General features: G+C 43.9%; 3 protein-coding genes and 2 non-coding genes across 5 annotated transcripts; 1 reads left to right on the forward strand and 4 right to left on the reverse strand.

The window, feature by feature from the left end:
• Positions 1–14,757: 14,757 nt before the first annotated feature.
• On the reverse strand, positions 14,758–19,186 carry RASL11A (RAS like family 11 member A). The gene is made up of 4 exons (XM_035115861.2): positions 18,938–19,186; positions 17,571–17,627; positions 16,725–16,804; positions 14,758–15,658 (listed from the first exon to the last, which is right to left on the reverse strand). Exons 1-4 carry the CDS (start codon positions 19,056–19,058, stop codon positions 15,206–15,208), a joined length of 711 nt encoding a protein of 236 aa, XP_034971752.1. The 5' UTR covers positions 19,059–19,186; the 3' UTR covers positions 14,758–15,205.
• A 9,951-nt stretch (positions 19,187–29,137) lies between these two features.
• Positions 29,138–33,231, reverse strand: RPL21 (ribosomal protein L21). The gene is made up of 6 exons (XM_035115276.2): positions 33,095–33,231; positions 31,999–32,077; positions 31,300–31,361; positions 30,272–30,384; positions 29,714–29,864; positions 29,138–29,266 (listed from the first exon to the last, which is right to left on the reverse strand). The coding sequence occupies exons 2-6, from the start codon at positions 32,063–32,065 to the stop codon at positions 29,177–29,179; spliced, it is 483 nt and encodes a 160-aa protein (XP_034971167.1). The 5' UTR covers positions 32,066–32,077; positions 33,095–33,231; the 3' UTR covers positions 29,138–29,176.
• Positions 30,090–30,221, reverse strand: LOC118085827 (small nucleolar RNA SNORA27). Its single transcript, XR_004692701.1, has one exon. It is a non-coding gene; the product is annotated as a small nucleolar RNA SNORA27 (small nucleolar RNA).
• On the reverse strand, positions 30,919–30,995 carry LOC118085814 (small nucleolar RNA SNORD102). Its single transcript, XR_004692690.1, has one exon. It is a non-coding gene; the product is annotated as a small nucleolar RNA SNORD102 (small nucleolar RNA).
• Positions 33,232–36,795: 3,564 nt separating the features above from the next.
• USP12 (ubiquitin specific peptidase 12) lies at positions 36,796–58,307 on the forward strand. The gene is made up of 9 exons (XM_035115275.2): positions 36,796–37,249; positions 45,594–45,674; positions 47,404–47,617; positions 48,220–48,449; positions 50,734–50,810; positions 51,408–51,491; positions 55,241–55,438; positions 55,850–55,928; positions 56,767–58,307. The coding sequence occupies exons 1-9, from the start codon at positions 37,202–37,204 to the stop codon at positions 56,866–56,868; spliced, it is 1,113 nt and encodes a 370-aa protein (XP_034971166.1). The 5' UTR covers positions 36,796–37,201; the 3' UTR covers positions 56,869–58,307.
• Positions 58,308–70,908: the final 12,601 nt, after the last annotated feature.

Below are 70,908 nucleotides of genomic sequence, written 5' to 3' on the forward strand. Positions count from 1 at the left end.
TGTGGATCTCCCTTAATGGAGAGAAGCAGATTTCAGCAGCCCATGGCCATTCTCACAGCTAAGTTGTCCAAATGCCTTGGAGTTGTTCTCCTGCTATCTGCACCATGTCTGCATGCTTTAAGGGGGCAAATGTGCTGGCGCAGTGGAGCCAGGAACCCAGCAGACCCAAGCTCCAGTGTTGCTTTCGCAGCTGGATGGATATTTGCCAGAGTTGTGAGCCTGGAGGGTTGGAGGAAACGGGAATGGTGGAAGGCCAGACATGATTGGGAGATGCTGGTTTCCATTTTAAATGACCAGCGACCCATTGTTACGCCTTTTGAATTCCGTGGATAAACGAAGGATACCAAGGAACTTCCAAACGAAAGGACTGTACTTTATATAACATGAGCAAGAATCGTGGTTGCAAAAGTTTGGAAGGCTAATGGCAAGCCTAATATGGTGGAATTGATTAAGGAATTTGTGGGAGGGAGTTATTAAGCTGACAATGACATTAAGGAAACAGGAGGATTATAAAGGAAGGCTGAATGGATGGAGGCCAAGTGTTTTGTAATATATAAGAAAAGGACTTGGCCAAATTAGTGGCAAGCTTTTTATTTTCCATTGAATACCTTGATCAACTTCTCTCTCTCTCTCTCTCTCTCTCTCTCTCTCTCTCTCTGTGTGTGTGTGTGTGTGTGTGTGCGTGTTTCTTAATGAACCACCTTTCTGTCTTATTCCTTGCTTTTGTGGCAGGCATACTTTGAATCTAGTTCAAAGTTCTATGGTAGCTACAATATTCTGGTGGTTTTGAAAGGAGGAGCGGGAGACCAATTGAGATGCAGCAAATTCTAGTGCTTGCATGATTGTCCAAAGCCTGATCCAAATTTCAAGAATGGCAATGGAAGTGAAAGTCTTTCTCCCTGTATCCTGTTCACCCCCCACATCATCATCATCATTAAAGAGCTGTAAATGTTGTACTCTCCCCTGCCTCCAAGTTTCATTCTGTTCTGCTCTGCTCTGCTTCGAAGGAATCAATAAAGGTATAGCTTTACGCCCAGGATGACAGATTTATAGTATTCCGCCCCACTTTCTTCATAGCTGAAATTATGTAATGTGTTTTGCCTGTCCACAACCATAAAGGCTACCCCGCTGTGCAAGTATTTACTGGAGAAGCATAAAACTGGCTTAATGTTCGTTTTTATGACTTTCTGCTTTAAAGATAAGTCCTTCTGGACTTATTCTTCCATGATTGGTGAAATGATTGCTGTTTCATTTTTGACTGGAAGAAACTTTACCCCTCTTTTTTGTTGTTGCTCCTGAAATACAAAGGCTCTTTTCCACACATCGACAGAAATGTCACGATGTAACATCAAACCATGTGATGTGCTTGGTTTATTGAAAAATAAATGATCTCCAAATTAATGTCTATAGCGCTTTTGATGTATGAAGTGCTTCACAAACCTCACAATAATGATTCCCATGACCACTTCTGTTGGGAGTTTAAGCACAACTCAATTTGCAGAAGAGGACTTTATCATGGGTTAAGGCAGCTAGAGTGAGGGACCTCCAGATTCTCCATACCTTTGACCTCTTAAGCTGACCCCTCTATCTCTTTAATGTTTAGACTGATCCACTTAAGTTGCATCCAGTTTACGCCCTTCCTCTCTTCCTGCTCCCACTTCACTCTCAGACCTCAACATGAAGAGGTCCGCATGGGACTATCCTTTGAGAACAAAGCAGCAAACATGGCTGGTTGTCAGGCGTGGAAAGTCCACCCCTCCCTTTGGTAACTTCACAGATTAGAATTAACAAGCAGTTGATAGATTTATAATATTACAGCATCATGTTGTGAGCACATATACAGGAGGCCAGTTGGCTAGTCTAATCCTCCTTCCGGCTTCTGCAGCAGTTTGGGCGCCAACAGGAAGTTCTTTCCTCTCTCTGACTCCTTTGCTCTGACTCCTTTGCTCTCTGATACGTTCGGACCTCCAAGTCCATGGTGAGGGGGGTCCCTCATGCTCTCAAGAGACATCTCAACTAGCTGTCCCCTCCCTTCTGGTTCCCTTGTCATTATCTCGTAACTGGGTAACTCCTCCCTAAGCAGTTCCGCTTCTGTCTCTCTCTCTCTCTCTCTCTGCTTCTGAACACGCTGTGAACAGGGGGGGGGGCGCGACTCTTCCCTCTTCAGCTCTCCACCAGAGAGAAGCTGGTTTGCCATAGAATGTATTCCCCAGTCCTCGTCTTCAGACCATTCCCTGGCACTGCCTTTTTCTTCTGTAGATTAGGTACGGTAGTTAAATTAGCATGATATACTTTATTATCCAAGTTATGTACTTCCAACAATAAATAAGAGGGTGCTTTCCCCCCTTAATCTACGAGCATTTCTGCGCAGGGAAAGTGTGCTGCCTAACCAGATTTACAAGGCGTACGCTGCACACTTTGAGTACAAAAGATCTCTATTAGGTAAGTGGATACACTTTTTCAATATTAACCATCGTGGCTCTGGATTTATTCCCTCCCATGGAAACCTTTGATCCTGCAACCTAAGGACTCACTCGCTGTCTTAATCTCATGAAAAGCCTTCACCTGCAAGCTGCGTGGCACCCAAATAGTGGATCTCCAGGGATTCATTCAGACCTTCACTTGCCTGGCCTGCCTCTTTCTCCTCTTCCTCCAGCCCTGAAGCTTCCCCTGCCTCTGATTCTTGCCTCCTGGCTGGTACCGCCCCCCACAGACTACCTCCTGGCTGGTACTGGCCCCCTCTCCCGAGTCAGACTCCAGCCCCCCTTCCCCCAGTGCACACTCGTCAGCATCCTGCCAGTCCCTGACACCTGCCTGAAATCCTGGACAGCTGCTGCCAGTCAGTGTAGACAATACTGAATCAGATAGATCAATGGTCTCATTCAGTATAAAGCAGCAAAGAAGATGCTCTACCTCTGAGCTATGGCCCTTCTATTTGTGGTGCCCCAAGAGGAGCTCACCTGGTACTTACTTTAATATCTCCAGATATTGCTGGACTACAGTTCCCATCATCCTTGACCATTGGCTGTGCTGGCTCAGGCTTATGGGTTTCGGAGTCTAATAACATATAGAGGGCCACAAGCTCTCCATTCCTTGATGTTGACTTAAATGACCAATTACATTGCTGTTGTACAGACCTGTGATTCTCCAAGACAGTTTCGTATTGCAATTTCTGTGCGATGGAACATTAGGGCAGACAAGTCACAACAGTTCTTAGAGTGTCCACTAACAGGAACTCACCTGGAGGAACCTGACTAAGTTCCTGTTCCCCCAGACATGCAAATGAGATGGATTAGCTGGGACAAAAGCCCCTAGCCAGCAACCATTCTCTCTCTTAGCCTTTTCTCCTCCGATGGGAACACATCTCCAGAGAATCTCCAGTTAGGATGGTTCTCCCTCTTGGCCTGCTGCCAAGAGTGAGACCATATGGAGCCTTACCTTACTAAGTAGTCTCCACATGTATATATTTGTAACTTTTCTACATAAGCCTGCCTTTCTGAGATTATGCTGTTAACTCAGGATGAAACTGCAAGTAAACTCTATATTATTTTATAAACACTGTGTTGTGTATTTCTTTTAAGAGGGGCAAAGGGGACTTTGCCAGGAAGTATAATATTGAAGTATAAAGTATAATATTATTGTACAGGTTTTAGCAAACCTGAACGCACTCGCTTTGCTGCGCACAAAAGGGGAATGTCACTCTGCTGATATTGGAAGCTTGCTTACACAAGCTTGGATAGGATCTATCTAATAATATATCCAATCCACATCCCTAATATTCCCACAATTTCCCATCTTCAGCTTAAAGGATTAAAGCTGTTTTGCTTATTGTTTACTGTGAGGATTGGGGTTTATTTTAAGATGCTTCTGTATGCCTTATCACATCATGCACTGCTTTACTGAAAGTAAAATTGTTGCTTAAACCTCACTCCACAAGTTCAATAAATTGCCCCCTTAAATGTACACAGCTTTCATAGTGTTTCAGTTTTAAACTACACTCAGGAATCTCTGCATCTTGAAGTGCTAACGTTTATTATCATCTTAGTTTACAAAAGAAATGGGCCCAGGAGGCAGGGATAATCTATAAATAGTTATTTTGAAAGTCTTGAATGGAAAATGGAATATATTCTTTTATTTAGAGAATAGGATATCTATTTTGATGTAAGATTATCTCTAAAACCCTTTGGACACAAAGTCTGTATATAAAGCACACCCCTTAGAGCTCACAGCAAGGTACTGTAAGTGGTCTTAGAAAGGCAAAAGGCAATAAATAAAGAAGACTTTATTTGAATGTACAGAGAGTTCCGTTCAAACCTAATTGCATTTAGTGTTCCTTGTTCTTTATAGTGCATTTTATTTCAGATATATATTTTTAGCATGAGATGAAAGGTTTTGTGAGGATTGAAACCACAAATAATTTTTTCGACTGCATGGACATATTTTCCAATTTCATGCTGCAGGCCAGAAATGGATGCCTTCAACTGTTGTCTTGCCTATAACTAGAAGTTGAGGGAGGGGGGTGGGAATATTTATTTATTTATTTATTTATTTATTTATTTATTTATTTATTTATTTAGAATAGGGTGATCCAACTTTTCATACTAAGTGGGCCACAATAGTACTTTGACACAGAACCTGCAGGCCACACGCTGCTTTGTTGTGCATGAGGGGGGTGTATTGAGGCCAAAATTTGACGCTCCTCCCTGCATTCAGCTCTCATCGGTGGCTCCTAGAAGCTGTCGACATGAAACAGCGGCCACACCCTGGGAAACAGCTTTGACTGGCCTTCTAAACCAGGTGAGGGTGGCTGATGGGTCTCAAACCCTCAGTGAGTTAGGGACTTCCCTTCATGCGAAGACAGGCTCTGGCAGATGGAGCGGACTCAAGACCAATAGTGGGTCCAACGATCAAGAAGGCTGTTTCTGCATGTGCTGCAGAGGGAAATGGGGGGCAGATGGGGCTTGCCAGCCTGGGAAGGGAGCCCATCTAGCAGAAGGAAAACTCTTATCCTAAATCTCCGCTGCCTTGCAGAACAACTTCGGGAGAGAAAAAAAGCTAAGAAGTAAGCCTTACACAAATCCAGAGTGGAATCCCTAAGACTTGTTTTGCCTTGTACGCCTCCTTCTGGCAACTCTTGCAGCCAAGCTGGTGCCAAATGTATTGCTCTGTTTTCCTTTGGACCGCATCAGCGAGGCTGAGAGGGGGATCTTTTCATCTGGGCAGCCCAGGACCTCCATACATACTGTCCAGGCTTGAGCCCGGGGGAGGTCACTTGGGTGCCAAGACAGACAGGTGCCAAGAGCAACTCTAAAATGTGCTATGGACACAATAATGGTGCATTATTGGTGCAGTACGTTTCTGAGCACAATTCAAAGTGTTGGTGCTGACCTTTAAAGCCCTAAACGGCCTTGGTCCTGTATACCTGAAGGAGCGTCTCCACCCCCATCGTTCTGCCCGGACACTGAGATCCAGCGCTGAGGGCCTTCTGGTGGTTCCCTCGTTGCGAGAAGCAAAGCTACAGGGAACCAGGCAAAGGGCCTTCTCAGTAGTGGTGCCCGCCCTGTGGAACGCCCTCCCATCAGATGTCAAAGAGAAAAACAGCTACCAGATTTTTAGAATGTTTAATAGATTATTTTATTTCATTTTTCTGTTGGAAGCCGCCCAGAGTGGCTGGGGAAACCCAACCAGATGGGCAGGGTATAAATTATTATTATTATTATTATTATTATTATTATTATTATTATTAGGGTGGATTCATTCTGTTCTGTTGCTCATTCTGTGCTACCACATCACTGCTGTCCAGAGAGCCTATAGCACATCAAAAGAGGGACAAAAATTAACCAGTATGTTTCTGGCATGAGAAGTAGTGGATTTCAGCAGGACGTTAAAGGATCTGCATGGATTGGAAATGAAGCAGTATGGCTGCTCCAAAACATTTGCAGGCACAAACACAGGATCACGTGTGATGCTCTCCCGAAGTAGCATGAACCCAAACCATCATGCAAAATAAAAAAATTCCTTCAGTAGCACCTTAAAGACCAACTAAGTTTTTATTCTGGTATGAGCTTTCGTGTGCATGCACACTTCTTCAGATACACTGGAAACAGAAGTGTCAGATCCTTATATATATATACAGAGGGTGGTGGGGGTGGGTGGGAATGGGTGATGGGCTGATGGGAGTGGTGAACCTGTGGATGGCTGTTAACGGCTGCTGATGACTGCAATTAGTCCGGGGGGGGGGGGGAAGCAAGGGCTGAGGCGCTAAAGAAAGCTTGATCATGCATAATGAGATAAGAATCCGATGTCTCTATTCATCCCAGGTGGCTCCATGGTTTTAAGCTTGGTAATGAGTTCCAATTCAGCAACTTCTCTTTCCAGTCTGTTCCTGAAATTTCTCTGTAATAAAACAGCTGCTTTGAGATCTTGTATAGAATGTCCTGGGAGATTGAAGTGTTCTCCTACTGGTTTCTCTGTCTTATGGTTCCTGATGTCAGACTTATGTCCATTTATCCTTTGGCGTAGGGTACAATGGAAGGGGTGACCGGAGGGCCCCCGAGACTAACAGCTAAATGCTAGCCTGGCAATGGGATTGCATCCTCCGCCGTACCTGAATGCAGCAGGGTCACTTAGGGACTGCAAGTCAGGTTGTGTGATACGCGCAACTCGGTTTGCTTCAGGCTCTTCCCTTTGCCTGACATCCTGAAAGCACAATAAAACAGAAGTCTGTAGAGGACTGAATTCCAGCCAAGGAAAGTGACAGTCTGAAAGCAACCTCTAAAAGGACTGAATTATGCAATGCTGAAGAGCTGCAAACTCAGCTCTGCCCACTTTGGGCTCTGTCTCCAGCCACCATCAGCTGAAGGCCTTCATTGACTTTTCCTGCAAATCCAAAATCTCCATTCCTGTTCTATGGGATCTTGAATTGCATCTTCTGGTTTGTCCACTGGGGGAACTCCCCCCCCTCCCCCAAATAATCAATCACTGTTTTCACTCTAAGGTTTCGGATGAAATGATGTCTGATTTTTATAAGCCTGTAGGAGTCATAAAGGACTTTCATCTGCCTTGAACAAAAGAAAAATCAATCCTCCTTTTTTCTGGAGGTGCTGTTGGCACATTCAGTTGCCACACAAACAAGGTCATAAAGACAGAAACAATTTGTGGGCTTCATTGGAAAGAGATGGAAAGGGGATTGATTTCTGTTAATGGAGAGAGAGACAAGCGGTTTGAAAAGAACAGTTCCAGCTTGTTGGAACAAACTCCCACTAGGCAGCAAGTTCAGCTAGAATGCTAAAGGGGAATGGTGCAGTTTCCACTTACTAATGGAAGTTCCTTCAACACGTCTGATGAGTACTGCAGCCATTGTACAAGCCATTGCTGGCCAATAATCAGGGACTTTACATCGCAGAAAGACGTTTTATGAGTGCCTTAGTAATAAATGTTAGGGGGTTGGGCAAAACCCAGGTGTTGGGTTTTCTGAATCCACCAATAATTCCAGGCCAGCTATCTGAAGAATTTCCTGAAGCCCACGCAGATTTCCCCAGATTCATGGTTGCACTGCATCATGGATACCGTGAGCATTATATCATCTCTCTGCTTTTTACAACCCCTGAATCCCTTTGGGAGAAGATGGGGTACAAATAGCAGACAGAAGAGATTTCTCATCATCAAGAAATAATGCCATTTTCTTAATGCTACTGCCGTTCTCTCTCTCTCTCTCTCTCTCTCTCCAGATATTACTCACTTATGAGGAGGCTATAGCGCCAGTAGTATTTTATTTATTTATTTAGGCTAAACTTTTCTTTATTCGCACACCATGGTTACCGCTGTGTCATCCTGAACTGCTACCTCCAGAAGAGTATTACATCCTTCCGCGAGGCTGAATCACGTTGGCTGTACAGTCATCTCCAGGAGTATTGTTCTCCAAGGGCAACACATATAGAAATAGATTCAGATGCACCATTTAAAGGTACCTAGCAGAACCCTTGCATAAGCAAAACAGCAACGCACATGAATCTCACACGGGTGTAAGTCAGCTTGGAGATGTTAACCTGGAGGTTTGAAGAGCAGCACGGAGGTGTTTTTTAAGTGGGTTTTCAAATAGGCCTGCACCGTGCTTCGAAGTCCAGAAAATTAGGGCTTCAAAGAGCAGTGGCAACCTACATCACTATACCATCAGGCCACTGAGAAGTGTGTGGGGCAGCCCATTTGTTAAAATTGGCTCTGCAGGGATGGAGAGATAAAAATCTGGCCCACCAGCCAGAAATGTTTCCTCACCCCAAATGTAGAGAGTGGGTGGAATTAGCCCCCCTATACAACTTTTTTGAGAAAAGAACCAGGTAAAACTTATCAGATTTTTTTTTTATTTTTTTTGCAGAGGGCTAAAGAGATGCAATGGTATGATACTCATACATGGCTGGGGTTTTCTGAAAAGAAAGTTAACCATTTATTTTTTTAACAACGGAACATTGGCTACCACATTGGGTTAGTAGAATCTGTCACTATGACAACCGCCACTCAGACTCTCTGCAGGATTTATAGCTGAGTCCTCCACACATTGCCTCCAGTTGGCTTCAATAGAATATACTAAGGATTGCAGCCTTGGGCCGGGGGGGGGGGGTTCATTCATATACTGTATAGGCTTCATTTATGTGTGTGCTTCATTTATGCAGTCCAAATTGTGTTCATGCAGTGTTAATTCCAGGTGGGGTTGATTTATTATTATTATTATTTTGGAGGGGAGGTGTGCTCTTCAGAACTCCTTCCTTGAGAGGATCCACCTCCTTGTTGCTTTTCACCATAGCCCATTTGCATGCCTTTTCCTCCTGGGCCCAATCAGCACCATGGCCCAGGAATGATGGAAAGGCAAGCGGGTGTTCCTCCTTGCTCCTGTCACTGCTTGCACGCTTGAAGACTAGGGGCAGCAATAGCGGCAAGGAAGAAGAAAGCCAAGGGGTTCTGGAGGGTGCTCAACAGTAGGCCCCTGCTAAAATGTGGGCCTGGATGGGTGCCTGGTGCCACTGACATGACTATTCAGCTGGATAGAGCTGAATAGTCTGAATAGCTGGATAGCTTAGTTGGATAGAGAATGGTGCTGATAATGACTAGGTTGCAGGTTCAATCCCTGTATGGGACAGCTGCATATTCCTGTATTGCAGGGAGTTGGACTAGATGATCCTTAGGCTTCCTTCCAGCTGTACGGTACAATTCTACGATTCTATAACCAGCACTGATTGGCCAGCCTCCTAATGTGGTTGGCATGCCAGAGTGAAGTTTCAACCTCCTCCTGGATTTCTTTTTTTGGGGGGGAGGGGGTTCCTCAATTGTAACCAGAGGCAGGCATGGTCTCAATTTCCATGAGAAAACAAATGCTGTGCATGCACTGTGTCATGTGATCGATTATGCAGGGTGGGGCTTATCTGCGCCCCCCCCCCCATAGCTGCCAAGTCCGGATCGTAAAGATCCGGGATCGGCAGCGCGCGCACGACCGGAAGTTGCGTGACACAACTTCCGGTGGCGCTTCGCCCTTCTATGGGCACCAGAAAATGGCGGCGCCAGCGCCGGAAGTCGCTTCCGCGCATGACCGGAAACACATAAAAGCGACTTCCGGCGCCAGCGCCGCCATTTTCTGGTGCCCATAGAAGGGCAAAGCGGCACCAGAAAAATGGCCGCCAGGAAGAATCGAATTTAAGGGACAATGCCGGGATTTTCTGCCAAACGGGAGACCGCCGGGAAACGGTGAGAAAAAAGGGGTTTTCCCGGCGGATACGGGATACTTGGCAGCTATGCCCCCCCCCAATGTTTTATTCAAGTTGGCACTCCTGCTGAGGACTGTAATTTATTATGGGCACTGGGAAACGTAGCTCCGTGCTGTCTTTTAGCAAGTCTCACTGTCTCAGCACCCTTAACAAGCTACAGTTCTTAGTATTCTTTCAGGGGAAGTCATTAGCAAAGCGGGATAAGATTGCTTTTAAGTGCATGTGGCCATAATTTCAAAGAACTGAAGGTGGTTTGAAAGACTGGGTCTTTCTTGTAGTGTCTAGTGAGCAGATAGTTTGGAGGATCCTATACCATCATGACTGCATCTGACCAGAGGCAAGACCAGGACAAAAGAAATACCCGCACATGCTGCAGAAAGCAAATCCTCTCTCTCTCACTATTTCCAGCTTTCCCACCTGCCACTTCGCTTATGCTTCCCAAAGCAATCACACACCCATCTCTCCTTCATTTCTAAATTGGAATGAACCCAATGGAAGGTGCAGTTGAGTGTGTTAAATCAGGGCAATGGGGTTGCTTGAGTGTAAGCAGACATCCCATTAACTTCCCTTCCAAGGGAGAATAACACGTCTGTCTTTCACGCCACTGTAATAAACGCAATTTCAGTGACTAGAGGGAGGAGGAGAAACCCTTCCTTTCTCTCTATGATTGCACTTCACACAGCATAACCCATGATTACGGCTGCAATTGCATCCCACCTCTGTGTTTATACTTCTCAGATTGCTTCTAAATACTTTATGGATTTTAAAGTAAAAAGGGTTAGAAAGGACAGGCGACACTTTACATGCAAATCTGTGTAACTGCTCAGACAGGGGTTTGTATGCGGATGATACCCAGCTCTACCTCTCTTTCAAATCAGAACCAGTGAAGGCGGTGAAGGTCCTATGTGAGTGCTTGGAGGCGGTTGGAGGATGGATGGCGGCTAACAGATTGAGGTTGAATCCCGACAAGACAGAATTACTGTTCGTGGGGGACAGGAGGCGGGCAGGTGTGGAGGACTCCCTGGTCCTGAATGGGGTAAGTGTGCCCCTGAAGAACCAGGTGTGCAGCTTGGGAGTCATTTTGGACTCACAGCTGTCCATGGAGGCGCAGGTCAATTCTGTGTCCAGGGCAGCTGTTTACCAGCTCCATCTGGTACGCAGGCTGAGTCCCTACCTGCCCGCGGACTGTCTTGCCAGAGTGGTGCATGCTCTAGTTATCTCTCGCTTGGACTACTGCAATGCGCTCTATGTGGGGCTACCTTTGAAGGTGACCCGGAAACTACAACTAACCCAGAATGCGGCAGCTAGACTGGTGACTGGGAGCGGCCACCGAGACCACATAACACCGGTCCTGAAAGACCTACATTGGCTCCCAGTATGTTTCCGAGCACAATTCAAAGTGTTGGTGCTGACCTTTAAAGCCCTAAACGGCCTCGGTCCAGTATACCTGAAGGAGGGTCTCCTCCCGCATCGTTCTGCCCAGACACTGAGGTCCAGCGCCGAGGGCCTTCTGGCGGTTCCCTCGCTACGAGAAGCAAAACAAGTTACAGGGAACCAGGCAGAGGGCCTTCTCGGTAGTGGCACCCACCCTGTGGAATGCCCTCCCACCAGAGGTCAAAGAGAACAACAACTACCAGACCTTTAGAAGGCATCTCAAGGCAGCCCTGTTTAGGGAAGCTTTTAATGTTTCATGGATTTCTGTATTTTTTATTTAAAAAAATTGGAAGCCGCCCAGAGTGGCTGGGGGAACCCGGCCAGATGGGCGGGGTATAAATATTATTATTATTATTATTATTATTAAACCTTTTTGCATGGGCAGCAGCTGCTCTACTACTGAGCTATAGCCCTTTGCACTAGCAGGGATAGGGACTCCAGCTCCCGTAATGTGGGAGATTAGCAGGCAAACCTAAGAAATGCATATTCTTGCTAGTTAGCATGAGAAGGGGTTAAGTCCACAGAGCAGTATTGCAGATAGGCCACTACTCTGACCATAGAAATACAATTGGTAGAGAGGGCTCTGTATGATGTCATTTCCCCTCCTCTCCTGGAGGAGCATACAGTACTTCATGTTCCTCTCTCTCTCTCTCTCTCTCTCTCTCTCTCTCTCTCTCTCTCTCTCTCTCTCTCTCTCTCTCTCTTCAGGCACATGCCTGAAGCTGGTTTTACTGTAAATATAAGCATTTTGCCTGCATAGTCTTTACAGTTACAATTGCTGTGAACCAATACATGATTATAAAGTAAGTAAATCTTTTTTTTTGAACTTGCTTTACAAGTTGCTGCCTGGTTCTTTGTTAAGTGGGGTAAGAAAGGGAAAGCCAGCTTACTTCATCGCTGGACTTGCTCAAAACAAGGTTTTACGGCCTAATTCCTATGCTTTGAATTTTGCAGTCATGGATGGGATTTTGAAACTCTATTTAACCCACACATGCGGTGCCAGGAAGGGTAAATTGCCATCAATATACCCTCTCCTATCCATTGAAACCCTTCCCACACATAAGACCTGGCCAGGGTAGTCAATAATGGTCAGGGATAATGGGAGTTGTACAGGCCCGGCTCGCCCATTGACTCTAGTGGCGCGTTGCTCCAGGGTGCCTGGGCGATCAGGGGGCGCTGAGGGGCGCCCCAGCAGGTGGGGGAGCTGCACGGCGGCCTCCCTTTTCCCTCCACCAGCTGGGCCGGGAGAGCAGGGAGGTAAGCAAGCGGAACAGGGGCACTAGGACCCTGTTCCGCTCTGCAGCGCCAGGGTCATCCCTCACCCCGGCACTGCGTTTCATTCGGAGAGGCGACGCCACATGGCAGCACCTCTACCAATGAAATGCAGCGCCCTGTTGGCGGGAAGGAAACGGCTGTGGACCCTGCAAGCGCCGGAGTCGCGGGAGACGGCCGGGAAAGCCCCGGCGCAGCCTGCCCAGGCACCCCGGCCCGCTGGGAGAAGGGAGGAAAGCCGCACGGAGCAGCGGCGCCCCCTCTCCCCCTCAATCCGGCATCGGACAGGCGGGCGGCCTCCGGCACAGCGCGGCCCCACTGTGAGGTGCAGGGGCCGCCATGAGGCTCCCCCCGCCCCTGCCGCCCGGCACGCCAGGTAAGAGCTTTTCCTTTTTTTTAAGAGTGGGGGGGGCGCCCGAGGGATCCCTGCACCAGGGCACCCGATGACCTTAAGATGGCCCTGGAGTTGTAGTCCCAAAGCATCTGCAACCCTGTATTGCTGCGGAACCAGCCACACTGCCCTAAATCCGCCTCTGGCTTCTCTCTTGATTTGATTTCCACACAGCTATTAAAAGGCAGGGGAAAGTCTGAAAATGGCAAGCCAGCCATCATTATTCTTTTATGCTGAAAATATAATGGGCTGGAGATAAGCTAGGGCACCGAACTCTTGTTTCAAAATAAAAGGCTACTCTACTGAACCATTGGGCTCCGATTTAAGAGAGTTAATCCTATTGGAATCAGAACAAAAAGCTAGACTGAGAGAGATTACACTGCTTACACCTAATGAGGCTATTGTATTATGATATTCGCTGTTTACGTATTACATTTCCCCCCCCCCCGAGCTTTGCTCTAAAGCTCTGTTCAAAAGCTCCCAGCAAGGAACTCGATGCAGCATCTTCCATGAAGCCACATGAACTGCTGTGAAATCAAAGTAGGAATATTAAGATGGCTTATGATGCAAATCCTTTGGATGACTCCTTAGAATTCCTATGAGTTTAATGGGATTTACAACCCCAAATGCTCCTAGAGTCTGCAATCTCAATATAGTTAGGGCCTATGTTATAAAGGAAGATGGATGTCATTAGAAATATAACAAACAAGATGTTGCCGATGAATTGCTGTGATTTTGCACAATCCACAAATAGAAATCGGGTAAGTCTCAACTACTGTGAGAATACTCCAGTATTAGCAATAGTATGAATCAGGTATACAAAAAGCAGTCAAGACTGAGCTGCAAACTCTGAAGGCCAAAGAGATGAGTACCTACTTACAGTGTGCATCATAGGTCAGTGACTCACTGTGCATGTTTACTTTGAAGTCCCACTGGGCTTAGTCTCAAGCATGGCATCTAGATCAGGCATCCCCAAACTTCGGACCTCCAGATGTTTTGGACAATTCAATCTTCCCTGACCAGTGGTCCTGTTAGCTAGGGATCATGGGAGTTGTAGGCCAAAACATCTGTAGGGCCACAGTTTGGGGATGCCTGATCTAGAGAGTTGCTTTTGGCATGCCCAGTTAGATTTCTGCCATGTGTTCCCCTTTGAACAGCAGGTGCTTTTGGTCATCTTGCGAACTGGTGTTGAAAGGACTTTTCAAAAGCAGTTTACCACAAGGTATTAGGTAAGGTAAAGGTAAAGGAACCCTGGACGGTTAGGTCCAGTCAAAGGCAACTATGGGGTTGTGGTGCTCATCTTGCTTTCAGGCCGAGGGAGCCGGCGTTTGTCCATAGACAGCTTTCTGGGTCATGTGGCCAACATGATTAAACCGCTTGGGGTGCAACCGAACACCGTGACATAAGCCAGAGTGCACAGAAACACCGTTTACCTTCCTGCTGCAGTGGTACCTATTTATCTACTTGCACTGGCATGTTTTCAAACTGTGAGGTTGACAGGAGCTGGGACAGGGCAACGGGAGCTCACCCCGCCGCACGGATTCAAACCACCGACTTTCTGATCAGCAAGCCCAAGAGGCTCAGTGGTTTAGACCACAGCGCCACTCGCTCCCCTAGAATCTAATACCTAGATGGTATTAGAGACTGCTATTCAAGAATTTAAAGTACCTTCATTTGGCTAGTGGAAATAGTTACATAGTTCTATGGAGCCTGGCCTGATTTCAATATGCTAATATAACAAGGGTTTCTGGAAAATAAAGGGGAGGGGTCCACACATAAAGAAAGTGATATTTAATTATTTTATTTAAATAGTTTTATTTTGCAATTGTATAACTCACAGCTCCTCACAACATTTTACAAAATCAGTTGTAATTCTTTCCCCGTAGTTACATACAGAATGAAACACCAGTCTGTAAGTTCTTCTTCTTCTTCTTCTTTTTTAAAGGGGGGGGGATTTAAATGTGTATTTGAATAGGCTCAGAGAGAGATGAGCAACCCTAGCCACCATCTGGTAAAACGGAAATACTCTCATTTAAGCCAAGTTCAGACTAGCAAAGTTTGACAAACGTGAAATCCAAATACTTTCAACTTTGCTTGCCCTAAGTTTAAAGAGCAGGTCACTATCAAACAGAGGGATGGGCATATTGTCACCGTCTCTTTCACAGTTTCATTCTGTTGCAATGACAGCACTCAGTTGTGGGGTTGCCGAGTCAATTAATACAAAAGTAATGCAAGGAAGCTGCATACTTGCAAATGCACGAACAAACAGCATCAGTACAAAAATAAATTATTCTTATAAATGTATGCTTTATAAAACAGTCTGTTCAGCAGGGGCTGATGTCAAGGTTGGTGCTCACTTGACTTTGTACGATAAAGCCTGTTTGAAGCGTCGCTTGAGATCTTGCATGTTAGGTGATTTGGGTCGGGAAATGAGGGACGACCGCCTTTTGTCTCCGCTGCCACAGCTGTGCAGCTTACTCACTTCTTTACAAAGATACTGAAATACATCACATACACCTTGGCAGCTGTCGCTGGTGGAGATTTCTAGAAACACACTGCCCAGTTCATTGGCCAGCTGCAGGCCATCGCTGGCCGCCACCTGTCTGGAGTGAGCCAAGTCGCCTTTGTTGCCTACGATGACAACAGGGATTTTAGAGTCTGGGCGGATCTTCCGGATGTGTTGATAAAGGGGACGGATGGACTGGTAACTACGGTAGTCTGTAATGGAATAGACTAAGACAACACCGTCCGCCCACTTCAGGCACCTGGAGAGTGAATCCAACATCTGTGCAACATCTTCTTGCACCTGGAAAGAAAAAGAGCACATAGACTTAAATAAATGAGATACAAGGGGGAAACTTTTCAACAACAGCTATATCAAATGCCTTTCCAAATAAGAATAGGTTTGCTTCAAGACGAGCTGGTTGCTTTGGAAAGAGAAAATCCAGCTTGAAATCTGTTGCTGGCACAACTGTTTCCAACTTGATGCCCGCCACCAGATGTTTTGGACTACAAATACCATCAGCCTCAGCCAGCGTGGTCAATGGTCAAGGCTGATGGGAATTGTAGTCCAAAGTGTCTGGAGGGCACCAGGTTGGGGGAGGCTGTCTTAGCCAATAGCCAGTTCACAAGTTCACAAAGGGTGCATGGCACTGGCACATGTTAACTATGCCATGTGTGGTTCTCAAGTGTAGAATGGTCGTGTGTATAGCTTTAGAGACTCATCAGAACCAGCATGACCATTGATGCTTTTGCATCTGAATCTAGAAGGGATTGCCAAAGACAATGTGTAGGTCTTCATCCATGGTGGCTTCTGACCCCCAGCCAGCAAGATGTGCGACTCTACTGTATAATGCAGAAACAAAGAGCTTCAAAGAACTTTTAGTTTCTGCATGAAACGTAGCAAAAGCCACACCTCTTTCTAAACAGCCTATGGGAGCTTTATTTCTAAGACTGCAATAATAGGAAGCTGCCTTATGCAGTCAGACTATTGGTGAATCGAGCTTAGTACTGTCTACACTGACTGGCAGCAGTAGCTGGAGATGCCGGGAAAAGAGTGCAAAAGAAGATACTCTACAACTGTTGAAAAATGCTTGCTTGAAATAAGCCCTCTTGAAAACACAGTGGGCCTTCTGAAATGCCAATTGTAGTCACAGACAATTGCCGTGTAATTTCACATTCTATTTCCTCCTATCCTTTAACCATTGGACTTCAGTCATAGAATGTCATTTGCATTAATGTGCAGATTGCATCAATGAACCTGAAAGGAAGATAGCAGCCTACTCCTATCAATGGGAATTTTCTCAGCAACATTCATATCTACTGATGGAATGAGGCCGACAGAATGGACATATTTATGATTGTTTCCGTACCTCAATACATCCTGGAGTGTCTTGGATTTGCAAGAAAATCTGGTCACTTTCAACGTGAACGAGCCTTGAATAGAGATTGCCTGGAGAAGGAAAAATGGAAGCTCATTTAAAAACTGCTGCACTTTATTTGGAGGTAGGAGGTATATTATAAAGAAGCAGGGGAGCTGATGTTAAACACATTCTTTCTCCATGGGGGTGCAATGTAAATAAAAGGAACAGGTGTGGTCAGAGAATTGGCAAGGCTTATCCAGGCAGCTCACTGGGTGACCAAGAGTCATCCACATTTTCTCAGCCTAATTTACGTTTTTATGTTGCTGTGAAGATAAAAACTCACATACACTTTCCTGGGCTCTTTGGAGGAAGGGTGTGATTCTATTCATTTGTTAGTGTTTATTTATCTAGCCCTCCAATGAGATCAAGGTGCTTCATTCCCCTCCCACATTTTATCCTCACAACAACCCTGCGAGGGAGGCTAGGCTGACAAATAGTGATTTGCCTAAGGTCATCCAGGAAGCTTCGTGGCAGAGTTGAAATCAGAACCTGGATCTCTCCAGTTCTAGTCTTAGACTCAGTCTAACCACACTAGACCTAGGGTCTGCAAAATTATAAGGTTATATTTAAAACAAAAAAGAACCACAACACTGCTTCTTCCCTGTTCTCTCCTCCCTGTTGGGCAAGGCCAGGAGAAGGGCTGGGTGGTGCTATGGGAAGCATACATAGATCCATTTCCCAGACTTCCCTAGAATGGAACCATTCAAGAGGAGCAAAACAAGGCTATATGTGCATAATCCCCACAAGCACCAGATCCAGATTCACAGAGAGATTCTATGAAAGAAAGAAGCTCACCTGTGTTGGGTTCATAGTCTCCAATGAACCTCCTGGTTAGGTACCGTACAATCATAGCTGAAAAGAAACGAGAGTTGTTGGGTTACTAGTGGTGACAGGTGGCAAAGGAAGACGCGTCAAACGACACACATCACTTTGATAAAAATAGCATTTGCAAAAAGGGGGGGGGGGGAGCTGCGGTGATGTTCTGCTACAAGCAAACACAGCCACACAAAGCATTCAGCAAAATGAGTGTGGTCTCCTTAGCTACGATGCCTGCTTGCCAGCGGTGGCATCTCCAGCCTATAACGCAACAGGCGTGTAGAGTGTGCCTCGAAAGCAACTCTCTTCTCTGAATATGTTCGCAGCTGCTTCGTGTCAGGAGAAGATCTGCACGTCCGTGCCCCCGTGGCTTTAGGAGAGCATTCCCCCAGAAGCCATTCATTCACTCTTTCATTCTGGGAGGCAAGAGGGCTGAAACGTGGATGGCTTTGGGAACAAGAGGTGGCTGCCTTGCAACAAGCCAGGAAAATTATCCTTCCCGCTTACCAGGGGCGTAGGAAAGGAGGTGGGGGTGCAGTCCACCCTGGGTGTCATGCCTGAGGGGGTGACAAAATGGCACACCACGGGGGGGGGGCGGTACTTACCGCAGGGCCTGGCCTGCAGCACACCCAAACTATGTGTCCCTCCTGGGAGTGATGCGGCAGCTCGGGGCCCTGTGCTGCCTGAAACGGCAGGGTGGGGCTTGCGCCGGCCAGGCGAACTCCATGGGCAGCTCGCCACGCCACCCCCCTGGGTGGATTGCCACGGCGCCCCCATGGGTGGCTTCCCCTGCCCCGCTGCTCCGGGTGGCAGAGCAGCTAGCTACAGCCCTGCTGCTTACTACTGTCTCTGCACAAGGGCAGCCAATGCAGATGTTGTGAACTGCAACTCCCATCAGCACGGCTAATGGTCAGGGATGAAGGGGGCTGTAGCTCACAAAATCTAGAGGACATCGGGTTGGGAGGGGGGGGGAGAGAGACTGAATTAGTTCACCAGCATCTGCCAGCTGGCTTATAGGCACGTCAAACCAAGGATGCGTCTACCGGTAGCTCAAGAGTGGCCACATTGACCAGGAATCGAGTGACTCCCTCGGGAGGTTGTGGCCTCTCTCCTTCCTTGAAGGTTGTTAAGCTTTAGCTGAGATTCCTGCATTGCAGGGGGTTGGACTCGATGACTCTTGGGGTCCCTTCCACCTCTAGGATTCTATGATTACTGTACAAGGGTTGGGCAAACGGGACCTTTTGCATTCAAAACACGTGCCCCGCCCCGCCCCCGCCCCCGGTTCGGCTCCATCCCGCTTTGCAGCAGCCCCTCCGCGGACTCGGCGGTGTGACCTTGGCGCTTACCGCTTTTCCCCACGCTCCCCGTTCCTAGCACAGCCAGCTTCACCTCCTTGACCAGGTAGTCGGAGGGGCACTCCTGGATCGGGGCTAAAAGGTAGTTGTGAGACATGATCGACAGCCGCATGGGGATAGGCTCCCCTTCCTCCCGCGCCCGGCGAGGCGAAGACGAATCCGGAGGGGCGCAGCTAGCGGAGGCGAGGCGACCTTTCCAGAGGGAAGCTGGAGGGGAGGCGAGAAAGGACAGCGAGCCAGGCTCCCGGCTCCAGCTTCTGCTCCGGATCTCAGCCGCCGAGCCTTTAAAGCAAGCCGGGCGGCGGGCGGGAGGGAGCTGTCTCCGCCCCTTCGCCTCCATCTATGGGCCGGGGAAGGTCCGGAGCTGCGTGCGCAGGAGGGCTGGGAGCTGTGCGCGCACCGCACCTAGCGCCGCCCAGCGCAGACCGTGGGAGATGCCCGCGGTTCCAACGGCGCTCCAAGGTTGTGCGGAGGCAGCGAAACGAAGGAGTTTTGTGTAAGGGCGCGCTTTGTTGGAGAGCCGCGGCTCGATCCTGGCTTGCGGCTTGGATGAATGGGAGCCCCCCGCTCCGCACGCACCGGGAGTGCCTACGAGCTACGTGAATAAAATTTGGAGAGGTGGGGTTTCCAATATTTTATTGGAGGGGACTTTGGTCTCTAGGAGTCTGCTCCCATGGCACGCACAGATTGCCAAAAGGCGGAGAGTAAGGCAAAGCCAACAAAAAAAAAGTAAAGGAAACTCATCTTCAAAAAAGGAGGATGAAAGATGGCACAGGTTTGTGCAACATTTGCGTTCGCTGATGTAGATAGAATTTAGAAATCATGGCTGCAGTTTAACAAGAAATACAATACATTTCACACTGCAGTTTCAATGCGGTCAGGTGTGCTGTACACCTGCTCAGTTTTAGTCCAGGTCGGTGCTGACTATTGATGGCCTCTGTTGTCTAATCTGAGGGTCCTTCATCTTTTAACCTTCAAATATAGGGCTGCCCTCTGTAAAGCAAGATGCTGTTCACTATATTAAAATGTGGTGCTTCTTTTTATCCCACCCATTTCTACACTTTATTTTTAAATTGATGAATACAAGAGCCAGAATTGGTTTTAAAAATTGGTTAAGAAATACAAGTGTGTAGTGTAATCCTGTGCACTAGCTCTCATGTGCCTTTGCAAGTTTACTAAGTCTCACTGCATCCAACGGATTCAGCTCACCTGGGGCTGCCTCCACCTATGACCTGCTTTGTGTGGAATTGCTATGCTTTGTTCACTTGCATTTTATGGGGCATCATGACATCATCAAAGAAGTCTTCAAGCTCCTCCAGACAACACTTTTATTGAGTGTGTGTCCTGATTTGTTCACGTGGAACTTACCTGGAGGTTAGACCATGTCTGGCCTTTACTGAACATTTGGTCTGATTTGCTTGCTGAGGGGGGGGGGTCTAAGACAGGCATCCCCAAACTGCGGCCCTCCAGATGTTTTGGCCTACAACTCCCATGATTCCTAGCTAAGAGGACCAGTGGTCAGGGATGATGGGAATTGTAGTCCAAAACATCTGGAGGGCCGAAGTTTGGGGATGCCTGAATCTAAGACAACGGGGATTCAGCCTGGATTTGCTTGTTCAGTGGTTATACATATTTAGAATCACAGAATCTTGGAAGTGCAGAGTTTGAAGGAACCATGGTGGGTTATCTAGTCCAACTCCCGTTTTTCTCAACATGGGGCCCAGACCCACGACCCTGAGATTATGAGTTTCATGTTGTACCGACTGAGCTATGCTCATCCCATGCATCGTAAGAGCATTTCCTTAGCATGACTCCTCCATCTTTTATCAGAAGTTGTCCCCCGTCTGTCCCCCCAATTGTATGGCTTTCATGTATCAGACAGGTATGCTTAGGATGATGTACCTGTACACATCAGTACATTCAGTATTATCCTTCCAGTCATGCCATTTTTTAAAAAATCTATCCTTTGTGCTTCTTTGCTAATGTAAAAAATATTTTAGAAAAGTGCATGTAATTAAATACAGTTGGATTTATATCCCAGGCTGCATTCCCTGTTTATTGTGCACTCGCTGTGTTTCCAGTGCTGTGTTTTAAAATCCCTATTATACATATGTATATCAACAACCTCAGATATGCAGATTACACAACCTTGATGGCGGAAAGTGAGGAGGAATTAAAGAACCTTTTAATGAGGGTGAAAGAGGAGAGCGCAAAATATGGTCTGAAGCTCAACATCAAAAAAACCAAGATCATGGCCACTGGTCCCATCACCTCCTGGCAAATAGAAGGGGAAGAAATGGAGGCAGTGAGAGATTTTACTTTCTTGGGCTCCTTGATCACTGCAGATGGTGACAGCAGTCACGAAATTAAAAGACGCCTGCTTCTTGGGAGAAAAGCAATGACAAACCTGGACAGCATCTTAAAAAGCAGAGACATCACATTGCCGACAAAGGTCCGTATAGTTAAAGCTATGGTTTTCCCAGTAGTGATGTATGGAAGTGAGAGCTGGACCATAAAGAAGGCTGATCGCCGAAGAATTGATGCTTTTGAATTAAGGTGCTGGAGGAGACTCTTGAGAGTCCCATGGACTGCAAGAAGATCAAACCTATCCATTCTGAAGGAAATCAGCCCTGAGTGCTCACTGGAAGGACAGATCCTGAAACTGAGGCTCCAATACTTTGGCCACCTCATGAGAAGAGAAGACTCCCTGGAAAAGACCCTGATGCTGGAAAAGATTGAGGGCACAAGGAGAAGGGGACAACAGAGGATGAGATGGTTGGACAGTGTTCTTGAAGCTACGAACATGAGTTTGACCAAACTGCGGGAGGCAGTGGAAGACAGGAGTGCCTGGCGTGCTCTGGTCCATGGGGTCACGAAGAGTCGGACATGACTAAACAACTAAACAACAACACCCTGTGCTTTGTTACAGAATCCTATTGTTTTGATGCGTTGCTTCTCAAAGTGGCTTCACACCAATCAGAGTCCTTAAGCTGCTCCTAATTTGTCTAGAGCCATGTGTGAACACCTTTGCAAAAGATAGAGAGAATAAACGCCATGGTACACCTACATCGGCACAACTGGACACCTTCCTTTGCTCCAGCTGCAACAAAATATGTCTTTCCTGTATCGGTCTCTACAGCCACAGCAATGTGTTGTAACTCGCCAATGGTTTGTCTCCAACCCATGAAGGAACACTCTTCCATTGTCTCCTGAGACAGACGGATTCCAGCCATGTCACCAGTGCCCACTGGTGTGAATACAAACAGAAATGAATGAAGCTGTGCTGACATGAACAGCTAGGGAGGGAAGGAGCCGTGAAACACACCGGAAAAACAATTTCACTGCACTCTAAGGGAGCCATGTGAACACACCCTAAGTAATTCTGCACCCTAAGTAATTCTGCACAGAACACACCCTAAGTAATTCTGCACAGGAAAAACAATTTCACTGCACTCTAAGGGAGCCATGTGAACACACCCTAAGTAATTCTGCACAGGCTGCCCCTCTGTGTACAGCTGTCATGGGAAGCAATGTTACCTGCAGCATGTGTGAATTGTGGCTGTCACAAACACACATCATGTTTTTGTCCTTTAAGCATCTTTTTGCATATATCTGGAAACCATGATCCAATCAGGGCACCTGGCAACAGAAGACTGCTTATGTGAGCTTCTTTTGTCTGAAAATTAAAATCGCAACCATTCTGTTTTTGTGCCAGTGAAACTATTCTCTCAGAAGAGTAGCTGCAGACCAGGCGCGAGAGCAGTTTTCTAGCGCAAAGCAGCCATGAGCACGTAAGTGCAAAATAAGAGCCCTTCTGGGTCAGACCAAAGGGTCATTCAGTGCAACATCCTGCTTCTCATATCAGCTAGCCAGGTGTCTGTGGGAAGCCTAGAAGCAGGGCTTGAGCGCTCTCCCCACTTGCGATACCCAGCCGCTGCTATTCAGAGGCATACTGTCAATGATGCAATGCAGATACTCTCCGAACCAATTCAGGGATATCAGATGGGCATGCACAGTTGTTTAAAGATATATTTGTACAAAGCCTATGTGACAACTGCGAGACAAAACGGGTGGAGCGAAAGGTTTAGTCTGTAAGGACAGGATGAGTTCTGTGGAAGCATGCCGAAAAGTTGCTAAAACATTTTATTGGGGAGCAAAGGTTCCTATGGCTACCACCGTAGGCATGTATCTGATGTGGCATAGGATAGGACTGTCTGCTACAGAGCTACAGTTCCCAACATTCTTAGCAAACTACAATTCCCAGAATTCTTTGGGGTGGAGGAATCTTGTGCTTGGAATGTGCATTGAATGTGCTTTAAAAGATATGAGGTGGCAGCCTTTCACCTTTATTGCAATAAGCGGAGACGCCATATGTACTTTTCCTAACTGCAAAAACAAAGCTGCTTCACTGAGGGTTACTGAGAGCAGCTATGGGGAGAGAGAGGCGACAGGGATAGGGAGCTGGGAGAACCAGCCCACAGCCCCCTTGCCTTGGCTTACTCCCAGTCCCTGCCCCAAGTGCTGTAGAGTTGGAAAGGACTATTGAGTGTCATCTAGTACAACCCCCTGCAACGCAGGAATATTTTGCCCAACATGGGGCTCAAACTCAGGACCTGAGTGGGGGCAGTGGTAGGTAAGAGGATGACCCAATCCAGTGCGAATGACCCAATCCACATGGTCAATAATGATCAAAGCCAGTGTTTCCCAAACTTGGGTCTCTAGCTGTTTTTGGACTACAATTCCCATCATTCCTAGCAAGCAAGACCAGTGGTCAGTGATGATGGGAATTGTAGTCTGAAAACAGCTGGAAACACTATGTGTAGTCCAACAGCATTAGCTAGAGCACCACATTGATTACCTCTAGTTGGGGTTGATAGGAACTGTAGTCTAAATACTTCTGGATATCACAATGTTGGCTCCCCTGGCATATCTAGTTAGACTTGTGTGATTTCACTGAGAAGAGTTTAAACTATACCAGCCTCCGGGCCAAGCTTTTGTTATTCTCCTCTTCCATATTTTTATCTCTGGTAACAGTGTGATGTGTGTTTGTTGTGTCTCATGTGCCTCTCCAGTTTGCTCATAAACAATGTCATTAAAATTTGAATTTCTCAGTCATGTTGTGAAATGAGCAAAAAAAGAAAAGAAAAGAGTGCAATATTGCTTTTGTAACTGCAATAAACCTACATTGCAAAGAATATTACACTGCGTTACTAATCTACTTTTTAAGCTGGCTTTGGAAGGAGCAGTAAAATTGTTGGACATCTTTTTCTCCCCTGTGTAAAAATAAAACAAAACTACTGACACACTAAAAGAAATGAGTTGCCATTTTAGTCCTCTAGAGGGATGCGCTTCATAGCTGCTTGGCTGAAATCTGTAAGAAAAAGAAACACCCTCACATATAAGAGAGATGAGAGACACCATTATGTGGATCCACATGAAACATCGCAGCTAATATAGGCGCGTTCTGAGATGGTTTATTAGCTGGCACTCTGAATTGTTCTCTTCCAGTGTGAATTCAATTTCATGGGTGTGAACGCACTGCTAGCAGACCACAGATACAGGGCATGTCATTGCCAGTTCAGAGCAGTTCCCGAAATGTGGCAAAAGGTTGTGTACTTGGATGATTCGAAAAGGGAACCTGCAAGAAAATGTTGCAGTATGGAGTGCTCCTGCCTAGCATTGGACCAGACAGTCTTTCACACTCCCTCCTTCCCTTGCCTGTGGTTCCTAGAAGTTGTCAGCATGTGACAGAAGCCATATCCCAGCCAGCTTTGGCTGGCTGGCTAAACCAGTTGAGGGCAGCCAATGGGTCTCACAACCTCAGTGAGTTAGGGAGTTCCCCTCCAATAATAATTTATTATTGATATGCTGCCCATCTGATTGAGTTGCCCCCATCACTCTGGGTGGCTTCCAACAAATTAAAACACAGTAAGACATCAAACATCAAAAACTTCCTTATCCAGAGCTGCCTTCGGATGTCTTCTAAAAGTCAGTTGTTCATTTCCTTGACATCTGACGGGAGGGCATTCCACAGGATGGGCGCCACTACCAAGAAGGCCCTCTGCCTGGTTCCCTGTAAATTCACTTTTGGCAGTGAGGGAACTGCCAGAAGGCCCTTGGCCCTGGACCTCAGTGTCTGACCTGGATGATGGGGGTGGACATGTATCCTTCAAGTATATGGGGCCGAGGCCATTTAGGGCTTTAAAAGTCAACACCAACACTTTGAATAGTGCTTGGAAATGTACTGGGAGCCAATGTAAAGGTAAAGGGACCCCTGACCATTAGGTCCAGTCGTGACCAACTCTGGGGTTGCGCGCTCATCTCGCATTATTGGCCGAGGGAGCCGGCGTATAGCTTCCAGGTCATGTGGCCAGCATGACAAAGCCGCTTCTGGCAAACCAGAGCAGCACATGGAAACGCCGTTTACCTTCCCGCTGTAGCGGTTCCTATTTATCTACTTGCATTTTGACGTGCTTTTGAACTGCTAGGTTGGCAGGAGCTGGGACCAAGCAACGGGAGTTCACCCCGTCACAGGGATTTAAACCGCCGACCTTCTGATCGGCAAGCCCTAGGCTCAGTGGTTTAACCACAGCGCCACCTGGGTCCCCAATGAACCGGTAGGTATTTCAGGACCGGTGTTATGTGGTTCTGGTGGCTGTTCCTCGTCACCAATCTGGCAACCGCATTCCAGGTTAGTTGTAGTTTCCGAGCCACCTTCAAAGGTAGAGCACATTGCAGTAATCCAAACAGGAGATTATTCTTGGAATACTCTTGGGAAGGACACCTTCCATAGCCTCCCCCCTCAGGAAGTTTCCCATCTCACTGCAGCAGGGGAATTCTGGGGGTTCTTGTAAGTGGGTCTGTTGGAGTGTAGGCCTTTAGCAGATGCCCAACCAGGCTGGCTTTTGAATCTACCTGTGCTTACCACAGTATGGAATGAAGTATCCAGGAGTGTGGAAAGGACCGCAACACCTTGCATTAGAGCTCTGCAATCTACTGACCCAAAAAATGCATTTCCATTAGGAACACAGGAAGCTGCCTTATACTCAACCAGGTGTGTTGGCCCCTCTGCCTCAGTATCACCTACACTGACTGGCAGCAGTTCCCCAGGGTTTCGGGCAGGATCCTCTCTCAGACCTACCTGGGGATGCCAGAGATTGAATATGAGGCCTTCTTCATGCACAACAAATGGTCTGCTACTGTATTTTGACCCATCAAGAATGAGCTGGCCAGGTATAAGTTGAATGACAGGTGTGGGGGTGAGGATACAGAGCTACGACTGGATGAGACAGAAGATGGAATAGCAGCAAACAAGGGGAAGGACCGCAGAAGATTCAGAAATGGAAATACTTGAAAAAAGGATGCTAATGAAGAGAACATAGGGGGATGAGCCAGAGAAAGAAAGACAGAGAGATCAAGACTTATAGTATAAAAAGGCGACATCTGTTGGTAGAATGTACAGCCAAGGGTAAAGACATGGTGCTTTTTGCCACAACTCGTTCTGAGGCATGGATATTATGCTTTTTATGTAGAATGACAGAAAGTAACACATAGGAAGTTGCCTTATAGACAGACCATTGGTCCATCTAGCTCAGACAGATGGAGGTTCTTCAGTTTCAGGTAGGAATCTCCCAGCCTTACCTGGACATGACAAGAATTGAATCTGGGACGTCCAGCATGTAATCAGATACCGTCACTGAGCTACAGACCTTCAGCCTTAACCTATGATCCGATGATGGTTTTAAGGGAATACTTGGAAAAATTACAAGGACCCCTAAGAATGCATGCTGTTCTTTTTGGAAGGCACCGGATCAGTTTTGTCAGCAGAGATCCGATGTCTAACATCGCAATACTCGTGGTATAGAACCCATGAAAACAAACCATGCAATTTCTAGAGGATGTTTTAGCAGAACCAGTGTTTTCTGTTGACATACCAGCCCATGCATCCCATTTTTTATCTTCCAAATCACTGTCTTTTCTCATTGATCCCCACAGGTGTGTTTTCTGTAGAAGGAAGCCAAGCAGCAGGGTGACAAGGCTAAAATACAGAATTAATCATATTTCAAAGATCGACATGGGTTTATAATCTCACACTAAGTGGATCCCTTAGTGTTCGTGGGTGCAAGAGGCAAATGTAGTGGAGAGGGCGTAAAGGGAAATAAGGGATGCTGTCATCCCTTATCCTGAGACAATAAAGCAGTAATAGGACAAAAAACGTCAATGGAGACTGGATTCCTTTTTTGAGAGGCTAGTCAATTCAGCAACTTCAGCCCAATTGTAGTTGAATCACAGTGATTAAACTGGGCTACTTGGTGTATTTTTGGAACATCACTCCTGTAGCTACATAAAGCACAATTGTACTAAGCCATCAAGGACAAGAGGAAAGCGCAATCAATGTAATGAACAACACTTAATTTATATGAACAAAGGGTGCTATTTTTTTTAGAAGGTTTGCTACATGTCAAACTCTCAATTCACACAGGTTAACTACGTGCCATTTTCCCACACACACAGCCATGGAATGGGCGGTTGGAATGTGCTCAACATTTCCAAAATGGATTTTCTTGACCAAAGTTTATAAAGATAAAGCTTGACATAGATAATGGAGATAAACCGCCTGGAGGCGGTTGGAGGATGGATGGCGGCTAACAGATTGAGGTTGAATCCTGACAAGACAGAAGTACTGTTTGTGGGGGACAGGAGGCGGGCAGGTGTGGAGGATTCCCTGGTTCTGAATGGGGTAACTGTGCCCCTGAAGGACCAGGTGCGCAGCCTGGGAGTCATTTTGGACTCACAGCTGTCCATGGAGGTGCAGGTCAATTCTGTGTCCAGGGCAGCTAACAGCTCCATCTGGTACGCAGGCTGAGACCCTACCTGCCTGCAGACTGTCTAGCCAGAGTGGTGCATGCTCTAGTTATCTCCCGCTTGGACTACTGCAATGCGCTCTACGTGGGGCTACCTTTGAAGGTGACTCGGAAACTACAACTAATCCAGAATGCGGCAGCATGACTGGGAGCGGCCGCCGAGACCACATAACACCGGTCTTGAAAGATCTACATTGGCTCCCAGTACGTTTCCGAGCACAGTTCAAAGTGTTGGTGCTGACCTTTAAAGCCCTAAATGGCCTCGGTCCAGTATACCTGAAGGAGCGTCTTCACCTCCATTATTCTCCCCGGACACTGAGGTCCAGCACCGAGGGCCTTCTGGCAGTTCCCTCGTTGCGAGAAGCCAAGTTGCAGAGAACTAGACAGAGGGCCTTCTCGGTGGTGGCGCCTGCCCTGTGGAACGCCCTCCCCAACAGATATCAAAGAGGAAAACAACTACAGTACCAGACTTTTAGAAGACATCTGAAGGCAGCCCTGTTCAGGGAGGCTTTTAATGTTTAATAGATTACTGTGTTTTATTTTTTGTTGGAAGCCGCCCAGAGTGGCTGGGGAAAACCCAGCCAGATGGGCGGGGTATAAATAATAAACTATTATTATTATTATTATTATTATTATTATTAACCCTTACTGATCAAAAGCTGGACTCCCATCTGCATGTACCCTTTACAGACTGAAAAAACACTGGTTTCTGCTTCATCCCATTAGTGCAAGAGAATAGGTTGATTTCATTAGCCAAATGGCAAGTTGGGCATACACAGAGAGGGGGGGGGCAACAACCATTTTGTGTGCATTTAATTGATGTGCAACCACCGATGTGTGGGTCCTTTTGGACCCAGAAGAGGGCAGAAAGGGGGCCGAACAAGTCAGGCTCATGCATGCTCCGCCAATGCGTGCAGGGGGCCAGGAATGGAGCCCCCACACAAAACAGTCATATAAATCTGTATCTCACATCCTAGATTGGCACACCTAGAACTCTGCTCAAGTTACTAAATTTTATAACTCAAACCAATGCTTTGAGAAACTATGCTAATCAGTTCTAGCTAATAAAAAATCTTTATGTATTTTTAAACATCCAGCTCACTTAGCTGAAATTAAATTAACAGCATACCCACAAGTAAGAATTTTGGGCCAATTTATAGTGCATTGGGGACTGGACAGCCCTTAGGGGCGAGAAAGAACTTGGCTATCTTTAAGTGAACATTTCTGCCTATAATTTAACTCAACACTCCATTCATGCCAACTAGTTCTTGTCTTTTTACAAGAGCACAGTGCTTGTTAAGAATAATTTGACCACACCAACACAAACTTAGGTCCTCAATATGGTCTTTTATTTTGTTCATATACACTATGCCATAAACTCATATGGAATTGGTTCCAGCAGCTCTGGCTCCTTGCCATTGTTTCTCACAAAGTGGGCTTCTCTTGGAGGAGCAGGCTAGAAGGTAGAAAAAGAAATTTAAACATAAATCCAAGTTACAATAGCATTGTTTAGTCCAGGTGCCATCTGTTGGGCTTTCCTTGTTTTTACTGCAGCGCTATGTCCCTTGAACACAAAAAACTACAATACTTTGGACTTGAGAAAGCGTGGCACCTCATCTCACAATATGGCAACCGCTAATTCTATGCATGAATCATTTTATAATTTATTAAATATTTTTCCCTAGCAAGTTTGCTGAATCATTTGAGAATAGGATGAGTCACATAGTAGCAATTTTTTAAAACAAGCCAACAAGAGCTTTCTTCCCCCCCCCCAAAAAATAAGCACAAAGATTACCTACTAGCATTGAAAATAACTTTATATTCCTCTCCACTTCCGCAAAAAAACCACCCACTTTGTTTGCAGACAAAGTGCATATACTTTGTTCACATCTCAATACATTACCTGGCGTTTTAGTTCAAACCAAGTTCCCTTTTCCTTTCCTTCATTTTTCTTTCTTTCATTTTCTTTCACACGCTGCAAGAAGCTGTCTCTGCTCTTTGAGTGCTTAATATGCTCAATTCGCACATTAATTCTCTTAGCCAGAATCTTGCCCCTAGACACAGAACACCAACACAGTTAGATTTAGCAGTTTTTGCTGTGGTTTTTTTTAAAAAACAACAACAACAACAACAACAACAACAACAACAACAACAACAACAACAAGTAGGGCTAACCGCTGAGCCCAAGTCAGTACACATGGTTACCATGCTGGTTTCAGAGCATAGGCAACTCTGATTGCTGTAGGAACATGTAAGCTTTCATGTTTTGAAGAACTTTTCAATGTTTCCTCTGACAGGATCCAAGCCAATTAAGTATTAACTGGTTGGGTTTTAAAAGGATATTGTCTCTGCCCCACTTGAATGGCCAATAGAGACAACAAATGTCTAACTGGCAAAGTGAATGGGGAGAAAGGAATCCATCAATGCAATTAAAGCTCCAAACCATTTTAGTAGCACTTACTTAACTTTCTTGTTCACAATAATGCCCACAGCATGCTGGGTAATGTTGTATACCCTTCCTGTCTTGCCATGGTAACATTTGTGGGGCATGCCTTTCTGAATTGTGCCCATGCCCTGTTAATAAAAGACAGACAGAAAATATTACCATAACTTATCTTACAAAAAAATTCCAAAGATATATTGAACTAAAGCAGTTGCAATCATAACATGAGCAACATTTCTCAAAAGCTTCCAATATCAGATAGAGCATGTTTTAAAATACATATTTGTCCCAAAGTCCTCCAATGTCAGGTTCCCTAGCTTTAACTAGACTAAGCATTTGTATAATAATTAAACTATCAAGTAAGCTACTATGTTTTGGATTATACAGTGGGTAATATCTAGCAAGTCATACTCACTGCGAATGGACTAGCATTGTATATCAAGCAATGTTTACCATTTGAAATAAAATTCTAGAGCAAAGTACTGGGTCTTCCAGTTGCTCACTTATTCTGTTGCAGGAAATCAGATCATGCAGCAGCCATATCCAGACTGATGAATGGTTTTGCCAATACACACATGGTTGCCACAATTATCCTTACAAATTAATGCTATCTTAAAATATTCAATCAAATAAAATTCAATTTGAAGAACTGGACTTCTCTGGTTTGCTTTCAGTGCCGGTGAAATGATTTGCTCACTTTGCTATTACAAAAGCAATCATAAGAGACAATCATCATCAAGCTCCAGAGTGTTATGAAATAAAAATTTCAAGTAAAGTTCTGTATCAGCAAAAGTGTGATATACTGAAGAGGGCAACCTTCTGGCAAATTAATACTCCTCTGTGTATTTTCCAAGTTACATTGTAAGATGAAATGCAAATGCGAGCATGGTTCAAATCCCAGCATTCAATACTCTAGGCAGGGCAAGCAAAACAATATTTGTTATTCTGTTAGATTGCACTTAATTTGAATTCTGTTTTAGAAAGACAATGAGAGAACTACAGTAATAGATTTAGCATTAGAGCAGCATTTTTAAATTTAAAAATACCTTTATGTCAACAATATCACCCTTCTTATAGATGCGCATGTAGGTAGCGAGAGGGACCACACCTATGAAAAAAATCAAATCATATTTTTACTCAAGTTAGTTTTGTACGTTTAGCTTGAGAAAGAGGTGGTTGAGAGAGTATATTATAGGCATCTTCAAATAACTAATGGGCTGTCACATGAGGGATGGAGCAAGCTTGTTTCCTCTTGCTCTGAAAGATAGTACCTGAACCAATGGATTCAAGTTACAAGAAAGGAGATTAAGAGCTGTTTGACAATGGAATGGACTCCCTTGGGAAGGTGGTGGACTCTCCTTCCTTGGAGGATTTTAATGAGAGATTGGACTAGTTGACCCTTGGGATCTCTTTTCAACTCTGAAATGTATTAAAAGTATTAAAATTGACTTACAACATTCAGGCTATATAAATAAATTAAAGCTACACATAGAAACAATTCCTCTTCCCAAAGCCCCTCTATTAGTGCTGCTTTCTGAGCTTTCTAGCAGTGTATATGGAAAGACATTTTTCAATAAATTAAAGATGCATAAGTCTCAGCCGATACTGATAGCATATGGACTATGGGGTGTGAACGTTCACCTGACCTTGGTGGTCACATCAGTTTACTGAAATAACCCTTATTCCTGGATCAAGAGGAAACAAACCCACTGACCAACTAAACTAGTTGAACAAATATTCCCTACCATGTTTGCGAAAGGGTCTTGAGAACATGTAACGTGTCCCCCTCCTCTTCCCCTTGGTGTTGGTCATCTTGACGGTTTACTGAAAGAGAAAATACAATTGGATCAAAAATTAACAGAAAATAAAATAAAAACATGCACAATGGTAGCTTTCCCCCAAAGCAAACAGCAATGAGGGGACGGGACGTAGGTCAAGATTGTCAGTGGGGAGGGATTATATACCCCTCACACTACAATACTGCAGAAAAGCCCATGTGTAGCATTAAACACGTTTAGTATCATGTCTAATTCGAGCCTCAATATCTCGTCAGATTACCCATGCAACGTCTTGAAATCCATATACATGCACTTTACGCCCACGTATGTGTGCATACACACAACATCCTCCAAAACACTTCCAAGTTCATTTGCCCATGCATAGTTAAGCCAAAGGTTCAGTCTCTGGTACCTCTAGTATAAAAAGGACCAGGAGTTGAGGCGGTACAAAAGATCTCCATGCCCAGGCCTCTGGAAAAGCCCCTGGCGCTGAAGGGCAGCCGAAATGGCGTGGGGGGGGGGGAATCTCCGTAAAGGATGATAAGAAACGTTCCCAGGAGAGACTATACACCTTAGTGACATCTAGACCTTTTGAGGCGTGGGTGCTTCCCAGCCCTGCCACTCGAGGTTCTGCCTTAACTGGAGAAGCCAGGGACGGGAGCCTGGGGCCTTCTGCATGCAAGGCATGCGCTCAAACCACTGAGAAAACGAGGAGAAAGCAGGAGGCGGCGGCCTCCACCGCGAACCTCCACGTGCGCTTGGATCGCACCCATTGCTTCCGTTTCTTCCCAGGCCAGCACACCCCACTAGCGCCGCTCCTGGGTGTCCCCCCCACCGGCCTCTCCCACCTAGCCGACCTCCCCACCTCTTCCCATCCCTCCCGAGGGCCATGCCGCCCTCCGCGAAACGGCTCTCGCTCCCTCGCCCTCCCCACTTCCAACCGCCGCCCGGCTCAGTTCCCCCCTCTCCCCGTCACCGGCCCATTTCGTGCCAAAGCCCCTCAAGGATCCGCTACAAGAGGCCCCCCATAAGTGGAAGAGGAGCAGCCGAGCTCGCCATGTACCTGTAAGATGGCGTCCGAGGCCGAAAAGAAAGAAGGCGGGGCTTCCTGCTCTCTCCGCTCTTCCTGCCCGCGTGCAGGGGCCCTCCGGGATGTATGGCTGTCAAGCAGAAACGCCGGACTGATTGCGACGTAGGGTGCTTGCGTGGAAACATTAAAAAAATATATATAATTTTATATATATAGGAAGCGAGACGGATACTGGGGAGAAAGCAGCCAACTCTGTCTTTCGTAGTACGGCGAACGGAGGCAGGCAGTTGTCGTAGACGCGCCTTCCAGGAGGCCCCTGCTAGGCAAAAGGGGCCAGCGGCCGAGGAGCTGACCCCGCCCACACAGGCGTTAGGCAGCGCGTGCGGCTGGCTGCCATCACGTGGTCCCAGGGAGCCGGGTTGAATGGAGTCATATGCCCCTGTAGCACCATCTCTATGTAATCACTATACTGTATGTTGCAAGCAGCGGATAGCCGTGTTGGACATTTTATTTTTCGTATGGAGTAACAACTGCGATGGAAGGCAGGCTTTTGGTCCACTGTAAGCGACCTCAAGTGCAGCATTCTCCCTGCACTAATTTCGAAAGAATGAATGGCACGTAAGAGAGCTTCTGTTTGTGTATCTGCAGAAGTGTGCATGCACACGAAAGCTCATACCATTGACAAACTTAGTTGGTCTCTAAGGTGCTGCTGGAAGGAATTTTTTTTATTTTGTTTCGACGTAAGAGAAAGTTATAGAGGTGTACTCTGGACTGTTAGGGACAACAGCTAAGCTTGCTCCTTGCACCTGATCCGCTCAACCATTGAGCATCAGTTCTCCTTCTAATCAGGTTCACATACACACTACCCTGCCTTCATATGTACTGCCTCAACACCTCTCACAATGAGGAATACCCCAGATGCATTACTGAGCACTGCCAATTTAAAATGTTTTAAGACCTTAGAGAATCGCTGGGTAAATGCTAATTACGGTAAGTCAGTTGGATACACGTTGAACGATGCACTGTGAAAAAGTACATTTTTGCCTACCCTGAATCTTCCACTATTCAGCTTCATTGGATGGTGCTGAGTTCTAATATGAGGTGGAAAAGATTCTCTGCACCTTTTATTTATACAAGGAGCCCTGGAGGCCCATCAGATGAAGACAAGTGCAAAATGCATTACCATCATTGGTCCATGGTGTCACGAAGAGTCGGACATGACTAAATGACTAAACAACCACCACCACCTAACACAGTGGCATTAAACTGCATCAGGCCACATTATGGGGAGATGCATGAGCAGTCTTACAATCAGGAGCTCTTCCTCTTCTAGATAGCCATAATAATGTTTCATAAGAAATGCAATTTGTGCTTAAGCTTGCCTTTCGCTTCTCCCTCCCTCCTCATGTCTCTTTAGAATGTGAACCTGACGGCAGAGACCATCTTAGAACTGATTTTTGTAAGGCTCTCAGGGAGACTTTTGACCAAAGAGTGGTATTTAAATGCTGCAAATAATTAATAAAAAACACAGCACAAAAGGAAAAGGGATTAGGGGGGAAAGCAATATTGGGGTATTTTAATATTTCTTGCTTCAAACAGAGCAAGATGCAGCAGTAAAAAAATAGCTAATGCTATTCTAGGCTGCATATAGTGTCCAGATCAAGGGAAGTAATAGTACCACTCTATTCTGCCTTGGTCAAACCACACTTGGAATACTTTGTCCAATTCTGGGCACCACAACTTAAGAAGGATGTTGACAAGCTGGAACATGTGCAGAGGAGGGCAACCAAGATGATCAACAGCCTGGAAACTAAGCCTTATGAGGAGCGATTGAAGGAGCTGGGTATTGTTATAAGATTTAGCCTGGAAAAGAGGAAACTGAGAGGACATGGATATGATAGCCATCTTCATATATCTTAAGGTATGTCACATGGATGAGGGAGCATGCTTGTTTTCTCCTGCTCTGGAGGGTAGGACTTTAACCAATGGCTTCAAGTTGCAAGAAAGGAGATTCCGACTAAACATTTGGAAAAACTTTCTGACAGAGCTGTTCAGCAGTGGTAAAGACTCTCATGAGAGGTGGTGGAGTCTCCTTCCTTGGAGATTTTTAAAGAGAGGCTGGATGGCCATTTGTTGTGGATGCTTTAGCTGAGATTCCTGCATTGCAGGAGGTTGGACTAGATGACCCTTGGGGTCCCTTCAAAATATAAGATTTCATGATTCTAAGATCATTTACCCCTGCTGCCATTTCAAGCTGCATTTGTGCTGTGTTGTTCACATCAGAGAGAGGATCGGGATGTATTCATTCCATGTGCAAGGCTTTTTTGGTTTCCCACCCCTGCAAACACCCACCCCAGAACTGCGCATACACAACAGCTGGCTCATAGGTTCACTTACTCCGCATCCAGATTTCAAGTTGGATTAAAGCTGGTTTGAAGTGAGAAATGTATCAAACACCAGCATTTGTGAAGAAACTACAGGATTGATATGGTTTATGGCTAACAACATGTGAATGCAGCTTCAAAAACTAGCGGTGGGAACACATTGACTGCAGTTATTGGTAACGTGGACATAACATTTTAAGATAAGATAATCTTTATTGCCATTGCCCGAAACGAAATTACTCGGCTGCTGCATCCACAGTTTCTTGGCAATTTAATTATTGGCATGACTAGTGGAAATATTTCAAGGAGTTATGAAAGCTGTTGGTCTTTTAGCAGCACAGCACTGATGGAGATAAGTCCCATTTCTCTCTCCTTCTCCTATAACTGGATGGAATGACTGCTGTGACCTTTGAGGAAGGAACATACAGTAAGAGGAAGCTTTTTCAGCATAAGAGTCCCATCTCTTTCACTCTCCTATAGCCTGATGGGACGCCTGATGATCCATCTGATCATGACTTTATGTGTCTGATGCAGTGGAGTGTGTCCCCCAAAAGCTTATGCTATAATAAATTCCAGTCTTTAATGTGGTGTAGTGTGCACGTGGGGAGGGTCGTGGTGGTCGGTGACTACCGTACTATTTCTGCAGCAGGGTCCCTGCAGCATCCCTCACTCCGGGGTCCTAGAGCCGCCAAACCAAGCATGAAAATAGAGCTTTTTAGCCACTATGTGCTTCAAAGCCAAGCATTTATGAAGCCTGAAAACACCAGGCGCTTCCATTCCAAGAGAACTGTGTTGCATTTACTGGAATGTCACGAAAAACGCAACCTAATGAATATATCGGACCTCTCCCAAATAGTTTGCCCATGTTATGAACGCATAAAACGGTATATATCTAGATGAAAGGCAACCCACAGGGATCTGCAATAATCGCTGCAATATATCCTTAATTAATACTGTCGTATAATTATAAAGTTACCGTATAACTTTCGAAGCTTGCATAATCTTAGAAGGGGTGTGGCAGCTTGGAGCGGGTGGGGAGCATGGCTGCAATTCAAATATCTCATTACGCTACGGTTGCAACACTTAACATACCTACTACTACCCTCTCTTGTTTCGTGCTCGCGGGAGCCTAAAACACACAACGCATTACCTGCGCGCGTGCATGAGAGAGAGACGCGTATTAACCACTAACAGCAAGAGCGGGGAGAGAGAAAAAAACACCCCAAAATAAAAACTACTCGAGGTCTAGCGCTAGGACCTCGGGGAGCCACGGAGAGGCAGCCGGCGTGCTCTCGCGCTGGTCAGGGAAAGCGGATTGGCTGCGCTCTTGGGAGCCAGTGCGAGACTACGGCGCTACGGTTCCGGGTAGCAAGCCGTAGGGGCAGCGGGGCTCGTGCGGGCGGAAGAGGCTCGCGGAGAGGGGCGGTTGGTCTAGTGCCGAGGGCAAAGCGAGCGGACGCAGCGCGTGTCCTCCGTCACCCTCCCCCTCCCCCGCGCCCACCGTCGTCTGTCTCGTGCGCGCCCTTCGGCGGTTGGAACTGCTTACGGGTCGTTTCGTCAGGCGGGCGGAGCTCTCGGGGAGCCCGGAGTGGTGGGGCCGGGAGGGGGGCGGAGGCATCGCGCTCTCCCTCAGCCGTTGCTTGGGGGCGGCGCCCGGGTCTTTTTTTTTTTTCCTTCCTTCCCCTTCCCCTCCTCCGGTGGGAAACTCCCCCGGCTCGCCTCGACGTGTGATTGGGTGGAAGATGGCGCTGCGCGGATGGAAATCCTAATGACAGTCTCCAAATTCGCCTCCATCTGTACCATGGTGAGGAGCGGGCGAAGGGGTGGGCGCTGCTATCTCCCCTTCCGCCCCTTTTCGGCTGCCTTGTGTGGTGACGGCGGTGTCCCCCGGGGGAGAGGGAGCGCCTCGAGCTGGGCTCCGAAGGGGCCTGAGGGCGTGTGTCGAGAGGGGATGGGAGGCCACCGGATCCACCTCCCTGCCTGGAGGGGCGGCGGGAGGGTATTTCCGCATGAATACACGTTTTCTGCCAGGGGTGAGGCCCACCGAGTCCGAACCTGGATTAGGGTGGCTGGCGCTTTGGGGCAAACCTTAAAGCAGAAGCGTGTGGGGGGTTTGGGCTGCTGGATCATGACCTGGAGGCGGTGACAGGAACGGTGTGTGAGCTGGATGACGAAAAAGGTGTGGAAATGGGTGGGCGGGCAAAGATTTTGGAGGTGGGCCTCAAGGTAGGACTGCATAGAGAGGAGTGTTGGCACAGCAGGATATGAGTAGCTCCTATGAAGGCAGTACTGTACATGGCTTTTCCTCGTGCAAAATAAAGCATTCTGGTGTGGCAACTGGCGTGCTGCAGCAAAAGCGAGGTATCCTGTGTTTTTAAAAGGCTAACACATTGTGGCATAAGCTCTTGTGGCCTAAGAGCTTGCTTCATCCGGCAGGTTGAGTGTCCTGCCTGTCACCGTCTTCATTTGAATATTCAGCTGCTTCTTCCTAGGCTTGCTTTCCACATAGGTTTCATTTCCTTATGCTTTAATTACTTGGGAAAGCAGGACAGGATCAAAACCGCTGTTAATCAGCTTTAGAGGGCACAACATTGATGTCAACACTGGCATACTTTGACGTGTGGTTCATTTAAGTAGCTATGAAAGAGTAGCAAATGAGACTTTCAAGTAAATTAAAAAGCCCCCTCAAGGAGGACATTCTTCTTGGTACATGTGGATTTTTATTCATAATGTGTGCTGACTGGACTTTTCTCTCCTCACCTTAAAATCCTTAACTGTTTACTTTAAGAGTGGAGAAACTATTTCCCTTTTGACATAGAAGCCTTTTTAGAAGGTAGGAGCAAAGGTAATAGGAAATATCTTCCCAAAAGATATGTCACCATTCTGCAGAAGACTGCAAATGTTGCCTTATCTGGGCCCAGTTGGTTTGTAGCAGTTATCAGCCTCAGCCCCACAGGTCTGTGAGAATCATATTACAGTGTTTCTCAACCTTTTTTGGGCCAAGGCACACTTGTTCCATGAAAAAAATCACGAGGCACACCACCATTAAAAAAGTTAAAAATTTTAACTCTGTGCCGCCCTATATTGACTATATAATTATGACTGTAAGAAACACTTGCCAATTGCTGTGTTGGTTGCAATCTCCTGTAATAAGGCTTCACAAGCCGCTGATTTCTCTGCCAGCACAATCCTTTGCTCAGCAAGTTTCAGGTTGAGCTCATCCAGCCAGCTTCTTTAAGTTTGTCTAAAACCACCCTCCCGTGGTGGTGGCTGTTGAGAGCTGTGCTCGCTCCGCGTCGTGACCCGGCCGGCTTCCTTTTCGGCGGGTCAGTGTTTTATATTGGCGGCCGCCAGGCATGTGACAATGCAAATCGCTCTTCTTGTCGCCGCACGTCGCGGCACACCAGCCAGCGTCTCGCAGCACACTAGTGTGCCGCGGAACAGCGGTTGAGAAACGCTGTCATAGTACTGTACTGGAGTTTGCATTGAAGTGGCTAGTGGCATCTCTTTCTTTCTTGAGAACAGGCTGGCCCCTGTCCTCCCAAGGGTTTTGTTGTGGCTTCCCTGAACCTGAGTAATTTGGCAACTATTTTTTTTTAAACAACTCTTCTAAAGTGCTGTAATGTTCCCACTATATTGCTTTGGGATGTCCCCAAAAGTGGACATTTCTGCCTGAACTTGGCTTGCAAATGCCCATCTTCTTCCTATGGTGAGCTGATTATGGCAAGAAAGAGTTTTTGAAACAAGAAAGTTGACTTCGCCTTTTTCCTGAGCCCTAAGACATGGGTAGACAAACTAAGGCCCGGGGGCCGGATCCGGCCCAATCACTTTCTAAATCCAGCCTGCGTACGGTCCGGGAATCAGCGTGTTTTTACATGAGTAGAATATGTGCTTTTATTTAAAATGCATCTCTGGGTTGTTTGTGGGGCATAGGAATTCATTCATTCCCCCCCTTCAAAATATAGTCTGGCCCCCTGCAAGGTCTGAGGGACAGTGGATCGGCCCCCTGCTGAAAAAGTTTGCTCACCCCTGCCCTAAGACATTCTTGCAATGGGAGTATAGGCACATTTACAAAGTAAGAAGACTTCTGAATCAGTTTTCGCTCCTCAGCACAGGATGGAATAGAAGCAGAAATACTGTAACCCCTCCCCCATTAGTCTGCCTGTCTGAATGTGTGTATGTGTGGCTGTGTGTTTGTGTAGGCATCTGTTGTATATATGGTAAGTGTTTGTGTGTGTGCATGCTCATGCATTTATTAACCATGCCACTCTGATCACTTCCATTCTTGATATGTAGATCTCAGATGTGTGGCCAGCCCTCAATGCAGCCCTCCTGCTGAAAAAAATTGCCTGTAGGATGTAGTCTCTGCTTTAAAGACTACCGTATATTCCGGTGTATAAGACGACTGGGTGTATAAGACGACCTCCAACTTTTCCAGTTAAAATATAGGGTTTGGGATATACTTGCCGTATAAGAAATATGACCCGGCGTATAAGACGACCCTCGGCTTTTGAGAATATTTTCCTGGGTTAAAAAGTAGTCTTATACGCAGGAATATACAGTACATCCTTCCTTTCCCCCGATCTCAAATTACTTCCTTCTCCCCTTTATCCAAGTTTTCATATTTTGTGGTGTTTCCCTCAAAGCCCTTGTTCTTTCTCTTACTGTGTATACCTATGACAAACTTAGTTGGTCTCTAAGGTGCTACTGGAAGGAATTTTTTAATTTTGTGCATACCTATCTCCTTTTCCTTTTGTCTTTAGCTATCACCTCTTCCTGTAGTTGAAATGCCTACATGTTAGCAGGGGAATCTTTTAAATCTCCTGTGTTGTTATTCCTCAGTATATGCCTATGTGCCTTAGCAAGATGGGCTCTACAAGAATATGTTGGGCATAGATGCCTTTTGACTGCTTTACTCAATCCCCACCCCCATGCATACAATGTGATGCCATTATACTATGCTCAGTCTTTACTGGAAAAGAAGAAATGTGAGACAAATGATATGTGCATTTGTAGATTGGGATTCTTCCTATTATCTCCAGGAGTAAGGTTTTTTAAGATGATTAATTCTGGAAAAGTGACAGGGATTACTTCCTCCATTGTACTCTGGAGATCCTAATCTAGTTGTGCAGCAGTAATGTAAACTCCATACAAATGTAGTTGTGGCAATGGAGATACAATTATTGCAGAGGAATTGCTTTTGCTGCTTTTTTCTCATGGAAGTTGAGTATCTAGTGATTGTGGGTTAGGGGATACAAGCACATATCGTTCCAAGACAAAAAAAAAATACTCAAAAGGCATTGGAATGAGAACTTGTGGGATTCTTTCATAACATAAGGGGAAAAAATATCTTGAAAGTAAAGGAAGAGGGACAGTGAAAACATGTATACTTACCAGTAGGTGCTGAACTGATGAAAGGCTCGTAATGTGAGAAACAGTTAAACTTGCAGTAAAGTATTTATGGACTAAGCAGCGCTGTGAACCTAATAAAATGGAATTTTGAACCACTCTGATGTATCACCACAATACATTTATAGTTCTTTTCCCTCTCTTATCTTTTATCACAATATCTGTTTTCAGAGTTCCAATATGCAAGTTAGTGCCAGGCACTAGTTGTGCATTTATTTATTTATTTACACTTATAGCCTGCCCTTCAGCATATAGTCTTTGGGTGGGTTACAAAAATTTCACAATTAAAAACAAAACACACAGTCATTAAAATCATGAAACTGCAACCACAAAACCAACCAATAATAAAATTAGTAGAACAGGAGTGTAGAGCAACAGTGCTTTAATGCTTTAGTAGAATGAAATACTGATTTAAGACATTATCAAAATGTCTATTTAATTGCATTGCCACAAAATTCATTGGGATAGTTCTAATACTGACCCTATGGGATGTTAGTAGCAGGTGAGTAGTTCACTGTTATCAGTCATTATTCTGGCACAATTATTTGCTGCCATCATTTTTTATTTTTTTGTTCGGAACAGCATCTATCCTGAATCTGCCTGTTGACATTTCTGACAACTGCAGATTTCCAGACTGAATGTAGTATTTTTTTAATATACTATTATATACTTACTAAAGCATTTCAGAGCAACATTGCAACTTAGATGAAATACAGTAATGTGAATAAAAAAAATAGCACTGAAAAGAGAATAAAGATGGTGCCCCACAACCCACTTTGAGAAGGCAGTTCCACAAATCAGTTCTGCCACAAGGGTATACAAATACTGGTGCATAGCAAAAGTGTTTTAAAAATCTGATTTTAGATGTTGCTGGTTTTAGATTATGAATATTAAAATGCTTCTAGATTTCTGGTTATGTATGCTGCTGTGAGAACCCTTGGTTGGGCTGAGCATCATGAGGTAAATGCAGTGGATAGTACATTTGCAGTGTATGCATTGGACAATGACATATAGCTCTACTCTTTTCTCCTCACTTAAACCTATACTTGACATTCTTCTTTTCAAAGCCCAGCTACATATTATGTTAAATGCATAGATTTGCATAGGTTTTCGTGGTTTGCTTTTTTTTTAAAAAAAAAGAGGAGCTATGAGAGGAGATCTAGATCGGGTCTGTGGCAGGGCTGCTTCACTCCTAATACAACACTGTAGTTTTAGCCTTTGCCCTGTGTGCTAATAAGAGGCATACTAAGCAAGTATGTATGGCTGATTAAGCATCCTGGTAGGAGAAGGCGCTGAATCTGATTACCCAGACCAGAGGTTATGCAAGTTTGCTCTCCACTGTGAGAATAGTTCAATCTTTGTATGAGAACAATAAGGCTCTTTGACTTCTGAGATTGGTTTGAAACATGGAACTTTAAAGGTTTTGTATGCGATCTGGTAGTGTTCATGTATCATTAAATAATGCTGCCAGCTTGTGTTGAAGAAAGCAATTCAATCATACGTAGAGTGTGAATTCTTCAATACTTAATGTATCTATCCAACCTTCCTTTCCAAAATGAATAAATTACAAATGGATAAGAAAGCACAACACAGCAGCCAATATGTTAAATATTGAGATACATCATCAGAGAAAACAAACCTATCCTAGAGCCAGAAGGAGTGTAAAGGAAATGAAGCCAAATGAACCTAACCATTTTCCCTATAAATCTCTCTAAAACCTAGGGATAGAATCAAAGGCCAAGTGAAGGGTGACCTAATCTTCATAATCAAGCACAGCCCGTTGCTACATGCCAAAGAGAGTATGAAATGGACTGACCCAGCCATTAAAATTGTAAAAACTTAGGAAAAAATAATCATACCCCCGCCCCCAGAAACCTTCCTGTCAAATCTTCCAATAACATTAAGTGGGATAGCAGTAAAGACTAGCACTCAGATTCTCCTGTGGCTTCAGTGGCTTGGTATAATCATTGATTGCCATTAAGTCTGAAGTTGACAAACTAAGCTTAGCACTAATCAGGAAGTAGGTTTGTAAGCTGGGAATCTCCCCATGTGTGCAATGGAAGTGCAACCTTAAAAGGGGTATAATGGTCAACACACTCTTGAAAAACCAATTATCTATACCAACGCTAATAGGTTTTTTATATTTTCAAGCTGCTTTGAACCAAAAATTGGTTTCCAAAGTAGCTTACAGCAGATAGAAGATAATACAAAGTGTTACTGTGAGAGGGGGTTCTCAGCTGGGTAATAGATTTCCATTTTGTTTTTCTTCTGTCAGTATCCTAGCAGCTCAGACACCCCAGGGAAACAAATCACCCAATCATATTAAATTCACCATCCCTTGACATTCCTTGCTGGATGCAACAGGTTTAAATAGTACCATCAGGCAAGTTGTCACATTGTAGAGTGAATAGTTTTATGTTCACGACATAATATGTTTTCTGTTTTACTTATCTGCTTCTGTATACTTTGACACTCTGATACTGCACTTAATTATGAAGCCCGTCATGTGCTTTGTTGAAAAAGTATATTTCTGTACATTTTAAATAGGGCAATTTGTACAACGTTCATTCATCAATTAGAATCTCCCTGTAAGTCTCCTCAAAAGACAACCAATGTCACTTTATTTGACCATTGGAAAAGGTTCAAGCAGAATTGTGATCTCTGAACTCTTTGTATTTTTAAACCAGTGACTTCATAAAATATTTCAATGTGAAATGCTGGATCCATAATTGCAAAACTGTTTATCCATCCTACAGAGGAGCATCCATTCATTTAAAAAAGAAAATATTGGCAGTAAAGTCATCAATAGGAATTGAATCACATTCTTGTGTTGCTACTTCCTCTGTCATGACTATATTTAAATATTAAAGTAAATTTAAGTATATTAATTCCAGTTATACATAAAAATGGAAGGAGATTAGTACTGGGATGATATCCTGGTAGTTAATGTCATAAATGATGGGTGTGCAAATTAATGCTACTTACTCCTTTACCATAAAATTTAATCTGGAGTCCAATACAAATGTAAGAAAGAGCAACATTAAACATACCAGGTCTTCTGAATAGCCATGCCTAAGGTTTTTGCTTATACTTGAGTACGTTTAACTGATCCAAGAAGTCCCTGTAAGTGCTGGACTATATTCACAAATTTGTCAAGACAGGCATAAGTCCAAGGAACAGATGCATGTTATCAAGTCAATGAACAATGTAAAGATCAGCTAATTTTTGCATTTGTATAACCTAAAATGTGCAGGATCTTTATTTTTAAACATCACTATTCCAATAATGGGATGCGGGTGGCGCTGTGGGTTAAACCACTGAGCCTAGGGCTTGCCGATCAGAAGGTTGGCGGTTCGAATCCCCGCGATGGGGTGAGCTCCCGTTGCTTGGTCCCAGCTCGTGCCAACCTAGCAGTTTGAAAGCACGTCAAATGCAAGTAGATAAATAGGAACCGCTCCAAGCAGGAAGGTAAATGACGTTTCCGTGCTCTGGTTCGCCAGAAGCGGCTTTGTCATGCTGGCCACATGACCTGCAAGCTATATGCCGGCTCCCTCAGCCAATAATGCGAGATGAGCACCGCAACCCCAGAGTCTGTCACAACTGGACCTAATGGTCAAGGGTCCCTTTACCTTTACCTTTTATTCCAATAATGTGCCACAACCTTCAAAAATGAGCATGGGTGCCTTTAATTTTCAGCCCTTCTAGTTAAAACTGACTCTATAATGCTTTAGTGTGGAGTAGAATTGTGAGGATTCCCTCCATGTACTTAGTAATGTGTCAGGCTTCCGCAGCTATGAGCTTGGCTTCTTCCCTCCTATATTGATCTCTCAAAACATAATGATCCTTCAGAGCTCCTTAAACACTCTGGATGGCAGCTAGTTTTAGCTAACCAAGAACTAATAACTTAGATAAATAAATGAATAGTAAAGGCATGCTCCATTTTTAACTATTTTAATTTCAGAGTGTATTACTGGCCTGGGTCACTTAAACAAGATTGTGGAGCAGCTGAGGAACTGCTAGCATGTTACCTGATAAACTAGTTTGGCTTCTCTGCCTTCCTTCTATTCTAATAACAGCAGGCTGCAATATTACATTATGTTTTATGGCTTAATGGTAATGTGCCTGCCACAACAGGTTTGCATTTCTAGTATAATTTCTTCTGACCTTTAGTTCTCTTTGTGTGAGAGAAAGAGGGGGAGTGAGTAGGTTGCCGTATGTGAAAAATGAAATGGGAGCTGCTGCTAAAACCATTGGTGGTTTAATCTATTTGAAAGTGTTCTGTGTTTTTTTTAACCCAGGCATCTGGTTAATTTGGAAATTTTAATTTTTGTCATTGTAGTCCCACTTGTTTGTCTTGTGACAGAATTGTTAATACATTGTTTGTCAGACCTGTTTATATTATTTGTAATTTTGGTATATTGTTTTTCTCTGTTTTTAGTACTTTGTTCCCAATTCTGAAATTGAAAATAATGGAGAGCATGCTATAAATACTGTAAACAAATTAGAAACAACAGCAACTATGTGTTGTGTGAAGAAGTAACAAGCAGAAGTACTGTTTGTTAGCGTTACAAACTAGTATATCAGTTGTCAGCTCAACATGCACAGCCATACTGTTGTATGTACAGCGAAACTTGTATTCTTGTTTTGGGCATCCTCCTTTAGTTGTTCTTAAGCAAACTCTTTGCCTAATTGCCTGCATGGTCATGGTAATTACTGGTGTGTGTTTTTTCTCCCTCTAGGGCGCTAATGCCTCAGCCTTGGAGAAAGAAATTGGTCCGGAACAGTTTCCAGTCAATGAGCATTATTTTGGTTTAGTAAATGTAAGTTGCAGATATTACTTATTTTGAATGAAAGTGAATGTATATGAAAAAAGTTGCTTGCCTATGCCTTAGGACTACACAAATTCTGGGCATAAAGAAATTATAAAAGCTCTCTAGTACTTGATTAAACATGTTTTTTATTTTGAGTGGAAAAATATATTCAATCTTTATTCAGACTTAAGTTCAGACTCTAAACTAAGTGCAAGAGCAGTGTTTTTAAACTGTTCTGGAGAATCCTGGGATTCCTAGGAAGCCTGGTAGGGGTTACTCAATGAGAAGGTGAGTAAAAGTGAAGAAAAGTCCCTGAAAGACAGCTTGCCCATCTCTGGTAGTTTTCTTTCTTGCAGTGTACATACAGCTTCAGGAGAGGTATATCCTAGGTCTCTCATTGTACATGAGAGCCAGTTGTGATGCTAGCCAATGCCTGCTATATGTGCCAGCCTGGGTGTCCACTCAGAACATACAGAGAACTATATGCAGTGTGCTGGGTGTCCATGGTGCATGTTCATTGTACATTGGAGTTAAAGTTAAGAGGATTTGCTGAAGCTGGAAACAATGGCATTAGGATATCTTTAAACTAAAAATTAAAAGCAGTCAACAAGCAAAACTCCTATCTTAATTGGACTGAAACCTTGTATTCTAATGTTTGTAGTTGATGTATTAGACCAAAAGGACAATAATATAAAATTCATTGCAGTTGTTTAATTGACTGGGAGTTGGACCTGTTTAAAAGATGCCTCAAACAGCTGGTAGAATGTATGGCTTTTGAAACTTAAAATAGTGATATGTTCCCCGCCCCATTAAAAAAAAACAACCCCATGTTTCTGCGGTGATCTTGGCGGATATAACGCTGCGGGCCCTCACACATTTCTCTTTTCTCTTTCTAGCAATAATTCCCTTCTCTTAGTGACCTTAACAGGGTTAATTCTGCACCAACTCTAACCTTGATTGACCTTAATCAGAACTCCCAACTAAGCCAAAATTTGAAGTGAAACATTAGTGTAGTTGTAATGATAGAACCGTAGGAAGAAGAGGGAACTTGCTCTGAAGAGGGGGAAGAGGAAGTACATGAGCCTATGGTTCAGTCTCAGTCTTGTAACCATACTAAACAGAGCTATCAGCCTCTTGACAAGGAATGTGTACTGTGAACTTCAAATTTTACAGCATTAACAGTGCATACATTTTATAAAATGGAGAACACAACATAGAGAGTTATACCCAAATTTAACTTCATTGGAGTGGAACAGATTTCTATGAGTGGAATGGGGCTCCCCCTTCCTCTCCACCTCCTGTAGCCTCCCTCATGACCCTCACATTTTACTCTGGAAGTTTGGGGGGCCCTCCAAAACAGACCTGAGGCAGAGAAAAGGCAGCCTCATTGCTCAGACTATTATTTGACATTAGATAATACCCAGAGCTTTTCTGGTGATTTTTCAAAACAATAACATTTACCAATGCAGCATAGATTTTGCATTGTAGAAAGAAAACCCATTGGTTGTCAGATATTCCTAAAAATAAAATGTGTACAACAGAGAAGCCAGATGGCAGTAAAAGGTGCATGCTTTGCTGACTGTTAAATCTGCCACTAGTTAATGGATAAGTTATACTTCAGTATCCAAAAATCAGCAAGAGGCACTTTTGCTAATATACACTTCTGTTTCACACCACTCTCTATGTAAACAGACTTCCTTTTCAGTGAGAACTAACAGATAATTTCTTTGTGTTCTAGTTTGGAAATACATGCTACTGCAATTCAGTTCTTCAGGCACTTTATTTTTGTCGTCCATTTCGGGAGAAAGTCTTGGCATACAAAAGTCAGCCCAGAAAAAAGGAAAGTCTTCTTACTTGCTTAGCTGATCTTTTCCACAGCATAGCCACCCAGAAGAAAAAAGTTGGAGTAATACCTCCAAAAAAGTTCATAACAAGACTTCGGAAAGAGAATGGTAATGCTCTATTTTGCTGTTATGAAACGTTTACCTTTATCAGTTTTACTCCGTCAGAAAAAGGGTGTTGTCTCTCCGTTGTTCATTCTTGTTCTTCTAATTTGAACTAACACTCAGAAACTGAACTTATGGTTCCCCACCCCCACCCTGGTGATAGTTAAAGTACTATAATATCCCTATTATCCCTATTAAAGGGGGGAATAGCCCTTTATTTTGTCACACTTGCAATAAATATTTTATTTTAAAGGTTTAAATGTCACCCTGTATTGTGGTGGTTCACAATCACATAATACCACTAAGATGCACAGCAAAATTCCAGTAAAAATTAAAATTTGATGACATTTACACTTACTTTTCCTCTTTTTATTAGAATATGCTGGAATAGCCATAACATATATCCTAAGGACAATAATGTTTCTTAAACAGTATTTTTAAACTATTAAAATCCTCAGAATTTTAATGGCCAGTAAGCATACTAGTGGAGAGTGGAGCTTGTTTATTGCAAAACTGTTTTGCATAATACTGGAAGGTGGTCTGTCTATAGATATTACTTACTTGCTTTTTGTTCAGCCGTCTTATATCCTAGTTAATTTGTTTTGCAGAGCTTTTTGACAACTATATGCAGCAAGATGCGCATGAGTTCTTGAACTATCTGCTAAATACAGTTGCTGATATTTTGCAAGAGGAGAGTAAACAAGAGAAGCAAAACGGTCGTTTACCGAATGGCAGCATTGACAGTGAAAATAACAACAGTCCACCAGACCCAACGTGGGTTCATGAAATTTTTCAGGGAACGTTAACAAATGAAACCAGATGTCTTACTTGTGAAACGGTAGGTATTTCCTATAGATTACTTTGCTTTCATTTATTGTGCAAATGTGTTTTTGTATCCTTGTTTCTGTATCAATCAAATCTTTACTACGGTCACAGACCAGCATAAGTAGGGTGGCGAACAATCATTTAAAATCTGTAAAACGTTTTGGAAAGCTAAAATTATTAAAACAGAAGGTATATATAAAAGACTATAAGAATCTAAAAGAAGGGTTAGGAGCATTCTCACTTCTCGGCCTTTTGGCTAAGATCAAGTGTAGTAGTTTCTGTAGTGTATCACAACTTTTGACTGTATTTAGATAATCATATCTCAGCTTATTAAGCAGTAATGTGAACGACGCTTTTGTCTCCTTTCCACACACAGCCCTTTCACTCTTTCCTTCACAGTGTGAGCAAACAAAGTGAGGAGCCTCTAATTAGAGTTTCCCACTTTATCCAAACCAGGAAATGATGGTTTACTGGTGTTAGATTTCAGTTGTGTGAGGATTTGAGCACAGAGAAAAATGAAGCTGCTTATTTCGTAATATAGCTTGATGAAAGTTAACTATTTAATAGCAGCTATTAAAATTAACACTTGTTCACATGTTTCCTTTCATGATGGAGTAGTCCTAGAATTTCTCTCTAATTCTGCAAACGAATGTGTGCTTCCAATTTTTGCAGAAGAATTGCATGGAAAATATGTAGGATTTCTATGTACCAAAGATTGGGACAGATAAACATTTGCAACAAGCATCTTCCTGCCATATATGTTAATAAGTTGCTTCAAGGAGATGGGGAAATTATTTATAAAGAAATCTTGCATTTCATGTTAACACTCAGTTTTGCTAGAGTTATCAGAGTTTGTGTTCCTTGAAATTAAAGAACTGTCATTCCTAATGTGGGCAACCGGTAGTCAAAATAGCTATCTACCTTCAACTCAGCCCCTTATCATAAATGATAGGATAGACAACTTACGTAATTTGAAGTTCAGGGAATATAAAGGGCCTAATCTAAAAGTGAGAATGCATGGCACTTTCTTTTAAAATTGGTTACCATTATTTTAAAAGGAGAGTTTTCTGTACACAGGACTCCAACCTCAATATCCTTGCATTGCAGTATTCAGAGCACTGCAGCATTTTATGAGGGTCCTGACTTTCTAATATAAAAAATTCTAGTGCTGTTATGCATGTCTTGCATGAAAGCACAATTGAATATGGAACTTCAAAGAGAATCTTATGTAGCTTTTAATACAGACAATGTGTAAGCATATTTTTCAATGAGAGGTGTGCATCATTAATGAATGAATTATCCAAGACTTAGCTGGTATGTGTCTGCTTTTATATCTATTGTGCTCTGATATTGACCCTCCACCGCTGACATTCTGTCCCCTAACCCACCCAGATTCAAAATTGCTGTTACATAGTATCCCCGGGGTAGGATGCCACATACCAAGCTTTACCCAGCACTTCTTAACTTATCTTCAATAAAATTTAGTACTCTAATTTTTTGTACGATTCAAAACAAACATCTAGCAGAGTTTTTGTACTTAAAAAAGAAGTAGTAGCAGCAATAGATTTAGATACATCATGACTTTGATTCAGGTCTGGTATTGGGAATGCAAAGACTGATGGAATCCACTTTTCAGTAACAAGGGTCAGAAAAGGAAAGCAGTTGTGAATTTGCAGTCCAATATTCATATGCTTATTGTACCAAGAACAATTAATACTATGTAAATTTATCTGCAGATGTTGTCCCAGTCAGAACCAAGGCATCACGATTCCAGTTCCATTTGTATCACTTGCTCTTTTGTCAGTATTTACACATGGGGTATTACAGAACAGAAACTAATATCTATACTGTTAAGACTATATTCATAAGAGACAAATTATATTCCCAATTCATCAACTCATTTGCTTTTCTCTTGCTCACTGGAGAGCATACAGAGTTCAGCAGGTTTCCAAACCAAGTTCTGACAAGTGTTGCCTCAGGCATTTATCAGTGTATTCTATTTTATCTTTCATTAAGCTTCTGTATCTGCTGTAAGAAAAACAAAAAGCAATAAAAAAAATTAAAGTGAAGAAATGCATTTTTTCTAGTCTGCATACTGGCAAATAGAAGAAAACGGTAAACCCATTTTACTAATGTGCTTGTACAGCCTGTTAAATGGTAATTCATCTTGAACAACCCTATTAGCTTTTTATCACCATTTGAATTATAGGTCACTTTGAGACCTTGTTTCAAAATGTGCTTTGTGCAGTGCAGGGAAATAATTTATTTTTTTTGCAACCCCCCCTTCCACATTGCAGATAAGCAGTAAAGATGAAGATTTTTTAGACCTTTCTGTTGATGTGGAGCAAAACACGTCTATCACCCACTGTTTAAGGTATGGAAGATACTCAAATTTTGGACTGTTTGATTGATTTCTTACCCACCCTTCACCATAAGGTTCCAGGGAGGTTACAAGAATATAATATGCCCATATAAAATCAGCTGAAATGGTTACAATTATAAAAATAAGTACGTAATACTGTTCCAGCCAGAGCACTATAAATTCAGCAAAAGAGGTGGGTCTCGCAAAACAACATACTTTGACTGTCGCAGGCCAGGCTAAAGAGGTGCATCTTCAGCATATAGTGAAAGCTATATGGCAAATATGCTAGATGCACCTCTGTAGGGAAGGGAGTCACACAATTTCCTGGGCTGCCATTCCCACATTCCTTTATTCATCCATACTATGCAAGTTAACAAGAGAGAAAGTTGGTGAAATTGCTACTAGGAATCTCAACCCTTTCTCTTTTCATGGAGCTCTTCATGCTCTCTATTAACCAAACTTGAACTACTAGATGTCATTGTACCTTCTATGGCTTTCTCGTCCTTTGGGACTGGCATGTCAATCGCTGCCAGCTTAAATTCAGTACATTTAAGCAAGATGTTGAGAGTTGGTCTGTATTTCACTTTAATGCCTGTTCTTCTATTTTAGGGGATTCAGCAATACAGAAACCCTGTGCAGTGAATATAAATATTACTGTGAAGAGTGTCGCAGTAAACAGGAAGCACACAAAAGGTACCATAAGCATATATTGTAGGTTTCACAGTTGTTAGCAACCTATCCAAATATTTTTCCTTACATTGTGTCTTGAAAGTTTAATTTGGTTATAACACCAATGAATGTTCTGTAGCAACCAAGATACTTGAGGTTCAGTGGGGTTGATTACCTAACTGCGTGATTTCTGCCTCTCACGTTTTCAGCCCCTAATATTTCAATATGATTTAAAAAGCTAATCCTAATTGTCTTCGCTGTCTTCCCACCTACCCCCTTCCCTTTTGTATTTCATCTGCAAATTTTATACACTTACACTGGCTCAAGCTCCAGATGTTACCATGGTACCAGTATTCAGACAAATACTATTTGGAGCAGCCAACCTTGAGTGGCTGGACAAAGCAATGTGAGATGTTATCAGGATATGATCCATCATTGGAGATGGTGAGCACTGTATATTTTAAGAAGGTTAAAAATCTTATCTTTAACCAGCTTTTTTACAAAGATTTTGTGTGAGAAATGGGAATTGTTGGACGTCATGATAAGCTTTGGCATATGACTGGAATGGCCCACATCAGGCTTTCATTTTTTGCACTCTTCCCCCCTCCTCCTTATCTCAGGAGTGAGAAATCCTCCCCCCCCCTTCAAGGGCTGCATGCTGGCAATGGGAGAAGCCAGAGCCGAAAAGGGAGGGGCTTTTTCTCATCCTTAGAGCAGGCTGCCAAAGGAGGAGGCTGCATGAAATTAGGCTGTGGGTGACAGGTTCTCCATCTCTGGCTTCTTGTTATATGTGATCTGAGCCCAGCCAGCTGAAAAGGATCCATTTTTATATCCTTGTAAAAATTAAAGTATAGGAGAACATGGGATACTGTAAACATTTTGACATGAATTGTTCTGTTTATAAAATTGTATATGTGGCTCATTTACCTATGTAACATTTTCATTTCTATATATGTTTCCATTATTTTCCTTGGAGTTTTGAATCTTCATGGTGTTGATGACGTATGATTTAAGCTATGGTTTAGCTGAGTGATGATTAAAATTTCATAAGACTATTCTCGTCTATGCTTAAGTCATTAATTAAATTGATCTGTACTTTTGTGGAATTTCACTTTATGCTTCTGTAAGAGTTGAGTGTTTTTAGTTTTGATAAAAGGAGGTATATCTGAAGGGTTGTCATGCAGACAAGTAGACATCTTTGTTGCTCCAGAGGGCAGAACTAGAACCACTGGGTGGAAACTGCAGGGAAAGGGATTTTGGCTAAGCATTCAAAGAAGCTTCCTAGTGGCAAGAGCTATTATACAATAGAACAGACTTGCCTTGGACAACGGGGGCTTTCCTTTGTTGGAGGTATTCTAACAGATGCTGGGCAGCCACTTGTCAGGTATGCCACAGTTGCATCCTGCACTTGGCCTTCAAAGTCTCTTCCAACTCTATGATTCTATGGGTCAGGAAACTATCAGTCCTTGAATATGTTCACTCAGCATGTTTTGTCTGCGGTTGCTATAGTTCTACACTATGGAAGTGATAGATTTCTAGCTACTTGGGTCTACAACTGGTTTTCACTTTCACCTCACAGTGGGTCACACCAGTAGCACCATTGCTAGTTTTAGTACACTTTTAAGAAAAAGAAAAAGAGGAGATAAAGCAAGAGAATCAGAAGGGAGGAAAGCAGAGGGATAAGACTATAAGTTTTTTTTTTAAAAAAAGTAAAAGCAGATCTCATTTTGGAGGCTAGGGTTAAAACTGAGCTCCAAATCTAGAAATGTTATTACTTTTTACATTATATCAATTTTTCTACAAGGGATGTGTTCAAAGCGTTCACAAAAGATAAAATGAAGCAGTAAGGCCTTTGCTCTAGCCACCACTGTTTACCAGTAGGATCCAACAACTGTTAATAATAACTATGGTTTCTGAAAGTTTAAATAAAATATGGGTGTTGGTATACTTGCAACACAGTCCTAATCATGTCTGCTCAGAACAATGTCCTATTGAATTTAGTGGGGGCTATTCCAAGGTAGGGTTTACGGGTGGCGCTGTGGGTTAAACCACAGAGCCTAGGGCTTGCTGATCAGAAGGTCAGCGGTTCGAATCCCCGCGACAGGGTGAGCTCCCGTTGCTTGGTCCCAGCTTCTGCCAACCTAGCAGTTCGAAAGCACGTCAAAGTGCAAGTAGATAAATAGGTACCACTACAGTGGGAAGGTAAACGGCATTTCTGTGTGCTACTCTGGTTCACCAGAAGCGGCTTTGTCATGCTGGCCACATGACCTGGAAGCTGTACGCCGGCTCCCTCGGCCAATAATGTGAGATGAGTGCCGCAACCCCAGAGTCGGTCACGACTGGACCTAATGGTCAGGGGTCCCGTGACGGGGTGAGCTCCCGTTGCTTGGTCAACCTAGCAGTTCGAAAGCATGAAGTGCAAGTAGATAAATAGGTACCGCTCTGGCAGGAAGGTAAACGGTGTTTCCATGCACTGCTCTGGTTCACCAGAAGCGGCTTAGTAATGCTGCCCACATGACCCGGAAGCTGTACGCCGGCTCCCTCAGCCAGTAAAGTGAGATGAATGCCGCAACCCCAGAGTTGTCTGCGACTGGACCTAACTGTCAGGGGTCCCTTTACCTTTACCTATATGTTCAGTTCAGTTTTTAATTTAATGTCTATAAAGTGTGGTATTCCAGGTTTTAGACTAATTTCAAAGTAAATTTGTATGTAATAATGCACATTACCTGTCCATCAACCTTCATCGTTCAAACCATTGCTATTTTCATCTTGTTTGCTTTTAAGTGCGTGGCTGTGCTTCAGGAAAGTAAAGCATGCATTTGCTAGCAGTGATGTACTACTGAAGTTTAATGATGCCTGATTTTCAATGTGAAAAGTGGTTCGTTGAGGGGTGCAAAAAGCTCTGACATGCTGCTCCTTAATGAACATTTTAGAACGTTCTTAATTTTTGCATTTGTTGTTTAGTCATTTAGTCGTGTCCGACTCTTCGTGACCCTATGGACCAGAGCACGCCAGGCATACCAATTTTTGCATACCAACTAGGAATTGCAGAATGAGCATGTTGATGCCATTGTCAAAGTGCACATCCCCCTGAAAATAATGCCATGTGGACTGATGATAAGCATGTTATTCATTTGCACTGCATTGCTTTTTAAATGGGCTGCCCCAGATAGTCAGGTACTGCATAGAGGACTAGATTGTATAGGAGGGAGTGTTGGCTCAGCATCAGGAATGTCTTCTCTACATTAATATGCACGCACACACCCAGCTTGCAAACGATCTACATTATTTTGCAAATATGTGAAAAATTGCCCCAAAGGAGTGGAATGTTTTACAGGAGTAGAACATGCTCACAAAGTGCTCGCCCCTTTTGGCTCAGTGTTGCTTGCAAGCAGGGGCACACAAAAATTTTTAGTTCCTACTTCAGAAGCTCTGTTCTAAGTTCTCAAACTGCTTTCAGTCTTCTGTATATAATAGTTTGTGACTTGCTTGGTTTCAACCATGTTCCCTTCCCTACAAAATTGCTATGGCACCTTCCAAACATTGTTATGGGCTTTTGGGGGCACACAGTTCTCAAGAGCTAGCAAGTGGTAATTGCTGTGTGAATGTATTGCTGTTTAACATATTTGTATACTTAAGTTGACCGATTTTAATAAGTCTACTGTGAGATATGACTTCATTGGTTACTGCCCACTGTCAGAAAAAAGTAGGTTTTAAAATGCAGTTGAATTTTGGACATTTATGACCACACTAAAATAAATACTTTGTTTCAGGATGAAAGTGAAAAAGCTGCCTATGATCCTAGCTCTCCATCTGAAGAGATTTAAATACATGGATCAGCTACATCGATATACAAAACTCTCCTACAGGGTAGTGTTTCCCTTAGAGCTCCGGCTGTTTAATACATCAGGAGATGCCACTAATCCCGACAGAATGTATGATCTTGTGGCTGTGGTAGTCCACTGTGGAAGGTATGAAAATACAATGTGACACATTACTGCTACTGATCTACTGTGAAATAGCATTGTATCATTCTTTAAAATCATCAAAATAATAGGCCTTTGATGGACTCTCTTAACATATGTAATGTGCCAGTGTTGTTGTTTCCTTCAAGTGTCATAGTTGAGTGTTGTTGTTTTTATACAGCAATTAAATTAAAAAAAAAAAGTGGGGGAGCACGTCTTGTTCTTTTGATTTAGCCACTTCTTTGGTTCTTGTTCTTTATGAAAAATCAATACTTGAAGCTTGTTTTCATATAAATGTTGTGTTTAAAAGATAAAATAAGCGGAAGTAGTTGTCAGAATTCTTCAACATTTTCTTCTGAGGAAAAAATGATGTTAAAGTTGATGATGACATTATATGAATTGCTTTCTTCTTCACAGTGGACCTAACAGAGGACACTATATTGCAATAGTGAAGAGTCATGATTTTTGGTTACTCTTTGATGATGACATTGTAGAGGTAAGAACGTCTGTAATTCCAGATTCTAAATGTTAGACTAGTTATTCTGTGTCTACTACTTACTTTTAGATTATCTCCAAGACAATAGATTTTAACCTGTTACCAATGCTAATAAAACATGTTAACATACTCTCTAGTAAAGAGAATATGCCTTTGCATATTATTTTCTTTGGAGTGTCTTTTTCAGTGTGTCTCCTTCTAGCAAACAGCTACTGTATAATTTTAAAATGATAGCCAATGGTGTGTGTTAGCTAGAGGTATGAATGCAGTTCATGGAATGTATTCCCTGCCCCTGGCAGCCCCCTGCACAAACCTGCTCAAGAGGGTTGAGGGGTATGTAGGCAGTTGCAGGAGAGCGGAAGGGGAAATCCTGTTGCATGAGCAGAAACATGTTCCCAAAATGTTTGCGATTTCCCTCAGCTTCTATCTTTTTTCCTTTGTTATGAAGCATAAGAGTTTAGGCTGTAATCTTGCCACTCCATCCACTGTTGTTGGTTGGAGGAAGGGGGCTAGCATGCAGTCCTGTCTCCTCCCACCCTCACCCCCCACCAGCAAAGAGAAACATTGCTGATGAGGTTCTGCTGTTGAGAAGCTCTCACCAGTAGTTTTGCCATTGGCAGTAGCCAGTTGAAAACCCGGAAATGGGGTGGTCTTGGGGTGGGGACACTGGAGGTTTTGAATTGACAAGACCCCAGACCCTTGATTGTCCTTGAGATATGGCAGTGGCTCCAGCACTCTAATCTCTCCCAACCCCAGTTAGAATTGCTGTAGCCATGCTAGATAAATTGGAATGGGAATTTCTTTTTACATAAATTGTATCTTTCGCATTTCATTTCAGAAAATAGATGCACAAGCAATTGAAGAATTCTACGGGTTGACATCGGACATCTCAAAAAACTCTGAGTCTGGTTATATCCTCTTTTATCAGTCTCGGGACTGAAATGGGTCTGTGGTGAAAAGTGACTTCCTGTATCGCTGCTTTTCTGGCATTTGTGGAAAGGAGAAAATACTAATTCCAGAGAGAGAGAGAGAATGCAGAGTCAAAAGAGTGGTAGCACAGTTTGCACAGAAAAAAGCCAATGTTTCAGAGAGGCTTTCTTAAGCTCTTTATATCATGCTCATTTAATTTGCTCAGGTGTCATACTGAGAATGCTGATCCGCAACAATTGCTCATTGGGAACAGAGAGGCCAGCTGCTCTCATAAGAGCTAGCTATCGAGCAGCTGAAACACTGCTAGAAGATTTTTTATCAAAAGTCAATTCAAGTCAGTGGTAATATTTTCATGATCTTCAGTACACTTTGAATTTTGGCCAGTGTTGCACAGGAAATAAGTGTAACAGAAGCAATATTAATTTGACATACATATTTTGTTTGTTTGTTTGTTTGTTTGTTTCTTATTAAGAGTGCAAATGATTCTCTGTTCATTTATGCTCAGTTTCTGGGTTTATCGCACACCTAATTAGAGAGAGTTAGCCTAACAGTTGCCTTCCTGGCCAGAAAAAATTAATAGAATTTGGTGTTAGCTAATAGAATCAAGAAGGCAAGTATGTTTTGCTTCTTTTAAGAAGCTTACATTACGGTAATATGTACCTCTATAATTGGTAACAGTTTGGGATTTTAAACTCCCTATGGGGAATAACTTGGTTTATAACTATAGTTTATTTTTATTTATGTATTACTGTAACTTCTAGAGGTTTTGTATTCTCAATTCCAACATGTTTTGGAGCCTAGTTTTGTATATTAGCTTATATCAGATTTAAATATTTTATTTCATTGCTTATCTATCTCATATCTCAATAAGGATACATTCGAAGCCTGAAGTAACTGAGGAAGGTATAGGTTTTACTTCCTTCCATGAGGAACTGATGACTCTGGCTGTGTATTTGACATGATTTATTTATGGAGTTGGAAATGGAACTTTCCTCTGACCTTGTAAAACAGCTTACTTGTTTTATCACTTGTTTTATGAGAGACTAGAGCACTGTTGGTATGCTAGACTTTCTGTTCTAAGTCTTCTAAACAATTGGCTGCAAAGTAGGTCAGAGTTCCTCATGCTTAAGTCCCAGTAGAATCAGAGTGTGGGCTTAATTGTGACATTTAATTAAAAACTGAAAATAGTTTCACAATATCTCAATCTTCAATCTGTGGCTACAGTGGATTTTAAAATCCCAGATGTATGTTGGATAAAATGACTCCTTACAATTCTGTGATGGTTCTATTCAGTAAAATTTAGATAGTAATAAAATTGTCTTTTGATATTTGGTTGGATCACGACAGCAACAGATGATATGGAACTGATCTCTTCTGATGGAATTGAACTCTTCTAGCTAACATTTCCATACATTATCATTGTTGTCTGATGGTGGCTGAATGTAACTTCTAGAAAGAAAGAAAGAAAGAAAGAAAGAAAGAAAGAAAGAAAGAAAGAAAGAAAGAAAGAAAGAAAGAAAGAAAGAGGCTGAACACACATTCCCAATTAGAGCATTTATGCCTTGATAGAATGTGGTTTTTGTTTTGTTGGACATGTTAAAAATGTAAAACTTTTTCCCCTTTTCTGCTGCTATAATTAATGCATATACTTTATCGGTATCATTTAGCTCAGGAACACAACTTCATATAACTGAACAGATTTCTAACAGGGTCACCAAGTGGGCTACTTTATTTAACAAATGTGAAAATGTCATGTCAAATTGTAAAGATTCTTTTTATATAAAAACAAACGTTATAAAATTCTTGTTTTGGTCAGCACTCTTCTTTTTTTTAAAAAAAATATTAACTGCTACTTAGCTTAAAACACCAGCATTTCAAAGATGACCATATTAAGTCTTCCATGAGAATACATAGTGGTTTTAATAGTAACAAGTGTAAATTTAATATATGGCTTATGGTTCATAGCCATTGTGACTTTCCCATATGGTGATGTGAAGCTTGAATAATTTCAATATGGGATCTTTTGATAAAGAGAGGAGAGTGTATGTTGCTTTACATCAGCAATGTGTGTGGAGTTTTTTACATTAATTTCAGTATTTCAACACTGAGTAAAACTGAGTTGAATACCACAGATATTCATGCAAGGATTTGTACCTATATCCAGTGATATACCGGTATGTACCTTTTCTAAAATCATTTCCTTGTACACCTGGCCCCCTTTCATATAACAACTGTTTTGAAATTCCCCTTAACATCATCTTGAATCTGGAAAGGCAGAGAAATGCTGCTCAAAAGCAAGTCCAAAACCTTTGGGTCCATGAAAGTAGTTGCACAGTTTTTTGAATTCTAGCCATGACATTTATCTTATTCCTAGCCCTGTTGGAAATATGAGGAGGTGGTTCTTTAAATATAAACAATTTGCTCGCATCACACTGCAGCTTAATTTGAGAAGCACTGAGAGCTTGAAACAAGTGATTTGAAAAAAAGGATAACAACATTCCAAAGAGATAGGGAATAAGTCTTCAGATATAAATTATCATATATCCTGTCATCCATCGGGTACAGTTTTATTTGTGTATATATATTTTTTCAACTGTCAATTTGCCAGCGCAGCTTTTCCTGACTTCATTCGAATCTTCCAATCCGGGCTGTTGTCCAAGCCTGTCGTTTGAAGTTTAATGACACAGTAATTCCCAAGTTGTTAAATTGTTACTGTTCACGATAAATTCCCAGTGTTAAGTTGTTAAGCATACTGTTTGCAATATTGCAATGTAAATGAACTGTATTCCACAGATGTAAGTCATTTGGCAATCAAATTGGCTTTCCTGGAGACCACACACCCCCGGGCCCTAGATGGGGGGTTGCTAGACATCCACTTAGCCTTCTCTCTAGCTCATAATGAAGAATTTCTGCAAACAGATGCACTGTATGTTGTCCCAAATTGTTATCAAGGCATTATAAAGTCAGCTAGCAAGTATTTCCCACTTGCCTCGAAAAAGGGAGGAATTCTCATTTTTCCGAGCTGTGTCATACTAACAAGCACCATCTTGTTTCTTCTTTTTTCTTTATCAAGTCTAAGTAAAGCTGTGCAGCTGAATACTTAATTATAAATAGAAGTCCATCTGTACATTTTCCCCAACCTAACACAAAAGAGGGTTATGGTATATGAAGAAATGATGCATACTACTGACAATACTACATAAACCACAAAACCCACAATTGTTTCCACATGCACAATCAAACAATGACTCCAAACATCATTTGGGCCAAACGGATGTGCAGTGTGAAGCATAATCCGTAAGTCAACACATCATTAGCCAGAAGTGGTGGTCTGTGAGTTGAGTCCTAACACTTGCAGTAACAAAGACTAAACAATCTAGCTTTTGCCTCTGTGCCACATTCTTTTCTGTCAGATGTGGGGCTTGGGTTTATATTGCTGATGAAGTCATTCCCATCTATGATATTGCAAGCTTTATTCATGCCCAGCACTTGCATTTACAACAACCTTCCAAATGAAGTGATGAGGATTTTTATTTTTTTAAGGAGATCATTTAGAGCAGGCATCCCCAAACTTCGGCCCTCCAGATGTTTTGGACTACAATTCCCATCATCCCTGACCACTTGTCCTGTTAGCTAGGGATCATGGGAGTTGTAGGCCAAAACATCTGGAGGGCCGCAGTTTGGGGATGCCTGATTTAGAGCTACATCTTATTTTCTTGCTACATACGAGATTATCAACCAAAGCCATAGTCGTGACAAGCTCCTATTTTAGAAGTGCTTTTCATTTGTTGGGATAAACAAAAACGAAGAAGGACAGTTATTATATCCAAAAAGTTATTATCCAAGATCCTGTTTTCAGGCCTTCCCACAGTGATCTGGATGGTCACTGTGAGAAGATGCTGGACTAGATGGGCCATTGGCCTCATTCAGCTGACTTTTTTTTATGTTACAAACAGTGCTGAGAACACCATAAGTATAGTATGCAGCCTTACTAAATGAGATCAGAGGTCCATCAGTGTTGTCTGCACAGACTCACAGCAGCTCTCCAGGGTCTCAGGCAGGAGATTTTCCTAGTCCTAACTGGAGATGCCAGAGATTGACCCATGACCCATTTGCATGCATTGAGAAGAAGAAGAGTTTGGATTTGATATCCCGCTTTATCACTACCCGAAGGAGTCTCAAGGCGGCTAACAATCTCCTTTCCCCTCCTCCCCCACAACAAACACTCTGTGAGGCGGGTGGGGCTGAGAGACTTCAGAGAAGTGTGACTAGCCCAAGGTCACCCAGCAGCTGCATGCGGAGGAGCGGAGACGCGAACCTGGTTCACCAGATTACGAGTCTACCGCTCTTAACCACTACACCACACTGGCTACATCCCTTCCCCTAAAATCATGCCTGACTTGCTTGCCAAATTTTAAAGACTAAACAACGTTTGCTGGTTGACCTTGTAGTACTTGCTGAAGCAGGCCAAGAGTGCATCTTAGTGCAGCCGGCACTTTTGATGGAATGTCATTTTTGATGGATTGTGTGCAGTGTTCAGAACATTTCATAGCAAAGATGGGTAAACTATACATTGTGAGGCCCAGTGCTAGCCTGCTTGAAAAGCAGCTTTGGGGAGAGAAATTTTAAGCAGAGAAGTGGTGTGGGAGGGAATGCTTGACCCTTTCCCTCTCTGCTATTTCTCCACTTCAAATTGCACTCCAATTGTTTGGGGAAAGAGCCACTAGGGAAGCAGGAAGCTAGGTAAATGGGGTGGGGGGTGGCCACTGCAAATATCTGAAGACTTAAACTGGGGAGAGAGAATGCATGGTTGTGGTTGTTTTTTTTTAAAAAAAAAAAAGACACAGAGGCTTACAATCAGTTGTTTCTCCTAAAATAAGACATACCCATAAAATAAGCCATAGCACGAAAATAAGACAGTGATAGGTGCAGTTTTGGAGGGCCCCAAGGAAGAGGCAAGGCTGGACGCATAATAAAAAAATAAGACATCCCCTGAAAATAAGCCACTGGGGGGGTTTTTAAAGGAAGAATAAATATAAGACGGTGTCTTATTTTCGGAGAAACACGGTAAAGCCTAGGTTAAAAGGGGCACGACTGCCCTTACTTAAAATGGCCGCTGGAGCCTCGCATGTGACACAACGCCCACTAAATTAGAAAGCGAAAACCCCTTGCTGTGCCCCCAAGTGCGTGTTAGGAGAAATGATGAATGACTGCCTAATGCTGCCAGGCGTTTATTAATGCAGCCGCCAGGAGAGGCTTTGGGCTTGGGCTTTGGGGGCGGAATGGCTGTTTTGGTGGTTGTTGGACAGTTGCCCCCCCCACCCTACGTCAGCCCATGACCTATTTGGGCTCCTCCTCCCCCCACCTCCCACCCAGGGCTCTATTCGGGATAGTATTTAAAGGGCTATAGAGGTGAGGCCTAGTCTGTAAAATGGAGCCAAGGCCTAGTCTTTAGGCTGTAAAGTAGAGGTGAGGCCTTGGCTTGGGCTAGTATTTAAATGTGACCCGAGGCCTCTACCCTGTATCTCCATTCCTTGGCCCTGGCCTGACTCTGTGGGTTGTCTGGTAATAGGCCCCCTTCAGATCCCCCTGAGCCTCAGAGTCCCCCTGTTTGACAGGATCTCATGGCGGAGGTGGGGTTTGTGGGTGTGGCACGTTGTTGTGGCTAATCCCTGTGACTGCCCCCACGTGTCCCAATCCATGATCTATTCTGTTTGTGTCCCCCCCCCCTCTCCGTGACCGGCGTATCTCATGACGTTTTGAAGGATGGTATTTATTTTTGTCTTGTGGTTATTTGGTGGGGGATTTTTTGGGGGGAGTAGTGGTGCTAAATTGTAAAGTAAAAAGCCCTTGCCATGCCCCCAAGTTATCTCTCCCCCCCCCGGGCCTAGTGGCGGCCTGGCAGGGGCCTACATAAAACAAAGGCCTAGGGGTCTGATGATGGCCACCTTGGTGGTTTCAGTTGCTTGGTTGATGATGTCATTTGGTTTGTGGGTGTGGCTTACATTTCACAGGAAGGGAGGGGTGGAGGAGGGTATAACGCCACTTGAGGGCGCTGTTTGACTTGGTGGAAAATCAGGTTTCTACCTGCCCAGATGGGAAATTTGAGGGTTTTTGTCCCCAACAACCCTCGGGAAGTTGTGTCAAAATTTCAGGACGATCGGTCAAGCGGTTACGCAGAAAAGTGCGGCTGACACTTTCAAGATTTTTACATTTTTATATATATAGATAAAGCTATTTTTAGCCATCTCACCCCTTGCTTTTTCCTGTAAGACCAATTGCAGTCGTTAACAGTCGTCAACAGGTTTACCACACCTATCAGCAAATCACCCATTCCCACCACCCTTCTGAGTAATACCCCTCCCCACCTTCTCACTATATATAAGGGTTTGGTGACTTCTGTTTCAGTGTATCTGAAGAAGTGTGCATGCACACCAAAGCTCACACCAATGACAAACTTAGTTGGTCTCTAAGGTGCTACTGGAAGGTATTTTTTTATTTTGTTTCGACTACGTGAGACCAACACGGCTACCCACCTGCAACTAGGACTTCTGAAGGTATGACTTGCTTCAGTGAAATTGCTCCATAGAGGTCAAGCTAGAAACCACACTGACATAATGCAGACTTCTGCAGTATAAATTTACACAAAGGGCTAGTGAAGTTTTCCTGCATGATGTTTAACAATAGAGTGTTATTGGTTATGTAAGAGAAGTTGACGACGACTTTGGTCAGTGCGACAGTTTTCCGCCTGGATGTTTATGTAAAAGAAACAACTCTTCCTTCTGTTTCATTTCCATTAAACTTTATGTGGCTGATTCCTAGAACTCACATTATGACCTTAACTTAGTAGCGTGGCTGCACATGCAGTGCCCAAAAAAGAAACCCATAGCCAAAAAAGAAGACAGAAGAGGATGTGGATTTGCACAAACATCTGCACATGCTAGTATGTTTGCATAGGTGCAAATTTAAAGATAATTGTGGGCTAACCAGCCTCATATAACTAACAATATTACAGTCGTATCTCGGAAGTCAAACGAAATCCATTCCAGAAGTCCATTCGACTTCCAAAATGTTCGGAAACCAAGGCGCAGCTTCCGATTGGCTGCAGGAAGCTACTGCAGCCAATGAGAACCCGTGGAACCCACGACGGACGTTCAGGTTCCAAAGAACATTTGCAAACTGGAACACTCACTTCTGGGGTTTGTGGCGTTCAGGAGCCAAAACGTTCGAGTCACAAGGCGTTTGACTTCCGAGGTATGACTCGATTTTGATCCATTGTCACTGGGCCCCTAAAAGGCATGGGGCCTATAGGCCTACTCTGGTCTGGAGGGCTGCTGGTTCCCCAACCCTATAATAGGAGAAGGCTATTGCCATCATGCCCATTTTTATGAGCTGCTCAGAGGCTGATAGCCAGCCAGAGCTGAGACCAGAATGCTGGACTTAGACCTCAATCTGATCCAACGCGACTGCTCTTACGTTCTCTTCTGAGAAAATGATGGCACTAGGGCAACTTACGCAAGGCAACTGAGACAGATGTGAATGTCTTGGGCAGCTGCTCTTTCCAGAATCTAAGTTAAGAGATTCCTGTCATGTCGAGCACCTGCAACATCTCACTTTTAAACTCCTGTGAAAGTAAACTACTGGGCCAGTTTGCCAATCATGGAGAGAGAGACTTCATTATTCATGTCTCAGGAATCTGATGAGCTCTTCTATTATGAAATAATTGGACAAGCAGAAGAAAGCGGCTTTCCTGCCGGGCGTGAGATGGAAGAAAATGGCAGCAGCGCTTAGGTCAATTTAAGCAGTAGGAAGAATGTTGGGGGTAGATATCTGAACTATCTGGGGGCAGCAGATGAGGAATAGTGATATATGATTCTTAATCAGAGCAAGGGTGGGGGGATTAAAATGTGATTATAAAGAGAAAGCATTCCCCTCTTTCCAGTGGGGAATCTGACTCATGTTGTTGTTTAGTCGTTTAGTCGTGTCCGCCTCTTCGTGACCCCATGGACCAGAGCACGCCAGGCACTCCTGTCTTCCACTGCCTCCTGCAGTTTGGTCAAACTCATGTTCGTAGCTTCGGGAACACTGTCAAACCATCTCGTCCTCTGTCGTCCCCTTCTCCTTGTGCCCTCCATCTTTCCCAACATCAGGGTCTTTTCCAGGGAGTCTTCTCTTCTCATGAGGTGGCCAAAGTATTGGAGCCTCAGCTTCAGGATCTGTCCTTCCAGTGAGCACTCAGGGCTGATTTCCTTCAGAATGGATAGGTTTGATCTTCTTGCAGTCCATGGGACTCTCAAGAGTCTCCTCCAGCACCATAATTCAAAAGCATCAATTATTTGACGATCAGCCTCCTTTATGGTCCAGCTCTCACTTCCACACATCACTACTGGGAAAACCATAGCTTTAACTATATGGACCTTTGTAGGCAAGGTGATGTCTCTGCTTTTTAAGATGCTGTCTAGGTTTGTCATTGCTTTTCTCCCAAGAAGCAGGCGTCTTTTAATTTCGTGACTGCTGTCACCATCTGCAGTGATCAAGGAGCCCAAGAAAGTAAAATCTTGAATGTCATGAATGTTCTGCTAAAGCAGAGCTGAGGAAGCCATGGTCTCCCAGATGTTGTTGGACGCCAAATGCCATCAGCATCAGCCCCAACCAGCATGGCCAATGAGGGATGATGGCAGCTGTAGTCCAACAACAGCTGGGGGACCACGGGTTCCCTATCATTGTGCTGGGTGGTGGTGGGATCCTGTTCAGTTTGTGTTCAAAGGTGGATTTATCTAATTTATCACACTTTCCAAATCAATAAGAGACTTGAAACACAGCCAGCCAACCTTCGAAATCCACACTGACCCAAATTTTGCGAAATAATGTTTACAGAAATGTATATATTAGGGGCAAGTGGATAAATAGAAATATTTCAATGAAAATAACCTAAAGGCATCATTTCAGGGGAAACGGCTTGCAAAAATGAGCATGTCAGTCAAAACGGCATGCAAAATGTGTCTATTAGGAGAAATTTGCACTAAAACGCAGATAAGTTTTCATTATTTTCCTTTTTCCTCCGAAGAACCGCAAATTGCTGCAGAAATGCGAACTGAATTTAAGTCTGGACAAAAATGAGAAACTCAGAGAACCAAAAATTGGCAGAACCTCCGGTCCCTGCTTATGCAAATCTCTGACCACAGGCATGAGATCATGCCACCAAGGCCTCACTCCTGTCAGCAATTGTGCTGCAGCATTCTGCACTAAATGCAGCTTTTGGATCAAGCGCAAGTTATGGGATTTCAGCTGGAAGTTATGGGATGCGCACTGATGGGAAATGAAGCAGTGTGGCTGCCCTGAAACCTTTGCAGGTTCAAATGGAATTGAAAGTAGGATTATGTTTGACCGCCTGACTGTATCATGAGCCCAAATAACCATGAGTGCACAATAAAAAGGACATCTGGAGGCACCCTGAGAGAAACTATATTTGCCCGCTAGTAGCCCAGCTGTACCCCTCTAAACTCAAAGTTCATTTGGGGGACACAAGCTGTGGGTACAATGGTTGAAGTATCCTGGTTCTCCAGCCTATCTCTATGTGTGGGCCAGATGTCAGGTAACAACCCCCATGAAAAAAGTAAAAGGTAAAGGGACCCCTGACCATTAGATCCAGTCACGGACGACTCTGGGGTTGCGGCGCTCATCTCGCTTTACTGGCCGAGGGAGCCAGCGTACAGCTTCTGGGTCATGTGGCCAGCATGACTAAGCCACTTCTAGCGAACCAGAGCAGTGCACGGAAACACCATTTACCTTCCTGCTGGAGCGGTACCTACCGGTATTTATCTACTTGCACTTTGACGTGCATTCGAACTGCTAGGTTGGCAGGAGCTGGGACCGAACAATGGGAGCCCCTCCCGTCGCAGGGATTCGAATCGCCGACCTTCTGATCGGCAAGCCCTAGGCTCTGTGGTTTAACCCACAGCGCCACCCGCGTCCCTTTTATAAAAGAAGTTAGGAAGAAGTTAAATATCAGCCAAAGATTGGGGGAGCGGAATCAAATTTTGATCAATTATACAGCAAGCTCTCCATCAAACAGCGAGGAGGTTTTGTAAACCTAGTTAAAATCTGCCCCCCTTGAAAAACGATTGAAGTAAATTACTAATAATATTTAATAAGAAGAGGCACAGTCACAGCACATTGCTAATTGAGTATTTAAAAACCCAAGTACATTTGACATCGCCTTCCTGTTGAGCAGTAATTCCAGATCTGATATTCTACCCCTGCTGAAATCCCCTTGGTGAATAAAGCAGCAATCTGCCTGGAATAGCCCCAACTTTGTCTGCTGTAATTTTTCACAAATCAAATAACAACTCCGAAGATCATTTGCTTTGCTACAGCAGTAACACAATATCTTGCTATTAGCTTTTGAGTTGGGGTGTGTGTGTGTTGTGTTTGTGCAAGAGAGGTTTTTTAAAAAAATTAAAAATAGTAATAAATGAGCGAGAGATTAGAAAAGCATTGCTGAAAAATTACACTCATTATTTCCCCCTCACAGTTGATGTCACTCGCATTGCTTCCTAGCTTGGATGAGTTCCACAACTCCCCGGCACGCAGTCTGCACGCAAGAGGTTGTTTGGGAAATCAACCAAGGAGCTGTAATTCATCACTCCAGCTGGTGCCCTTCCAGCTGTACTGTAGGAAGCTGCTAATTGCTTGGTATTCATTCAAGAAATGATGAGCACAGTGCCCTTTCTAGCAGAAAGGCAATGTGGAGTGCTGTTGGGGGTTTGGTCTTAGAAAGGGAAAACTTGCTCGTAATACAGTTAGACTGGCATCCAAGGCAGTCTTCTGAAACCAACCTGGTTGAATTAAACCACCAGCAAGTTGTGCCCGCTTCCCAGTTCAAGCCTGCAAAAGGCCGCTTTCTTTCTCGCCTCTCTGCCACTTGGCAAGCTCAATTGCCGAGCAGGGGTTAAATCCTGCTGCATCGGCTGGACACACCTGTTTCACCCAATGCAGAATTGAATGCAGTTGATGGGACAGGTGGGCGTGGTTTGGGGAGCATAATAATAATAATAATAATAATAATAATAATAATAATAATAATAATTTATTATTTATACCCCACCCATCTGGCTGGGTTTCCCCAGCCACTCTGGGCAGCTTCCAACAGAAAAATAAAACACAATAATCTATTAAACATTAAAAGCCTCCCTGAACAGGGCTGCCTTCAGATATCTTCTAAAAGTCTGGTAGTTGTTTTCCTCTTTGACATCTGTTGGGAGGGCGTTCCACAGGGCAGGCGCCACCACCGAGAAGGCCCTCTGCCTAGTTCCCTGCAACTTGGCTTCTCGCAACAAGGGAACCGCCAGAAGGGCCTCGGTGCTGGACCTCAGTGTCCGGGCAGAATGATGGAGGTGGAGACGCACCTTCAGGCATACTGGACCGAGGCCATTTAGGGCTTTAAAGGTCAGCACCAACACTTTGAATTGTGCTCGGAAACGTACTGGGAGCCAATGTAGATCTCGGCGGCCACATATACTTGCAAGCCAAAATGGTGAGCCAGGATTGGCCTCCAAGCCGTAGGTTCCCCACCCCTGTGCTCTGGGGACAGGGTGCTTTAATCCACTTTAATTGTGCAAACCTACGTTTCCCAACCTGCTCCTGAATCCATCAAGCAAAACAGTCGCCTGCCCTGCACCTGAGTAGCCAAGAAGATGGCAGCACCCAAGGACCAAAGGCAGGGACCCACAGACTTTAGGGATCTGCAGGGGTGTGTGGGTGTGTAGGTGGAAGTGGGGGGGGGAGTGCATTATAAACAGGTTAACCCAATAAAAAATACTTAGAAGCATTAATGAATGGGTGAATGAAGAACCCATTTCTGGACGCATTTCATTACATCAAGAGAACATACTATTCCCTTAAAATAAGAGTATATCAAAAGAGACCTCGAGTGTGTTCGAGCATCATCCAGGAAAACCCGCAGGCAAATTTGTTGCGCAGGTGTAGGGAGAAATGGCTGTGCTCACCAAGAGCCCATTTCCTAGCAGAAAGAGGGCACTTCATTAGGACAAAATTGGCTGTATCAGTGGCAGAGCACGAAACTCCTTTGCTTGATCCTGGAGCAAAGCATAACAACATGTTGTTTACACCTCAAATTGTTTATACCAAAGTGGAGATGGATTGCTGTTGACATGTTCTCTTCACACCATCTGGAAACCATGCAATTGCAATATGATAACTTATGGCACACAGGCTGTACCTTTTCCCCGTACTCTGAGTAAAGATGACATTTATTTATTTCCCTGAACAATTTCCCCAGCTCAACATACGCATTTGCAACTCACAGGCATTCCAGCACAGAGACATAGGCAAAGCGATTTCAGTTCCCCAGATCCATAAATGATCGTTTTTTAAAAACTTATTTTTATGTTTCTAAACAGATGCAACAGAAAATAACAAGGAAAACAAGACTGCAATGCCACATTTCACAAGTCAAGTTTGGTATAAATCGGTCCTGCAACTGCCTCAGATCTTAGCCTAACTCATCTTCCTGTACCTATCTTCGGAAATGAACCAAATATTTTATCTGAAAGGGTTCAAGGAGAGCAAACATTTTCATTTTATTTTCATTTTTACATTTCTATTTCGCCCTTCTTCCAAGGAGCTCACGGTGGCACAGATGGTTCTCTAGCTCCCCATTTTATCCTCACAACAACCCTGTAGGCTGAGAGGAGCGACTGGCCCTGAGTGAGCTTCAGGGCTGGCGAGGGATTTGAACCCTGGTCTCCCAGGTCTTAGGGCACACCCGCACCATAAATTTAAAGTACATGCAATGCATGTTTAACTCAGATGGCTTTACTAAAAGAATCATGGGAACCGTAGTTTTTTTAAAAGGTAGCTGGGAATCGCGGCTCTGTGATAACAGTGAGACTACAGTCCCCAACATTCTTGAGGGGGAAGTTGTGTATTGGGTGTGTTTATAGACCAGCTCTAACTGCTACACCATGCTTCATCTTGACCTATCTTCTCAAGAGTCCTGGGGCTCACTCAGTTGGGGAGATGAGAGTCCTTCACCTCTTTCTAAAGAGGGCTATATCACCTTTGACTCGGGAAGGGACCAGCAGTGCTCCAGCAGATTATCTCTGAAGGTCAGAGCAGCTCCACAATGGAACCTATTACTGGAGGTGTGGTGAGCTGCCCTTGGCTGAAAGTCTTCAAGCAAGGCAGCTCTCTTTGGGGGATGCTCTAGAGGGCTGGATTGCATACATGGAGCAAAGGGGGGGGGGACAAGACCACCTTCCAGCTCATCCAGTGATAAATGTGTAGTATTTGAAGGTGGGTCCCTCTGTCCTTCCTTCCAGATGGCCTGCTTGTTCCACACTCATCCTAATCTGTTTGCACAAAGTTTGCAGGGAAGGCTAGATGGCGATTTGTTCTGATTTGTTCGTGGGGAGGTTAGACAAGTGGCACTGTGGTCTAAACCACTGAGCCTCTTGGGTTTGCCGACTGGAAGGTTGGCGGTTCGAATCCCCACGATGGAGTGAGCTCCCATGGCTCTGTCTCAGCACCTGCCAACCTAGCAGTTCAAAAGCATGCCAGTGCAAATAGATATATAGGTACCACTGCGGTGGGAAGGTAAACGGCATTTCCGTGCGCTCTGGCTTCCATCACGGTGTCCTGTTGCACCAGAAGTGGTTTAGTCATGCTGGCCACATTACCCGGAAAGCTGTCTTTGTACAAACGGCAGCTCCCTCAGCCTGAAAGCAAGATGAGCGCCGCAACCCTAGAGTCACCTTTGACTGGACTTAACTGTCCAGGGGTCAGTTAACTTTCCAGAGCTTTCTGGGACTTTCCAGGACGTTCCATAAATTTCTTTATTGCAAAAGCTCTGATTTTTTGGAGGGGAAAATGGGTTTGGTGCAGAAAAGCACTAACTCAACTTTAATTGCATAACTTGAATTTCCTGATCTAGGATTGAGTCCCCAAACCCACCCACCCCCAATAGTGACAGTCTGGAAGTTCCCTCGGAAAGCCTGGTGATGTGTAAAAACTCAGCTGGGGAGCCACT

This window comes from Zootoca vivipara, chromosome 4, assembly GCF_963506605.1.
Source record: "Zootoca vivipara chromosome 4, rZooViv1.1, whole genome shotgun sequence".
Lineage (NCBI taxonomy): Eukaryota > Metazoa > Chordata > Lepidosauria > Squamata > Lacertidae > Zootoca > Zootoca vivipara.

What these genes read in the sequence shown, in the direction of transcription:
- USP12 (XM_035115275.2), top strand. Translation starts at nt 37,202, where the DNA reads ATGGAAATCCTAATGACAGTCTCCAAATTCGCCTCCATCTGTACCATG. An exon ending in GTGGTAGTCCACTGTGGAAG is followed by an intron (nt 55,439 to 55,849) that starts GTATGAAAATAC and finishes TCTTCTTCACAG; the next exon opens with TGGACCTAACAGAGGACACT. An exon ending in TTGATGATGACATTGTAGAG is followed by an intron (nt 55,929 to 56,766) that starts GTAAGAACGTCT and finishes ATTTCATTTCAG; the next exon opens with AAAATAGATGCACAAGCAAT.
- RPL21 (XM_035115276.2), bottom strand. Translation starts at nt 32,065, where the DNA reads ATGACCAACACCAAGGGGAAGAGGAGGGGGACACGTTACATGTTCTCA. An exon ending in ATTGTGAACAAGAAAGTTAA is followed by an intron (nt 29,865 to 30,271) that starts GTAAGTGCTACT and finishes TTCTGTGTCTAG; the next exon opens with GGGCAAGATTCTGGCTAAGA. An exon ending in GGTTTGAACTAAAACGCCAG is followed by an intron (nt 29,267 to 29,713) that starts GTAATGTATTGA and finishes TCTACCTTCTAG; the next exon opens with CCTGCTCCTCCAAGAGAAGC.
- RASL11A (XM_035115861.2), bottom strand. Translation starts at nt 19,058, where the DNA reads ATGCGGCTGTCGATCATGTCTCACAACTACCTTTTAGCCCCGATCCAG. An exon ending in AGACTATGAACCCAACACAG is followed by an intron (nt 16,805 to 17,570) that starts GTGAGCTTCTTT and finishes TTCCTTCTCCAG; the next exon opens with GCAATCTCTATTCAAGGCTC. An exon ending in ACACTCCAGGATGTATTGAG is followed by an intron (nt 15,659 to 16,724) that starts GTACGGAAACAA and finishes TTTTCTTTCCAG; the next exon opens with GTGCAAGAAGATGTTGCACA.